Raw genomic sequence first — 70000 nt, forward strand, 5'->3', positions numbered from 1 at the left:
CCTCCTTCACTTTCGTCCGCGACAACCCCCACGCTATTTACTTTCGTCTGCGACAACCCCCACGCTCTTTACTTTTGTCTGCGACAACCCCCACGCTATTTACTTTCGTCCGCGACAACCCCCACGCTCTTTACTTTCGTCCGCGACAACCCCAACGCTCTTCACTTTCGTTCGCAACAACGCCCTCCCCCCGCTCTTCACTTTCGTCTGCGACAACACCCCCTGCTCTTTACTTTTGTCTGTGACAACCCCCACGCTCTTTACTTTTGTCTGCGACAACCCCCTCGCTCTTTACTTTCGTCCGCAACAACCCCCACGCTCTTTACTTTCGTCCGCAACAACCCCCATGCTCTTTACTTTTGTCTGCTACAACCCCCACGCTCTTTACTTTTGTCTGCGACAACCCCCACGCTCTTTACTTTCGTCCGCAACAACCCCCATGCTCTTTACTTTCGTCCGCAACAACCCCCATGCTCTTTACTTTCGTCCGCAACAACCCCCACGCTCTTTACTTTCGTCCGCAACAACCCCCTCGCTCTTTACTTTTGTCTGCGACAACCCCCATGCTCTTTACTTTCGTCCGCAACAACCCCCATGCTCTTTACTTTCGTCCGCAACAACCCCCTCGCTCTTTACTTTTGTCTGCGACAACCCCCATGCTCTTTACTTTCGTCCGCAACAACCCCCATGCTTTTTACTTTCGTCTGCAACAACCCCCACGCTCTTTACTTTCGTCCGCAACAACCCCCACGCTCTTTACTTTCGTCCGCAACAACCCCCTCGCTCTTTACTTTTGTCTGCGACAACCCCCATGCTCTTTACTTTCGTCCGCAACAACCCCCATGCTTTTTACTTTCGTCTGCAACAACCCCCACGCTCTTTACTTTCGTCCGCAACAACCCCCACGCTCTTTACTTTCGTCCGCAACAACCCCCTCGCTCTTTACTTTTGTCTGCGACAACCCCCATGCTCTTTACTTTCGTCCGCAACAACCCCCATGCTCTTTACTTTCGTCCGCAACAACCCCCACGCTCTTTACTTTCGTCCGCAACAACCCCCTCGCTCTTTACTTTTGTCTGCGACAACCCCCATGCTCTTTACTTTCGTCCGCAACAACCCCCACGCTCTTTATTTTCGTCGGTGACAACCCCCACGCTCTTTACTTTCTTTCGTCCACGACAACTGCCCGCTGTTCACTTTCGTCCGTGATAACCCCGTCGCTATTCACTTTCATCCGCGTCAGCCGACTGATGTTAACTTTCGTCTGCGACAACCCCCCTTGCTCTGCACTTTAGTCCATGTGACGACCGCCCGCTGTTAACGTTCGTTTGCGACAACCCCTCGCATATCATTTTTGTTTGCGACAGTAGTCTGAGTAGTTGCAGTAATTTGATGTGCGATTGACAGAATGGACTGTACCTCGCGTTGGTTTCATACAGATTACAAGACCAGAGAACATCTGTTTCTCGAGTGCAGTCGGTTCATTTAAAAGTAGAGATTTTCAGGCTGTATGTGGATATATTTCTGATGTCTGTGTGTTTGTTCACCACAAAAAGCATGCTCATAAAAGCACACGTCTGATCCCTCGTGAAATGTCGGTCTACATCGATCGATGATTGGCTCCTATACTAGTAGGCGGGGCTTCATTCGCCGCATTGAATATTAGAGTGACAGTATGGTTTGTTTGGTCTTTCCTGAAGTGTTTAAAGTGTATAGATTAAACCATTCAGTTTTCTGCTTATCTTAGACGTTTGCTAATTAGTAAGTAAGTAATGTGTATTGACACAGCACATTTCTCGTGTATGGCCATTTGATCAGGACACCGGGGTTACACCCCTACTCTTTACCAGAAGTGACCTGTGGTTATTAATGAGCACAGAGAATCAGGAGCTCAGTTTAACATCTCATCTGAAAGACGGCGCTCACTGACAGTATAGAGTCCCCTTCACTACACTGGGGCGTTAGGACTCACACGGACCACAGGTTGAGCGCCCCCTACTGGCCTCACTAACACCTCTGCCAACAGCAGCCTAGTGTTCCCATCTTCAGTGAGGGGCCGCTCTTGGGCTGCAGGGTGATGTGGCTGTGGTAATTAATGTGCTAGTTAATTAAATAGTAATAACACAACAATTATAGCGATGATGTTAACCTGGCTTTAAGATTTTCATTATGTCTTTATTTAAATGTTGAATATTGTAAAGAGATCAGTGATGATGGCTGGCAGTCGACTGGATCATCATGACTGCAGCGTGTCCTCAGTCTCTGTGGTCTACAGTTGTCCTCCGCTCTCTCCTCTTGGTTGTGTGTAGTGTGTAAGACCCATCACCAGCGCAGTGAGATGCTCAGAGTTACAGGAGAGCGAAACCCGAACCTGTCAGAGTCTCGGGTGTAAATAATCCCACCGCCACACCTGAGCAGGAGACGCAGGAGACTCCACGAGCTCTCGACTCCGCGGGGCTTTTGGCACACGCTCACCGAAAGCAAACACACACACACACACACACACACACACACTTTCTTTCAGTCTTTGGCTGAAGCCGTAATTAAAGCGCAGTGTGTTTTCCAGCGCCGGTGGCTGCTGCTCCCACTAATTATCCTCAGCTCGTCTGTCTTCATTTATTGGGCTAATAAAAGCAGCGTGCAGACTGATGTTAATATTAGCAGCTGATCTGTGTGTGTGTGTGTGTGTGTGTGTGTGCGCGCTGGTGGTCTGTACTGTAATAAACACTCCTGAAGGGGGATTTCCAGATCTGCAGGTTTGACCACGTCTAAAGAAGAGCTGACACACACATACACACACACACACACACACACACACACACACACACATCAGCTGACACAATAGCACATATACATATGCACACACACTGATTCGCAGACACAAAATAACACGTACACACAACTAAGCCACACACGTATATGCATACACTGACACACACACACACACACACACACATATATATATACAAACATGCTGATCCACATGCGTGTGTGTATGTATACACACACATGCACACACACACACATACATACATGCATGCATGCATATATTTACTAAGCCACACATATATGCATACACACACACTGATCATAACGCACATATAAACACAAACTGAAACCAAATACACACTTTATATTTTATTATTATTTTATAAAAAAAATTTGTGTGTGTGTGTGTGTGTGTGTGTGTGTGTGTGTGTGTGTGTGTGTGTGTGTGTGTGTGTGTTTCTCCACAGCTCAGTAAGATGTTCTTCCTCTTTCCGGACCCTCATTTCAAGAAAACCAAACACAAGTGGCGCATCATCAGCCCCACACTGCTGGCCGAGTATGCATACACACTGCGCATCGGGGTGAGAACACTAACACACACACACACACACACACACACACACACACCAATGCATGATGTTAAAGTGTGTGTGTTTTGATTGTTGCACATTTTGCTCCACTGTGTGTCCTTAATTAACCCCCCGCTCTAACCTGAGATCAGCAGTGTGTGCGCATGTGTAGTCGTGTGTGTTAGTGAGCGTTTGTGTGTGAATATTCCTGGTTGTGATGGTGAACATGCCAGTGTGTATTACTGGATTGCAGCTGGAAGGGCATCCGCTGTGAAAAACTTATGCAGGAATAGTTGGTGGTTCATTCCGCTGTGGTGACCCCTGATGAATAAAGAGACTAAGCTGAAGGAAATGAATGAATGAATAAGAGCTAGATTGTGTGTGTGTGTGTGTGTGTGTGTGTGTGTGTGTGTGTGTGTGTGTGTGTGTGTGTGTGTGTGTGTGTGTGTGTGTGTGTGTGTGTGTGTGTGTGTGAGAGAGAGAGTGAGAGTGCGTGTGTGTGCGTGTGTGTGTGTGTGTGTGTGTGTGTGTGTGTGTGTGTGTGTGTGTGTGTGTGTGTGTGTGTACTGTAGAGATGAAGTTTCTCCTGTAGTTCTGAGAAGCTGCTGTTCTGCTGACTCTATCTGACAGACAGAAGTGAAGAGTAAACTGCAGCGCTGACACACACACACACACACACACACACACACACACACACACACTGATAAGCAGTGTTTGCTCTCCTGCTCTCATTCTCAGTCTGGGAAATCTGTGCAGTTCAGAGTATTTCAGGAAACATCCTCACGCACATCTGTGTGTGTGTGTGTGTGTGTGCGCGTGTGTGTGTATGCATGTGTGAGTGTTTTTGTGTAAGAGAGAGAGTGTGCACATGCAAGTATGTGTGTGGAAATGTAATTGTGCGTTTGTCTGTTAGCGAGTGTGTGTCTGAGGTTAATGGTGTGTGTGTGTGTGTGTGTGTGTGTGTGTGTGTGTGTGTTTGTTAGGTTGTGCATGCAGCGTGTTTGTGTCCATGAATGTGTTTATGTGTATGTGTGTGTGTGTGTGCATACCCTGTATGTCTGTGCGTTACTGTGTGTGTGCATGCCCGCACCTGTGTGTGTGTGTGTGTGTGTGTGTGTGTGTGTGTGTGCTGTTAGAGTCCGCTGGCGTCAGATCACGTTCATTCATGCATTTCTGATGTGAACTTTCACAGAATTAACCTGAGGCTGCTAATGACTCAATGGTGTGTGTGTGTGTGTGTGTGTGTGTGTGTGTGTGTGTGTGTGTGTGTGTGTGTGTGTGTGTTTGCTCTGTCTAGGGTTTGGTTTACACAAACACTGATGTAGAAGAGGTGCACGAGTGGATCGTCCAACACTTCAGTGATCATCCTCTCTTCAGCAGAGTCACGGAGGAGCAGCTGGTGTGTGTGTGTGTGTGTTGAACAGCTGAGAGTGTGTGAAGCGTCTTCATGCGCTGAGTTTGATGCTCCCCTGTAGAGTAGAGCGGGTTCCTCCAGGTTTGATGTGTGCTGCGTCTCTGTTCACCTGCGTATGAAGATCATAACCTGCTGTTCTGCTCTTCAGCTGTGACAATAATAGGAATAGGAGCCGTTTCTAATAAATCTACTTGAGGTGTTGGTTAGGACCAAAACTCTTTTTTAATATGGAGAATTTTCCTTCTGTCACGTGCCGCTGCTTCTATGTAGAACACGACAATCTGGCAACCTGCGCTTGCGTTTGTTTTGATGCAGGGGTGCAGTACCTAATTCACCCACTGGGTGTCAAACATACACACTGCAGCTTTAAATATAGCGCTGAACATGTGACGGATGTTTTTCATTGGGTGAATCGTTCAGACATCTTCACTTAAGTCTCTCTGGTTAACCTTCATTCTCACACACCCGCCATGTTTGTAGTTCAACACTTATGTCATGTTTGTAGTTTTAACACTGTATAGTGAGTAATATAATATAATTCTACATTTCAAGATCATGATGAGAACAGATGGACAGGGTTAATTCAGCAGTAAACCTCATGTAAGGACTTCATTAATGCCGTTTTTGCTCTGTTGCTGATTGTGTTGTCGCAGGCTGATGACATCATCGTCGGTCACCTGGGAACCTGCACGGAGGAGGGAAAGAAGGTGCAGAGAAACGGAGGGAAGAACTTTCTGGCAGTTTTCCGCAGAGTGGAGGATCCGCAGACGTGAAGATCACATCATTATAGCAGCGTGATCTCGTTACACAAGTACACTGAGTTTTGGACATTACTGTACATTAAAGATTTACTGTATGAAGAGCCCCTCTGTGTGTGCTGCAGGTCACTGAACACAGCTAATAACAAGAGTTCTGGAGTCCACACACACACTCACCGGCCACTTTATTAGGTACACCTGACCAACTGGTCGTTAATGCAAATGTCTAAGCCAATCACAGGGCAGCAGCTCACTGCATTTAGGCTTTAGGCATGTAGACATGGTCAAGAGGATCTGCTGCAGGTCACACTGAGCATCAGAATGGGGAAGAAAGGGGATTTAAGAGACTTTGGCATGGTTGTTGCTGCCAGACGGGCTGCTCTGAGTATTTCAGAAACTGCTGATCTACTGGGATTTTCACACACAACCATCTCTAGGGTTTACAGAGAATGCTCCGACAAAGAGGAAATATCCAGTGAGCGGCAGTTCTGTGGGCGCAAATGCCTTGTTGATGAGGTCAGAGGAGAATGGCCAGACTGGTTCAGCTGATAGAAAGGCAACAGTAACTCAAATAAGCACTCGCTACAACCGAGCTCTGCAGAAGAGCATCTCTGAACACACAACACGGCCAACCTTGAGGCGGATGGGCTACAGCAGCAGAAGAGCACACCGGGTGCCGCTCCTGTCAGCTAAGAACAGGAAACTGAGGCTACAATTCACACAGACTCACCAAAACTGGACAATAGAAGATTGGAGAAACGTTGCTGCTCTGATGAGTCTCCATTTCTGCTGACACATTCGGATGCTCGGCTCAGACAACATGAAAGCATGGATCATCCTGCCTTGTATCAGCGGTTCAGGCTGGTGGTGGTGGTGTAATGGTGTGGGGGAGATTTTCTTTGGGTCCATTAGTACCAATTGAGCATCAACGCCACAGCCTACCTGAGTATTGCTGCTGACCATGTCCATCCCTTTATGAGCACAGTGTCTCCATCTTCTGATGGCTACTTCCAGCAGGATAACGCAGCATGTCATAAAGCTCAATCATCTCAGACTGCTGAACATGACGATGAGTTCACTGTACTCAAATGGCCTCCACAGTCACCAGAGCTCAATCCAATAGAGCAGCTTTGGGATGTGGTGGAACGGGAGATTGGCATCATGGATGTGCAGCCGACAAATCTGCAGCAACTGTGTGATGCTATCATGTCAACATGGAGCAAAATCTCTGAGGAATATTTCCAGCAGCTTGTTGAGTCTACACCATGTAGGATTAAGGCAGATCTGAAGACCAAAGAGGGTCTGACCTGGTACTAGTAAGGTGTACCTAATAAAGTGGCCAGTGAGTTTAATAGATAACATTAACCTCTACATTAGATCAAACTATACTGTGTTTATTTTGCCAGCACACGTTGTTAGTCTTAATATGTTTATAATTAGATGATTAAACACTTCACTCCCTTTATTTGCACATTAATCCCTCCGGTTTCGTTTGCAAAATGGCTGGCGTGTCTTGTTGAGACTGCATCTGAGCTTTATGAGCTACGGAAGGTGGGAAACCAGTCTGGACCCCTGACTGGGTTACAGCTTTTTAGCCAAAGTTTAGATTTGGCTAAACTTGACAGATCCGTATGAATCACATGTTGAGGCTGGTGATACTTTCTCCTGCATCTATGTATGATTGCTAGCATGAGTCAGAAATATAATATACATATAATAATATAAACTTTAAACACAACTCAAGTGGGACTTAAAGAGACGTTTAAACCAGCATCCAGTCTTCATTACAGTGATTAGACTGCACAACTGACCAATGCAGCTCTGAATATGTAGATATGAGTCTGATGAGCGCTGCACATTAGCATAAAGACTGACATGCGTGTGCTCCCCAGACTGTCTAAAGCACACACATGTACATGATCAATAACAGAGCAAATATTTGCAGATGTAATCCATCCTGAGCTCAAACACACATGCAGACATCAGTCGGTCAATGCTGGGGTCAGTGGACGCTTCAGCAGAGTGTGTGTGTGTGTGTGTGTGTGTGTGTGTGTTCAGGAGAAACTGCAGTGAAGCCCGCAGTGAGCAAACCTTCATCACACTGACCTTCACTGAGGAGCACAAAGAGGACTGGATAGTGGTGATGTCCTCTAAGAGAGAAGGGAGACGTCACTCAAGAGCGTCGGCTGCTTGTTCACAATGCTTACTTAAACAAAACGGTTCTTGATTTATATCTCCGGGTGCTCTGGTTTCCCCCACAGTCCAAACACATGCGCTATAGGGGAAGTTGTTTAGCTACATTGTCTATAATATGAGTGTGTATGGGTGTTTCCCAGTGATGGGTTGCAGCTGGAAGGGCATCCGCTGTGTAAAACAAATGCTATACAAGTTGGCGGTTCATTCCTCTGTGGCGACCCCTGATTAATAAAGGGACTAAGCTGAAGGAAAGTGAATGAGTGATGTATTTTATCTCCCAGGTCAGACATGCTGGAACTATAGAGCTGAACAGCACTGTGGACTTCAGGAGGACATTGGCTGCTTTCGTTCTGCCCTTTTTTTTGGCTTGACCTTTGACCTTGGCTCCACATTCCTTCATCTGTCCCATGACTCCATACATGCATTGAGCAAAGGCTGAGTTTGACCTGAGCTCCACCGTGTGATGGTGTTGTGTGGGCTGGATCATCTTCACCACATCGTTACCCGTCAGTGAAGGTGAAGCTTCTCAATGCACAGATCAGACACTGGCCTCCTGCTGTGGATGTAAATATGTATATGAGAGAGAATGTTGAGTTTGGATCTGTCTGGGTGCACAAATGTTTACATTCAGACTTGGTTTGCATTGAAATCTGCATTATAAAGCCCCGAGCAGCGCTAGAATTCATCCTAAAGCTCCAGCCTACAGGATCAGAACCACAAAAAAAGAGGTGAAGCGCTTCCCCGTTTGCCTCTTAAACTTTGGAACAGCTTTCCACATAATGTTTGAGGCTCAAACTCGACTCTTGATTCAGGTTTAAACCAAACATTTGTCTAACCTTGTAGCTGCGCTGCATCAGTCGCTCTGCTCGAGTGTTCTCAGCATGTCTGTTATATTAAATAATCCTCATTCCACTGATGTTATTTCAGCAACTTTCAGGAGTGTGAGCAAAATACAACACCTGACGCTCCTTTCATGCAGGATTTCCAGAAAACGAACACGTCATCAAGTGTACCAGTAGATGCTCACTCATCTGTTATATTTAAAACAAGAATCATTTGAGGAAAAACACTTCAGTAATTGATAGTAAATGCAGAAGTGTTTTTAAACCACACTATATTAAAGAACTTACATTATTTGTTGTGGTGATTCTACAGTTTCATGTGTTGGCGTGGGTTTCCCCCGGGTGCTCCGGTGTCCCCCACAGTACAAACACGTGTGCTATAGGGGAACTGATCAACTAAACTGGGCGTTGTGTATGAGTGTTTCCCAGTACTGGGTTGCAACTGGAAGGGCATCCGCTGTGTAAAACATATGCTAGAATAGGTGGTGGTTCATACCGCTGTGGTGACCCAAATTAACAAAGGGACTAAGCCGGAAAAAAAAAAAGATTCTACAGTTGCTATGGTAACACATCAACTACACTAATTGATCTGTTGTGGTGATTCTACAGTTGCTATGGTAACAACAACTACACTAATTGATCTGTTGTGGTGATTCTACAGTTGCTATGGTAACAACAACTACACTAATTGATCTGTTGTGGTGATTCTACAGTTGCTATGGTAACACATCAACTACACTAATTGATCTGTTGTGGTGATTCTACAGTTGCTATGGTAACAAAAACTACAGTAATTGATCTGCTGTGGTGATTCTACAGTTGCTATGGTAACACAACAACTACAGTAATTGATCTGCTGTGGTGATTCTACAGTTGCTATGGTAACACAACAACTACAGTAATTGATCTGCTGTAGTGATTCTACAGTTGCTATGGTAACACATCAACTACACTAATTGATCTGTTGTGGTGATTCTACAGTTGCTATGGTAACACATCAACTACACTAATTGATCTGTTGTGGTGATTCTACAGTTGCTATGGTAACAACAACTACACTAATTGATCTGCTGTGGTGATTCTACAGTCGCTATGGTAACACAACAACTACAGTAATTGATCTGTTTGGGTGATTCTACAGTTGCTATGGTAACAAAAACTACAGTAATTGATCTGTTGTGGTGATTCTACAGTTGCTATGGTAACAACAACTACACTAATTGATCTGCTGTGGTGATTCTACAGTTGCTATGGTAACACAACAACTACAGTAATTGATCTGTTGTGGTGATTTTACAGTTGCTATGGTAACACAACAACTACAGTAATTGATCTGTTGTGGTGATTTTACAGTTGCTATGGTAACACAACAACTACAGTAATTGATCTGCTGTGCTGATTCTGCAGTTGCTATGGTAACACAACAACTACAGTAATTTATCTGCAGTGGTGATTTTACAGTTGCTATGGTAACACAACTACAGTAATTGATTTGTGGTGGCGATTCTAAAGTTGCTATGGTAACAACAGTTATATATTGAGTTATATAGACAGTGCAGACCCATTGCTGTAGTTTTGTGCAGCTAGAGAGCCTCTTTTACTCCAGTACACCACAGTTTACTGCAGTAGACTCTATTTTACTACAGTCTTTATAACAGTGGTCAGTCTGCTGGAGCGTTCATTAACATGAGTTGTAGATGCTGTAATATATACAGTATAATACACTTTATTGGTGTTGTTCAAATACACATCAGCATTTCCTATAATTTACTGTAGTATTTGTTCATGTGGCCATGAGCAGGGTGCATTTGAGGATTTCAGGTGTGTGTTTCAGTAGAATTTGACTGAACTTTAGCCTCCGTTCATCAGACCAGGCCAGCGCAAGTCCAAGAAGAGATTAATAATGAAAAAACAGAATCAAAGGGAGATTTCACCACATCTAATTCCTTGAAATGGGGAATAAAGACAAATATCCTGCCAGAGCAGAGTCATGGAGTCATAACTCATTTATTTAACAATGAATTGATCAAATATGGATCAATATGACAATGAAAATTGTCATTTAAAAGAAAAATATCTCGATATAACTTGAGTTTGTCTATATTATACCCAAATTTGCGTTGAAACAACCCAGTGCTTTAGTGTTATATTTTTGTTTTTAGTAAATTAAATAATGTTGTTTTAATTAATTTATTAAATTGATCTTAAAATATTTTCATTATTACTAAATATTATTACTAAATATAATTACGATAAATATATAAATTAATAACCTGAACAACCTGAACAAAAGGCATTACAGTATACACACAATCACTATAATTTATCCATATTCTGTTTTGAGCAACAATATTATCAACACAGCTACTTTTATTGATGTACCCTACAAAATCATTGAGATTTTTGGCCCTTGTAAGTCAACCAGCTAAAATATTGAGGTGCTAAACAAAGAAATGTATATATATATATATATATATATATATATATATATATATATATATATATATATATATATATATATGTATAAATTTCTTTATAAAAAGTGTACAATCTCATGAACCAAAAGTCCTGTTTCGTCTCTCTTCATCAAACAATACTAAGCAAATTATACAAACTTTACTGAGCCTTGTTAAGTAACGTTAATATGTTTAGTATTTAACTACTAAGGTTAACAAAAGATGTAAATGCATGACACACATACCGGTTGTTGTTTCTTATTATTACTGTTAGTTTACATAATTACATTTAAATTAGTAACATCAACAGCAAAATCATATTGAGGTGGCCAGAGTTCAGCATTGTGCATGTGAGCAGTGCGTTGTTTATATGCCATTTCAATTCAAAAGAAGTTCAACTTTCACATGCTGTGCTGCTCACCACTGTCAGTCCCACAGCAGTAGACCAATCAGAAGAGCTCAGAGGTGGGACAACCTTCGCTAGCTTCTGTTAATAGTAGACAGTTGGCGTGACAGCTGCTTCATTTACCAGCATATCCCGCTGGAGGAGGCACTTATTGTCCATATTGTTTTCCTGTTTCCAGTGGGTCCGTCATTACCAATATTACATCACATTCATAATACTGCAAACATGGAGCTCACGACACGCATTTTTAAAGGATTTGGTGGGAATGAGCGGGAATTGGGTGGGTTAAATTGGCCGTAGTGTATGAGTGTATGTGAATAAGTGTTTATGGATGTTTCCCAGTGATGGGTTGCAGCTGGAAGGGCATCCACTGTTTAAAACAGATGCGGGAATAGCTGGCGGTTCATTCCGTTGTGGCGACCCCTGATTAATAAAAACAGGGCTAAGCTGAAGGAAAATAAATAAGTGAATGATTCTACAGTTGCTATGGTAACACAACAACTACAGTAATCATGAAATCATGAAATAATCAGTTAAAATAAGTTCGCTCTGAGCTGAAAAAGCGCTACATCAGTCTGTAGGAGAGACTAGTGGTCAAGTTATCCTGATATTCACAATATCATTCATTTTCTTTTCGGCTTAGTCCCTTTATTAATCAGGGGTCGCCACAGCGGAATGAACCACCAACTACTCCTGCATGTTTACGCAGCAGATTCCCTTCTAGCTGCAGCCCAACACTGGGAAACACAATATAATTAAATATTAAAATTATAACATTATCAACAGCAACACTCACAACAGCAACACTGATTCAGTGGTTGCCTAGTGACATAAAAAGCACAGCACACTTCTTGTGCCTCACGTTTCACTGTGACCCGCCCCTAATCTAACTACAGTAATGACTTTATAACTCATTATACCCCAGTTACTCCTATACATTATACTCATGATAAGAACAAGTGTGTGTGTGTGTGTGTGTGTGTGATTATATTCCCAGTGGGGACCTAAACCTGTATGGGAGAGAATACAGTCCGTACAGTAAAAACATCATCACAGTTGTGAGTGTGTGCGTGCATGTTTGTGTGTGTGTGTACTTGTTTATACATCTCGGTGGGGACTTAAACCTGTAGAGAGAACATACAGTACTGTAGAAACATCAATACAACTGTGTGTGTGTGTGTGTATGTGTGTATAGGGACTTCAACATGCAGAGGAGAGAATATACAGTCTGACTGTACAGCAGAAACAGTGTGTGTGTGTGTGTGTGTGTGTGTGTGTGTGTGTGTGTGTGTGTGTGTGTGTGTGTGTGTGTGTGTGTGTGTGTGTGTGTGTGTGTGTGTGTGTGTTTTTTCTCAGTACTACTGTTGATTTTCGCACACACATGGACCGGAGCCACATTTTCCTGCGGTAAGAGCCGGACCCGGAGCTCCTCTTGGCGCATCATCAGTGTGTGTGTGTGTGTGTGTGTGTGTGTGTGTACATTCTGGATGATCTGAGAACACACCGCTGATAACCGCTCTCTTACATCACTTTATCAATATATATCGATCCAGGAGCGCGCGTGACCGGCAGATTTCCGCGTATCAGAGATCAGCAGAGAGCTAACGAGTGGGCGGGGCATTCGCGCTCCTCGCACGCCATTGGCCGAGCAGGGGAAAGGTGTGCGCGAAAGTGGCGCGCTCCTGCGGTATAAGTAGAGCACCGGCGTGAGCGTGCAGGATGAGCCGGCGCGTGCGTCTGCAGCAGGAGGATGATGATGGTGCTTCACCAAGCGCTGAAAGTGACCGGCAGGAGCGCGCTCCCGCTGCTCAGGTTTGCCGAGCGCTGGGCTGACGTCATTCGCGCGCCCCCGACGCCGCAGGTGAAGACGCTCGAGCAGATGCCCGGTCCGTCGCCCGCGCGCTTCATCCGGGACCTGTTTATGAAACGCGGGTTCTCGCGCCTCCACCAGCTGCAGGTGCGCTTTACACACACACACACACACACACACACACACACACATTCATATTCTTTTCGGCTAAGTCTCTTTATTAATCTGGGGTCGCCACAGCGGAATGAACCACCTCAATAATTATTAATGTTTTTAATAATGTATGTGTTTATTATACAGCATTGAACATAGATGATGATATGTACAGAACAGAGTTTACCTTAAAATATTAACACAAACACAACTAATTAAACAGAGAAAATTAAAGGTAGGAGACAAACAAACAAACAGCTGAACAGAATCACATATAATCATAGTGAGAGTTTTGCTTTACTATTTTTCGCTCAATATAATATTTAATATTTATCTTAACACAAGAGTAAGTTTTCTTTTAGTCCATTTCTGTTTGTGTGTTCGGTAAAACACTTTTACATTTATTATATATATTTTTATATTTACTATATTATTTTATACAGAAAAGTATATGGTTTATGAACCATACCATAGTAAAGTACTTAAGTTAATCAGCTGTGGTGATTTTATAGTTGCTTTAGTAACAACTATAGTAATTAATTGGTTGTGGTGATTCTACAGTCGCTATGGTTACACAACAGCTACAGTAAATGATCTGCTGTGGTGATTCTACAGTTGCTATGGTAACAACAACTACAGAAATCATTTGTGGGGATTCTACAGTTGCTATGGTAACACAATAACTACAGTTATTAATTGGTTATGGTGATTCTACAGTTGCTATGGTAACAACATCTACAGTAATCTATTGTTGTGATTCTACAGTTGCTCTGGTAACAACATCTACAGTAATCTATTGTTGTGATTCTACAGTTGCTATAGTAACACAACAACTACAGTAATGTAAACAAATGTCAGTATAAAACACGTAGTATAATTAAGTAACAGCAGTGTTCGTTATGCAGTGCTGTGAGTTAACTGTGATGTGTGTGTGTGTGTGTGTGTGTGTGTCTGCAGCTGGAGGGCCGGCAGAAGTACGGGCCCATGTGGAAAGCCAGTTTCGGGCCCATCCTGACGGTGCATGTGGCGGAGCCGGAGCTGATCCAGCAGGTGCTGCGGCAGGAGGGGCAGCACCCCATGCGCTCAGAGCTCTCGTCCTGGAAGGATTACCGGGCACTGCGGGGGGAAGGATACGGGCTGCTGACCGCGTGAGTCCTCCACATCATGCAGAGCTGCACAGACTGTGTCTATGTGTCCCTGAGTGTGTGTGTGTGTGTGTGTGTGTGTGTGTGTACAGGATAGATTAGGAAACTTTTAAACAAATGGCCAAACATTGCTGTGTGTCTGCAATAATAGGTAGCTTGCATGTTTGGAAAAGACAATTTCAGATATTTGATACCTAACAATAAGTGTGTGTGTGTGTGTGCGCAGTGAGGGAGAAGAGTGGCAGTGTGTGCGCAGTCTGCTGTCGAAGCACATGTTGCGTCCTCAAGCGGTGGAGGCGTATGACGGTGCTCTGAACGCGGTGGTCAGCGATCTCCTGCAGAAACTGAAGCTGCGCTCGCAGGAGAGCTCCAGCCGCATCGTCTCCGACATCTCTGCTGAGTTCTACCGCTTCGGTCTGGAAGGTACACACACACACACACACACACACACACACACACACACACACACACACACACACACTTATACTATCTCTGATTCATCACATGAAGGTGTTTAAGGGGCTCCTGATCCCCCTTTACCAGCTGTAGGATCAGCGTTTGGCGTCTCCAGAATGTGTTTGGCACAGGAGAAGTGGAGCTCCAGTTTAACCCTGTCTCTGTGTGTGTGTCAGGCATCTCCTCCGTGCTGTTCGAGTCCCGCATCGGCTGTCTGGACGCAGTGGTTCCAGTGGAGACGGAGCGCTTCATCCAGTCCATCAACACCATGTTCGTGATGACTCTGCTGACCATGGCCATGCCTCAGTGGCTGCACCGCCTGCTGCCCAAACCCTGGGACACCTTCTGCCGCTGCTGGGACGTCATGTTTGAGTTCGGTGAGCGGCACCACTGCTGAGTTTAAGAACTGGGATATAACCAGTGTGTGCTGTTGGGTGGTTTCATCCACGCTGGGCTGATTTTAGTCTGGATTGGGCCTCAGCTTTCTCTGAGTTTCAGCAAGTGAGATGATTGTTGCTGCCTTCTGATTTTGACTCATAGTTTAGGGAAGATGCTTTGAAGGTTTTTACAACACACTCTGGGCAGACTGACTCCTCTTTGGTGATGTTGGGGCTGTTTTTGACCCATTGACTTCCGTTATAATCACATTTATTGACTGTAAAGCCATCAGCAGATAATCCTGCATTACTGACTGCTTTCCCCTCTTGGGAAGAGGGACAATGTGTCTTTTTCCCTTTGTGGGTGTGTTTAGCTAACAGTTGGGTGTGGTCAACTGCTGAATGGTTAAGTGGCCAGCTAAGAAGTGGGCGTGGTTAAATGCTGAAAGGGAAAGTGGGTGTGTTCTGATACAAAATGAGTATGGTAAAATGCACAGTGGTGATGTGGGTGTGTTTAGCTAGTAAGTGGGCGTGGTAAAAAACTGAGGGGTGAAATGGGTGTGTTCAGATAAAAATGGGTGTGGTAAAACACTGAGTGGCTAAGTGGGTGTTGTAAAATGCTGAGTGGTGAAGTGGGTGTGTTCAGCGAATAAATGGACAGGGTGAGGGAGGTGTGTTCTGCTAATAAGTGGGCGTGGCAAAGTGGGTGTGTTCGGTTAATATATGGGAGTGGTGAAGTGGGTGTGTTCAGCTAATAAGTGGGCGTGGCAATGTGGGTGTGTTCGGTTAATATATGGGAGTGGTGAAGTGGTTGTGTTCAGCTAATAAGTGGGTGTGGCGAAGTGGGTGTGTTCAGTTAATATATGGGAGTGGTGAAGTGGGTGTGTTCAGCAAATATGTGGGCGTGGCAAAGTGGGTGTGTTCAGTTAATATATGGGAGTGGTTAAGTGGGTGTGTTCAGCTAATAAGTGGGCGTGACGAAGTAGGTGTGTTCAGTTATTATATGGGCGTGGTGAAGTGGGCGTTTTCAGATAATAAGTGGGCGTGGCAAAATGGGTGTGTTCAGTTAATATATGGGCGTGGTAAAGTGGGTTTGTTCAGCTAATATATGGGTTTGGGGAAGTAGGTGTGTTCAGCTAATATATGGGTGTGGTCAAGTGGGTGTGTTCAGCTAATAAGTGGCTGTTGTAAAAGTGTGTGTTTAGCTAGGAAGCGGGCGTGGTAAAATACTCAGTGGTGATGTGTGTGTTTAGCTAAAAAGAGGTGTGGTCAACTGCTGAATTGTTAAGTGGGTGTGGTCAGCTAATAAGTGGGTGTGGTTACATGCTGAAAGAGGAAGTGGGTGTGTTCTGGTACAAAATGAGTATGGTAAAATGCAGAGGGGTGATGTGGGTGTGTTTAGCTAATAATTGGGCATGGTGAAGTGGGTGGGCTTGGCCAAGAAGTGGTTGGTAAAATGCTGTATGGTGGTAGTGTGTGTGTGTGTGTGTGTGTGTGTGTGTGTGTGTGTGTGTGTGTGTGTGTGTGTGTGTGTGTGTGTGTGTGTGAGTGTGTTCCTTTAGCTAAGAAGTGTGCATGGTAACACTGAGTGGTGAAGTGGGAGTATTCAGATTAAAAAGTGGGCGTGGTCCATTGGGAATTGTGAAGTGGTTAGCTGCACAGTGCAAATTGAAATATAAGATATAATAAATATATGCATTCATATGTCCACTGTACATTGCACAAACTCGATTTGAAGACTTCTTGATGAATAATTATGAGAGACTGATCGATCACATAGTACTGAGGACATCTGCAACATCACTGAGACATCAACAGTGTAGATTTAAACCTGCTAAATAGTGTAAAACTGAAATATTAACTTGTTTTCTTCTAAAATGTAAATCAATGTAAGCTGCTGTTGTCCTTCTCTTTGAACACAGACACCTAAAATCAGAGAGAATGTACTTTAGGCTTCATTAGCTTTAAAACAAAGTGAAGTGAAACTGTTATTGGCGTTGTAGGAAATCAGTGTGTGTGTGTGTGTGTGTGTGTAATTCAGGAGAGTCTGTTGTGCATCTCTCAGTATTAAAGCATGTGTTGAATGAGTATTTGTGAAGGTGCAGGTCTGACCTGCTGGTGACTCTTCAAACAGATCCGTCTGTCTGGGCCAATAAAACCATCAAACTTCACACAGACTCAGGCTTTGCTTTGATAAGTGCTTTTAAAGGGGGGCGGATTGGAAAATATACTGTGGCAGAGCAGGGTGTGTTTCTTTCACAAACCACAGTCAACCGTTAACCAAATATAGTGACAGCTTCCAGCGGTATCAGTCTGGTGTTCCCCAAACCAGAGAGCCAAAAACCTTGTGTGGTCGACCTGAACAGCACTCTTACATTACTTTACATGAGGATATAGAGGGATCCTTCTGTCTTGGATGATTTGAAAACACTGATTTAAGACTGAATACCACATTAAATCTAAGTATCAGGGTCTGGAGAAGTTTGAGAAGTTCTTGTAAATCTTAATAAGATCTCAGATTTGTTCTTTATGGTGAAGTGGGTGTGTCCAGCTAAGAAGTGGGCGTGGCAAAGCTATGCATAGTAAAGTGAGTCAAAAAATGCACAGTAAAACTGTAGTAGTGGGTGTGTCCATCTAATAAGTGGGTGTGTTTTAAAGTGAAGCGGACGTAGTCTGTATATGAAGTGGGTGTGTTCAGCTAAACAAGGCTTTGTAAAATAGTCAGTGGTGAAGTGGGTGTGTTCAGCTAAGAAGTGGGTGTGGTAAAATGTTGATTGATAAAGTGGGCGTGTTTAACTAAATGTTGTTACAATGTGGGTGTGGTAAAAGGCTGAATGGTGAAGTGGGTGTGTTCAGCTAATTAATGGGCAGGGTGAAATTATGAATAGTGAAGTGGGTGTGTCCATCTGATAATGTGGTAAAACACTGGGAGGTGAAGTGGGTGTGCTCAGCTAATAAGTGGGTGTGGTAAAAGGCTGGGTGACAAAGTGGGTGTGTTCATCTAATAAGAGGGCGTGGTAAAAGGCTGAGTTGCGAAGTGGGTGTGTTCAGCTAATAAGTGGGTGTGTTCAGCTACAATGTGGGTGTGGTAAAAGTCTGAGTGGTGAAGTGGGTGTGTTTAATTAATAAGTGGGTGTGGTCAAAGGCTGAGTGGTGAAGTGGGTGTGGTCATCTAATAAGTAGGTGTGTTCAGCTACAATGTGGGTGTGGTAAAAGTCTGAGTGGTGAAGTGGGTGTGTTTAATTAATAAGTGGGTGTGTTAAAAGGCTGAGTGTTGAAGTTTGTGTGTTCAGCTAATAAGTGGGTGTGTTCAGCTACAATGTGGGTGTGGTAAAAGTCTGAGTGGTGAAGTGGGTGTGTTTAATTAATAAGTGGGTGTGTTAAAAGGCTGAGTGTTGAAGTTTGTGTGTTCAGCTAATAAGTGGGTGTGTTCAGCTACAATGTGGGTGTGGTAAAAGTCTGAGTGGTGAAGTGGGTGTGTTTAATTAATAAGTGGGCGTGCTAAAAGGCTGAGTGGTAAAGTGGGTGTGTTCAGCTCATAAGTGGGTGTGTTCAGCTACAATGTGGGCGTGGTAAAAGGCTGCGTGGGAAGAATACCATGGGATTTTTTGTGTAATATTCCTAACCTTTAACGTTTCTTCTTAATAATTTATTTTATGGAGCGGATCCGGGTCTGTCCTGATTAAATAACTAATGTTTTGTGTTTCCCGCCAGCTAAAGGACACATTGACCAGCGTCTGCAGCAGGAGAAGCAGAAGCTGGAGTGCGGGGAGCAGCTGGAGGGACGGTACCTCACGTACTTTCTGTCTCAGGCCGGACTGCCACTCACTTCTGTGTACAGTAACGTGACGGAGCTGCTGCTCGCCGGCGTCGACACGGTACATCTCACACACACACTCCAGCATTCAGGACACTCACACATTAAGACATCAGCAACGCTTCTGAATCATCTTGTGAAGTACTGTTGATATCAGATATTCAATAATACAGTATAAAACTAATAATGCCAATATCATATAGCTAATTCTGTTACATTCTGGGAGATTGATACAAAGTTCAAATTCACAGGAGGGCCCATACTTTTGCCTTCAAGTGTATGCTTTACAAGCCTCACCACACAATCCTGATGTGTGTGTGTGTGTGTGTGTGTTCAGATTTCCAGCACGCTGTCCTGGTCTCTGTATGAACTCTCCCGTCATCCTGACGTGCAGACGGCGCTGCGGGACGAGGTGTTGAGCGTCATGAAGGGTCGCCGATCCGTCCCGCAGGCCAGTGATGTGGCCGCCATGCCTCTCCTGAAGGCCGTCGTCAAGGAAATCCTCAGGTATAAACCGACAGAAAACAGCTTTCTGCATCTACATCAAGAGTTCATCATCTCCAATGAAGCACTGGGTCTCTTCCAGACTCTATCCTGTTATTCCAGCCAATGCTAGAGTCATCAACAAAGACATCGAAGTCGGAGGATACGTCATTCCTAAAAACGTGAGTGTTGAAACATTTGCTTGGTTTCTGTAGTGTTAAAGATGCTGTGTAGAGCTTTGAAATGTTTTTCTTTATTAATAAAAAATAAGATGGACATTACAAAATATATAGATTAACTATCAATAATAAAATGAAATGAATATTAAAAATGAATAAATATGTAAACAAATAAAAAAACATCTTCTAAAACATAAAATGACTCATAGCCCCGGCCTTAATGACTGATAGCTCCACCCTACAGGACTGACAGCGCCTCCCTTAATGACTGATAGCTCCACCCTATAGGACTGACAGCGTGCCATAAAGGACTGATAGCTCCACTCTACCTTAATGATAATAGCCACGCCCTACAGGACTGACAGCCCCTCCCTTAATGACTGATAGCTCCGCCCTAATGGACTGACAGCCCCGCCTTTAATGACTTATAGCTCCAGCCTAAATGACTGATAGCACGACCCTAAAGGACTGATGGCTCCACCTTTAATAACTGATAGCTCCGCCCTACAGGACTGACAGCCCCGCCCTTAATGACTGATAGCCGTACCCTAATGGACTGATAGCCCCGTTCTGAAGGACTAATAGCTCTCCCTTAAAGAACTGAAAGCCCCGCCCTTAATAACTGATAGCCCCGCCCTGAAGGACTAATAGCTCCGCCCTACAGGACTGACAGCCCCGTCCTTGATGACTGATAGCCCTACCCTAAAGGACTGATGGCCTCGCCCTTAATGACTGATAGCTCCGCCCTAAAGGACTGACAGCCCCACCCTTAATAACTAATAGCTCCACCATAAAGGACTGATAACTCCACCCTAAATGATTGATAGCTCCACCCTAAATGACTGATAGCTCCACCCTAAATGATTGATAGCTCCACCCTAAATGATTGATAGCTCCACCCTAAATGACTGATAGCTCCACCCTAAATGACTGATAGCTCCACCCTAAAAGATTGATAGCTCCACCCTAAATGATTGATAGCTCCACCCTAAATGACTGATAGCTCCACCCTAAATGACTGATAGCTCCACCCTAAATGACCGATAGCTCCACCCTAAAAGATTAATAGCTCCACCCTAAATGATTGATAGCTCCACCCTAAATGACTGATAGCTCCACCCTAAATGACTGATAGCTCCACCCTAAATGACTGATAGCTCCACCCTAAATGATTGATAGCTCCACCCTAAATGACTGATAGCTCCACCCTAAATGATTGATAGCTCCACCCTAAATGACTGATAGCTCCACCCTAAATGACTTATAGCTCCACCCTAAATGATTGATAGCTCCACCCTAAATGATTGATAGCTCCACCCTAAATGACTGATAGCTCCACCCTAAATGATTGATAGCTCCACCCTAAATGACTGATAGCTCCACCCTAAATGACTGATAGCTCCACCCTAAATGACCGATAGCTCCACCCTAAAAGATTAATAGCTCCACCCTAAATGATTGATAGCTCCACCCTAAATGACTGATAGCTCCACCCTAAATGACTGATAGCTCCACCCTAAATGACTGATAGCTCCACCCTAAATGACTGATAGCTCCACCCTAAATGATTGATAGCTCCACCCTAAATGACTGATAGCTCCACCCTAAATGATTGATAGCTCCACCCTAAATGACTGATAGCTCCACCCTAAATGACTTATAGCTCCACCCTAAATGACTTATAGCTCCACCCTAAATGATTGATAGCTCCACCCTAAATGATTGATAGCTCCACCCTAAATGACTGATAGCTCCACCCTAAATGATTGATAGCTCCACCCTAAATTACTGATAGCTCCACCCTAAATGATTGATAGCTCCACCCTAAATGACTGATAGCTCCACCCTAAATGATTGATAGCTCCACCCTAAATGACTGATAGCTCCACCCTAAAAGACTGATAGCTCCACCCTAAATGACTGATAGCTCCACCCTAAATGACTGATAGCTCCACCTGATAGGTGGACTGATAGAAGTATAGAAAGTCATTTTGACCGGGGTGGGGGGGGGGGTGTTGTGGTTTTGATGAAAGATTCTGAGGGCAGATTAATGTTTCTCAACAGTGCAGTGCACAGAGACAATACCAGCACTATGGTATACCTATAATAAAGCAGAGTGAACCGGTTTGGTTGTTCTGCACTGAGGGTGGTGTTCTTCTCTTGCGCAGACTCTGATCACGCTCTGTCATTACGCCACGTCTCGAGACCCTCAGCAGTTCAGAGATCCAGACTCCTTCAGGCCGCAGCGCTGGGGGGACCGCTCTGACCGCAGTCACCCGTACGCCACCGTGCCCTTCGGTGTGGGCAAACGCAGCTGCATCGGCCGCCGCATCGCCGAGCTGGAGGTGTACCTGGCGCTGTCTAGGGTAGGTCAAACATCTGTGCTACATCAACTGATTAGGCAGTTATATATCTAAACTAACTTTGCACTTGATGCAAAGCCTTTTATACAATAAAAATAAACTTAAAAAGCACATCTTAGCTCAAAATATAGGCAGTGCTTTCCCTCAAAGCTGCAGAAGAAGCCTAAAGAGCTTCACATCAGGCGGGAGTTTTGGATTTCTCAAGCTGTTACAGGTGTAAATCCCCCCAGATCAGCCAGACTCCTGCATCCTCACATGTGCACTGTTATCTGCCGGCTTATTTGCTGCCTGTGATTTCGAGATGAGCTGTGCACTCGTATTAATAAAGGATGATCTACAGTTATATTTGTGGTGTCTTGATCATGCATTCATTCAGATGCGCTTGTCCTCACAGATCTTGATGCACTTTACCGTGGAGCCGGCTAGACAGGACGATACGGTCCATCCCATGACCAGAACTCTGCTGGTTCCAGAGCGGCAGATCGACCTCCGCTTCACTGAGCGCTGATCTGGGGTCAGAGGTCGACAGGACATGCAGAACTGACCATCTCTAATGTCCAGATCCAGAGACACTGGGAAACACTGGACGTCCAGCACCGAGCCCTGAGGTACACCATTGAGACATGGAGCCAGACTGATCAGAGAACAGCGGTGTGTGTGTGTGTGTGTGGAGACTGAATCTGATTCACCACCCAAACACAGCGGAGGAAACCACAGATCCAGAGTTGGCCAAAAATACACACGTGCTCAGTGGGAGTGTTGGGGGGCGCATTACAAGTAGCCAGAGTTACGTAATAATATTACTAACGACTGAAACAATGCATTACCTAAACAAACAGAGGAATAATACTGGAGTTACTCTTTTGTTTAATTAATGAAGGATGAGAGAACGCATTCATTATTCAGAACACGTGGAGGAAAGGAAAAGGCAGGATAGTCTCAATCACACTGATTTACTGCACTGATAAGACTAAAAGGGGCGGCACGGTGGCGCAGTGGGTAGCGATGTTGCCTCACAGCAAGAAGGTCGCTGGTTTGAGTCCCGGCTGGATAAGTTATAGTGTATCAGTGTGAATGAGAGCATATGGGTGTTTCCCAGTACAGGGTTGCAGATGGAAGGGCATCCGCTGTGGAAAACATATGCTGGAAAAGTTGACGGTTCATTCCGCTGTGGCGACCCCTGATTAATAAAGGGACTAAGCTGAAAATGAATGAATGAATGAGTCTCAGTCACACTGATTTTAGTGCACTAATAAGACTAAAAGGGGCGGCACGGTGGCTCAGTGGTCAGCACTGTGACTTCACAGCAAGAAGGTTGCAGGTTCGAGTCTCTGCTGGGTCAGTTGGTGTTTCTGTGTGGAGTTTGCATGTTCTCCCCGTGCTCTGGTTTCCTTCAAAGTCCAAACACATGCGCTATAGGGTAATTGGGTCGGCTAAAATGTCCATAGTGTATGGGTGTTTCCCAGTACTGGGTTGCAGCTGGAAGGGCATCCGCTGCGTAAAACATATGCTGGAAAAGTTGACGGTTCATTCTGCTGTGGCGACCCCTGATTAATAAAGGGACTAAGCTGAAAATGAATGAATGAGTCTCAGTCACACTGATTTTACTGCACTAATAAGACTGAAAGGGGTGGCACGGTGGCTCAGTGGTCAGCGCTGTGGCCTCACAGCAAGAAGGTCGCTGGTTTGAGCCTCGGCTGGGTCAGTTGGTGTTTCTGTGTGGAGTTTGCATGTTCTCCCCATGTTGGGGAGAACATGCAAACACAGTCCAAACACATGTGCTATGGGGGAATTGGGTTAGCTAAATTGTCCGTAGTGTATGAGTGTGTGTCCTGGTCCTCCAGGTTGGGGTTTGAGCATTGGGCTAATGACCCACCTCATAAAAGTGCGATGTTACAGAACATCAACATGGTGTGGCTAAATATCACCTTCAATATAAACAGCCCTGGGAGTGAGTGAGTGAGTAAATAATAGGACTAAAAGTACAACAACATTAAGCGCACAGCATTAAACTGTCATTAATCTGTATATACAGCATGGAGAGCTCTGCCTCAGGGAGATCAACAGTATCCTACATTAGTTTTTCATGTGTTTTTAAGGTAAATAAAGGTGCAGGTTATAAAAAAGGTCACTAATGAACGCAACTAGTGACGTTTAGGAGAGTAGCATATCAATACTGTAATGCATTACTTTCAGAAGTAACTTCCCCCAGCACGGCTCATTGGGATTACGTGCACAAGTCTGTCTGCGAGCTGTGAAATACATTGCTTCAGTGACGATTCCTTGCAGCTTGTGTTCTCGATTCCACCAGAGGGCACTGTCTGCAGGGTTTATTATACGGGCCATTAACACATCTGGGTGCGCATCCATGGGGCTTGTTGTGCATAATAGATGACCTCATGATCAATAATGTTTTCATAAGCATAGAGAAGACAAAAGCACATCACAGTTTAGTAGATTTACACATTCCTGCTAACATTGGGAGCTCAAATAAGCCATAATGAATAAGCCAAGATGGACATGTTTACATGTTTTTATAATAATAATGTTTATTTGTCTGTTTAAACATACCCAAATCCGGAAGTGTCCACGTTAGAGTTAGTGTACAGAACAGTGGAATTGGCTTTCATGAAAAGGAAGGAGCATTCATTTCAGTGTTTTCAACACAACATTAAACGAAAGCATAATCCTCTTAGATGGTCTAGAAAGCAAATAAAATATAGAAATAGAAATATTTTCTATTACTATATTATTGAATTATAGAAATATTAAAATAAGTGCAGATATTAGTGAGCAAAAGCAGTGCTGATTCACTAATAACTGCTCATCATGAGAATCCTGCAATGCTTAGAAATGAGCTGAAAATAGAGATCAGCATGGAGAGGAGCAGGTCAAGGTCTTGGTAGAGCAAATATTTGGTGCTAATATGATTTTTCTGGTCCTACTTTATTTTAAGATACAGTTCTCATTATTAATAAACCATTAACTATGACTTCTGCCTCAAACTCCTCATTTGCTGCTAGTAATAGTAGTAGTTTAGGGATTGGTATTGGCTAGATCATGCAGATATGTGCTTTATAAGTACTAATAAGCAGACAATATCATAATAACATGCAGGTAACACAGTGCTAATTAACAGTGAGGATTGAAACTTGCACTAAAGTGTTATTTTATATTTGTTCTGAAACAGTATTTGGTCTTAAATGTTCATTGGGAACTCCGTCATCATACATGTGGCTGTTTTATTATCTACATTTGCATTTATTAAGGCTGAATATGCTTTTAATTAAAGTGACCAGGATAAAGGAAGCACTTCAGTATATACTGATCCCATGACTAAATTACTGTAGTATTTTTTAAATATATATTATATACATTATTGAGTCTTTGTAATGGAATGTTTGTCAGAAAGTGTCTGGTGCATATGAAACAACTTTTCATACACAAAAAGCACATTAAATGCAAGTAAAGTGCAATATAAAGCTGTCTGAAATGTGTACTGTATATACTGATACTGTATATTTGTCAAAGTGAAGCCTATTCTGAGCTGTACTTAATAAAAATATCACAGAATACATGATAGTGAATGTGAATCTGTTTGAAAAACTCCTTATCAAGTGTGTAAATGAGAAGATTTCAGAAGCTAATGACTGAGTGATCATTAAACAGAGTCTTTTAACAGGACAGGACAAATAAATCTTGTTTTAAGTAGGACTATATGTTTGGACATAGAAACGAAGGTTTCTCTAAATCACGTGTTAGTGTTTGCCTTCTGAACATCAGGGGAAAAACAGGTTATGTTACTCAGGCAAAATAGGATTAGTAAACATGTAAATATGCACTTACTTTTAATTACCTTATTTTACCTTAATCACCAGAACAACAACTGATTCTGATTTAATGCACAAAAAAATTAAGAGCATTTACTATGAATACATTTTTAACAAATTTAATCCATGAATATATCAAAATCAATTTTCTTATTAATTATAATAATTCCCTGGAGCTTACATTTAAGTGTAATGGTGATATCTGCACCCTCAGACTCCAGATTTTCCACATTTTGTCATCAATGTAAACCTTATTCATTCCGCTTTCAGATGATGTAAAAATCTCGATTTTAAAAAAATGACTCTTTTGACTGGCTCTGTGCTCATATTGTAATGCATGAGGGCAAATAAAGCTGGAAAAGATCAAGAAGAATGAAAGTGGGTAAAGCAGTGTTTTTGTCAGCAATGCACCAAATCCAGAACATCTTACTTGCAGCTCTTATAGTTTAGTGCATGGTAATTCCTCAAAAGCTTATTTAACCTACTTACAGTGAGGACTAATTCCAGCACACCGGGGTTTCTGAGAATCACAGTTATTCTGTTCTGCTGAAACAAAAGCTGACGGACAATTCTCTGGACACAATTCTGTGAGCAAAAGCTTGCAAAATATCTTGTTGCATGTGCATTAACAGTTCAGTGCCTAAATGATCATGTTTTGAGCGTGCAAAATGTTGTTTTGGATGCATGTTAACAATATTGTGCACAAATAATCATGTTAAGTATGAAAATGGATTGTTGCATGCATATTTACAATTCTGAGCGCAAAATATCATGTTTTGAGCATGCAAAATGACCTGTTGCATGGTTTAAACATGAGGTGTTATACACAGAAATGTTAATGCACATGCAACTATCTAATGTGCAATCTAAAACATGATCATTTGTACGCATAACTGTCGCAAATCTAACCCCATATACACAAGGCCACAGTGTGTTTGAGGATCACAGCCAACACCAGCAGGGTTCAAAGTGACAACCAGAAGTGCTTTACTGAGAAACGATTAGCTGCAGCTTTATCAATCTAACCTTTCAGACAACACGGCAAGATTAAAAGTCAATGCAGACTCCTCCAGCAACGCTAAATACACTCTCTCAGGCGAATATTCAGCGCTTTATGGACATCCGTGTCATCTGGAATCTGTTTTACAGCATAACAGGAAATAAATGTAAGAACTTAAGTATATTAAAAGCTCAATTGCAAGTTGTTTGAACATTGCCAAGCTCAAATAAACAAACAGCTTACAGAAAAGCTTCCCAGTGTTAATGTAAGAGCAATCAAGAGAGTCCTTATGGCAAGCACCTTTAACTTACTAAAACTATAATACACTTTACTATAGTATGGCTCAGAAACACTTTAAACTACTTTAGTGTTATTTTCCTCAGGGTAGCCCTTCCTACCCCTTCTCATATAGTAAGTACATGAAGTTAAATGATGCTACTCAGTACTTAAATATTATGTAGTTGCAAGGTAAAAAGGAAATAAAACACTAGTAAATAGTGATTAATTACCGGTACTTAATGGAACTGATAACAGTATTTAAAAATATATATTTGTTGCCTGAAAACAGACATTGTTTAAATGTTAAAATTGCTTGTCTTAGTGATTCACTACAGCAAATACAAACATGACAGAGGAGCGCCACCTGCTGGAGCATCAGTGTAAACCATCACAACAGCCACATCGCACAACACAAGAAGAAACTAGTCAAATGGAGCTTTATTTAGCTTTTAGACACAATATAAAAGATAAACGTTTGAGTTTGTGTTGGTCTGTAGTAGCCTATGATATGGTGATAGCATGAAGGAAAAAATAACAACTCGTTTATATTCATAAACCCAAACTGAGCACATAAAAAAGCCTTGATAGTGTCAATACTAAAGCTCTGGAGTTTAAAAACATTCACAATATGATTAAGAAATAATATATTAACAAATCTGTTCTTCATATAGGCCCATTGCTCCAAAGGTGTGGAATTCCTTACCTGCTGAATGTTTAGAAATGCCTTTAAACATTTTAGTGCTGTGTTGTTTTGGGATGTAATGCACTATTTATAGGGTATCCCTTCTTTTTTTGTTTCTAATATTTGACCAAAATATTGACTATGAATCAAAATATTTGCATTTAATAACATGTATTATTATGACTATAAATCTTTCTCAAAGGTCCCACTGCTATTTACACCATCAGTATCACCGTATTATAGTCATGCTTCATATTAAATCACTTTGTATATATATGACAAATGCAGCAATGCATCATGTTCGCTAAAAAACGGTGGGTTGTTTTAACCCAACTCTGAGTTACATATGGTCAAAACCAAATTGGGTGATTTTTTAACACACACACACACACACACATATATATATATATATATATATATATATATATATATATATATATATATATATATATATATATATATACAGTTGAAGTCAGAATTATTATTATTGATTTTTCTTCTTTTTTAAATATTTCCCAAATGATGTTGAGCAGATTGAGGAAATGTTCACAGTATGTCTGATAATATTTGTTCCTCTGGAGAAAGTCTTATTTGTTTTATTTCGGCTAGAATAAAAGCAGTTTTTAATTTTTTAAACACCATTTGAAGGTCAATATTATTAGCCCCTTTAAGCTATTTTTGTTTTCGATAGTCTCTAGAACAAACCATCATTATAAAATAACTTGCCTAATTACCCTAGTGAAGCCTTTAAATGTCACTTTAAGCTGTTTGTGTCTCACGGCAATTCGTAACTTTTTGATTTAGTGGCTAATTCGAATGAATTCGTTCGATCTAATTCGTACTATTTAGTACGATTTGCCCATCACCCGATGATGGTTGGGTTTAGGGGCAGGGTTGGGTGCCACGCCTCCTTTTTAAAGTCTTACATTTTCATACAACTAAATTAATTTACATTTTGCCATCCTATCCCACTATCAGCCAGTAAAAAGGTTTTTTTCCCCCATATTTCTCCCATATTTTTAATCTTCCAATAAAGACTGTCAACAAACATCATCAAAGACCCGATCCTCCATATAAGCATAGCACTGCCGAACCACCTTCTTAATTACTTAAATGTGATGCTTTGATCAATTCAACAGTTTATTTACATTGAAACAGCTCCAGATGAGTCGATTTAATAATTTCTGGTATTTCTGGGAGGATATTTTCACATCCAATGTTCATAAGTATGAATAAGTAGTATGATTAAGCCAGTAGTTCACAGCATGATTTGTGACCTAAGCTAAATTGTCCCATTGTTTATTGAAGACAACAGTCCGCTAATGCTTATTCCTGCTCTGTGTTCAGTCTCTGACAGAGCAGTCAGTATCTGCATCTTCAGTCGGTTCCCCAAACTCAGTCATATCATCTTCCTCGGTCTCAGAGTCTGGAGCCGTGTGTTTGCGAATACGACTCACTGCATCCCACAGAGATCTGACCTGCGGGATTACGGCTTTGTGTTTAGAGGGTGATGGAGTACAGAGTAAATCCTCATCAGGCTTGCCTGTCGACCATTGGAGATTTTCAGTAGTATCAGGAGTTGAAGAACAAGCTGTACAGCTTGCTTGAATGCTTGGAGAAACTTCAGGATTACTAGACCATTGAAGAAACTGTGGTTTGTTTTCAGTTAGAGAAATACAAGGAGTATCTGAGACATGTGGACCATCCAAAGTGTCAGAAGCGAAGGTAAATGGCAAGGAATCTGAAGAGATTGATCTTTGGGGAGGGTTGGTACCTTCGGTGAAAGGTGAATCACCTCGCTGTAGGCAATCTTGAATTTGCATGGCCTTTTCTACACTTATCTGAAAGAAAGATGTTGAGTGATCCAAAGCAAGTTCTCTGTGATCATCAGTTTCATTTCCATCACATTTTTCAGAAGCAAAGGTGAACGGCGAGGAATCTAATGAGGTTGATCTTTGGGGAGAGTTGGTACCTGTGGTGGAAGGTAAATCATCTTGGTGTAAGCAATCTTGAATTTGTTTGCCATTTTCTGCACTTATCTGGAAAACAGACGTAGAGCAATCCAAAACCAGTTCTCCATGATCACCTGTTTCATTTGAACCATCCAAGGTGTTGAAAGCAGATGTAAATGGCAAGAAATCTGAGAAGGCTGATTGTTGGAGAGAGTTGGTACCTTCTGTAAAAGGTAAATTATTTTGGTGTACACAATCTCGAACTTCTTTTGCATTTTTGGCACTTATCTGGAACAAAGGTGTAGAGTGATCCAAAACAAGTTCTCTGTGATCATCTGTTTCATTTCCATCACATTTTTCAGAAGCAAAGGTAAATGGCAAGGAATCTGAAGAGGTTGATCTTTGGGGAGAGTTGGTACTTGTGGCGAAAGGTAAATCATCTTGGTGTACACAATCTTGAACTTCTTTGGTACTTTCGCCACTTATTTGGGACAAAGGTGTAGAGTGATCCAAAACAAGTTCTCTGTGATCGTCTTGTTTATTTGCACAATTCAATTTTTCAGAAGTAAAGGTAAAGGAATCTAAAGAGATTGTCCTTTGGACATCTGCGGCGGAAGGTAAATCATCTTGATGTACACAGTCTTGAACTTGTCTGACATTTTCTGCACTTATCTTTTTAAAAGGTGTAGAATGATCCAAAACAAGCACTTTGTAATCAGCTATTTCATTTGGACCATCTAAACTGTCAGAAGCAAAGCTAAATGGCAGTAAATCTGAAGAGGTTGATCTTTGGAGAGAGTTGGTACCTTTGGTGGAAGGTAAATCATCTTGGTGTACACAATCTAAAATTTCTTTGGCATTTTTTGATGGTGTAGAGTAATCCAAAGCAAGTTCTCTGTGATCAGCTGTTTCAAGTCTGTGATTGTCTTCTGTTGAGCTGTTCTCACTAAGGTCCTCTGAGGTGTCTGTTTCACACTTCTCATCATCTTCTGTTTTGTGCAATGTTAGTCTATTTTCTTGCTCTGTTTCTCCATTCAGATGTCTTGTGGTCTGTTCAGGTTGCATCATAAAAGTCTCGAATGTGAGATTTTCATCTGCTAAAGCTATAAACTCTTCAAGCATGACTTCAGGTTCTCTTGCAATGCTTTGGTCATCCATTATGTTGAATGATTCCTCTAGATGTTGTCCATTACTCACCAGTGTTGTCCCACTGAAGGGTTTGCTTTCATTCTGGAGCTCAGTAGTTTCAGATTCCTCAGTCTCTTCTATTAGACCTTCTTCGTGACTCTGATGGTCTTGTTCTTGTGGAGTGATCTGTTCTCCTGTCTTGAGATGATCATCTGGTTTTCCAGATATATCTATTGCTTCCTCATCCAGAGTTTGGTTTTCAGGATTGTCTAGTTTAGTGTTGGTTCTGCTGTTCTTCTTTTGCTCATCTGTCTCCTCGCTAGTTCTGGATATAGGAGATTCCTCTGTCAAACACACATATTGGACATGCTCCTTCTCTGGAAGAAGAACAAGCTCAACCTTTACAACTACACAAGTGGCATCAATGACCACCAGACTCTCTGTGTTGGTGATCTCTGGGATTTGCTCAATTCTTTCCTCCATTAAGTTGTGCTGAAGTCTAGGCTCTTTCCACAATGGGAACTTCTCGGACATTGGTTTCTCTTGTCCTGAAGATTGCAGGCTTTCTTTATTTCCATCTGGGATTGCTGCAGAACTGGAATCTTCAACAGTTGTGGGTTGTTCCCGAAGTGTATTTGCATTCTCTCTGTGCTTCTGCTTCTCTTGATTATCTTTCAGATTCTGCTGGGGGGTGTCTGCAATCTTCTCCATAGGTTTGGACTCAGTTAACAGGGGTAAAACACAGGACCTGAGGGGCTCCTCTGGAGATCTGGATACCCCAGACACTTCTCCCATCCGAGAGACCAGACAGAACACAGTCTCGCCCCCTCTCCATCTGGAGAGTTTGCTCTGCTTTGCCTCAGTCACACCTGGAGATGTCATTGGTTGAGTCTTCAGATTGAGAAACTTTGTTTGTGGAGCATTCTGTGCTATATTCTGCCAGTTTCCTCCACTCGAGATGCCACGACAGCAACTCTCGATGTTCTGCAAACATTGTCCATTGCTTGCTAAGCCACTATGGCGTGTTTCTGTCAAATTTGGAATGTTTTCAAATGTTTGCTCACTTCTCGTCTGTGCAATGCCTTTAGATCCTCCATCCTTTGGGGAAGAGTAAGCTGGTGGTGCTGTGTAAGATGGAGGCTGTCTGAAGGAATGCGTTGTGAATGTACTTTCCATATTTCTCCACATGCAAGGATTCTGTTCTGTTTTGGATGCAGTCGGCTGGAATCTTTCATGCCCATATCCTGATACTTCCTCAGTTCCTGAAGCACATCTCCAGTCCCCAAATGCAGATCCCTGAGGACGATATTGCAGATCAGCTGGAAGATTGTGTTGGCTGAGGTCTTCTCTTGTTTTTCTCCAGTGTTTTGGCCATGTGTTTTTCCATGCTTCCCGCATCTCTCGTTCTTGATGCCTCACTTTATCGCATCTCTGCTTTTCTCTTAGTACGAGGTTTCTCACTTCGCTGATGTATTCGGCGAGCTCTCTGCGAGATAGTTTTCTCTGGGAGGGATATGTGGTTGGTACGGGTGTCTGGTTCTGCTGGGTGGTGTGATAGATGTTGCGTGCTGCTCTGGAGTGCTGGGTCAACCAGGTGTTTGGGTCACTGCTGTCTGACAGGTAAGAGGAGGTTGGGTCATGCTGGAGTCTGCAGAGATGAACAACAGTAATGCTCAGCTGGAGGAAAAGGACAATGGGTCTCATTCACTACTGATTGTTTACATTTTTTTCGCATTTATTTGCACATCTGAACTTCTCATAACATTCACAACACATGCATATGCACATGTGTGTTCTTAAATGGTTAGTTCACCCAAAAATATAAATTCTGTTAATATTTACTCACCATTGACGTCTTCTTTCAAAGCCTTTTTAAACCTGTTTAAGTTTTTTTTTTCTGTTAAACACAAAAGTCTTGACTTCCATAATATTTGTTTATCCTACTATGGAGGTCAATGGTTATGGGATTATAACATGTTTCAGAATATCTTCCTTTGTGTTCAACAGAAAAGAAACTCAAACAGGTTTGGAACCACTTGAGGCAGATTAAATAGTGAGTATATTTCCATTTTGGGGTGAATTGTCACTTTAAATGTGTTCTTCTGTTAGTAATTTGCATAATACATGCCCACACCAGCTCCATATAAGGGCTTTCCTGCAAAGCGGCACTTGTTTTATTCAGAAAAACTGTTTTAATCCACAGATAAAGAGTTTTAATCGACACCTACCTGTACTGTATGGTTATTCTAACATAAGCTGCATTTACATTTAGCATTTTATATTTTAAAATTCTCTGTTTATGTTTTAGAAATTTATATTTAAGAATTTTAAGTTTATATTTTACAATTTAGGGTAACACTTTATAATAACTACACACTATGAGTCATTTACTAAGCATTAGCATCTGGTGAATTCATTATTTGTTAAGCATTAACTCTACATTAATAAACGTTAGTAAGCAGTTTATAACTGCAGCTACAAATGCTCTATTCTAGACATAAGCTCCTATATAATGTGTTTAATAATTGTATTTTCATACTTAGTTAATGATTTATATTTCATTACTAACTTAAGTATTGCATTATTTACAAACGAGTTGTATTTACGAGTAGTTCAGGGTTTTTGGGATAATTCAAAATGAGTTAGTAAATGATTAATAAACTATTGAAATCAACATTTATATATCTTGTTATTCAGGCATATACTAATAGTTAACTAGTATGTTAATAAATGCTTTATTAATTCAGCTTCATGCAGTTTTGTGACCTAATCTAAATTGGGGACTATTTATGCTTTATAAATCCCTTATAAATGACTATTACAGGCTCAGAATCAAATGAACAATAATCTTTGCAATCTTTTCTAAAAAGTAAAATTACTGTAAAGTTTAAACATGAATAACAGTAGTGTTTAATAATCCTAAAAACCCTCAACTATTCTTAATTACAAACAGCTTGTAAATAATGTGATACTTCATTTGGTAATGAAAAATAAATCATTAACTAAATATGAAATTACAATTGTTAAACACATTATATAGGTGCTTATAAGTCAAGAATGGAGCATTTGTAGCTGCAGTTATAAACTGCTTACTAACGCTTATTAATGTAGAGTTAATGCTTAACAGATAACGAATTCACTACTTGCTAATGCTTAATAAATGATTGATAGTGTGTAGTTATTATAAAGTGTTACCCTAAATTGAGTTCATATTTTAGAACACTTTAGAATCTTCTGTTAATACTTTTTTAGTCAGGGTTTAATTTTTAAGTCAATAAGTTAATTTGAGTGATTATTATAAAATCTTTATGGTTATTATTATCATTCTTGATGTGATTGAGGTCTCACTGCATTTGCACAGTTTAGTTACTTAAAGAATGTAAGTTTAGTTATATAAAGCCCTTCAACCAGAAACTACACTTAAAGAATAATCATGATTACGTTTATGATTAACAGTTTGTAACATTTTGATTTTATTTAATTTGTCAGGTTTTTAAATGTATGGCACACACTGCTTTATATTAGGTTATGTTTGTATTTTTTATTGTAGTGTTTATCTTACCTGCTGAGTTTCAAAACTGAATAAACTCTACAGATCTTTATACTGACAAAAAAGTCTCTTCTGCAAACTGTAAATCACACATAGTGCTTGTGTGTTATCTGTTGATGCTCTCATGACGACAGCTTTAATGAATGTAACATTTGACATGTTTTAATTAAACATTTGAAAGAACTTACACGTGTGAATGACGGCGTCCAGGAAAAGTGCTGTATCTGAAGCAGGACGGGTCCTTCTGTCTGTAATCCTGAAACAGGAGTCAGAAAACAATATATTGGCTTTCCATGTGTCAAAACAGCAACCTTTCTTTATTCAGTATTAGTGAAGAATTATAGCAGTATTATTCTTTCATTAACAACACACTGCATTCATACCATTTCCCCAGTTGAAAGCATCCCAGAATGAACAGAGCTCAGTAAACGGATCCTGCACTGCTGTGGTCTGCTGTGCTGTCCGGTCAACAGCAGAGCTCAGTCTGCGGTGGGTGTGGCTTTGAAGAGGGGCTGGCCATAATAAGGGCGTAGTCCCGCCCTCTTCTTCTCCACAGCGACAGTAGAGTTAAAAAAAAGAGTTTGGCTTGCGGCGGGTGGGGCTTTGATGAGGGGCGGAGCCATGATGGAGCCTCAGTCCCACCCTCTTTTTCAAAACAACAGTAGAGCTCAGAAATGTGCTTGGTTTGTGGCGGGTGGGGCTTTGAGGAGAAGAGGAGGAGCCTTGCTTATGCCCCAAAATCTCATGCTTATTCACTTTTCCATGCCAGTTAAATAGTGCACCATTTAAATGATATACCACTATTTAATATAACAATAATAATATAACAATAATACATCATTTAAATAGTAGTGCATTCACACTTAATAAAGGGGGAGGGGCTTCTGCTGAAGGGGAGGAGTTGCTGGTGGGGGGAGGGGATTCTGATGCCGCACAGGAATAGACCAATCTGTCGTGGGCGGGATAGGAGGGGCCATAGTGATGCTCCTCCTCTCCGTGTCAGCCACGCCCTCTGCTTCTCCACAGCATCAGTTCAGGAAAGAGCTCTGTCTGTTGTGGGCTGGGCTTCAATGAGAGGAGGGACCATGGTAATTCTCCATCCTTTCAGCCACGCCCTCTGCTTCTCACTCTTCTTTAGTGGAAAAGCAGAAGGGGCGTGACTGGAGGGGTGGGGCATCAATATGGACACTTCTCTAATCCAAGCCATGCCCCTCCTGCTTCTCCACACGCAGCAGCAGATGCAGGAGGAGTGAAACCCTGCAGATCCTGAACTCACAAACACAAACACCTCCACCACATTCTCCCTGTTAATATCACACACACACACACGATCGGGCGCTGCCTGTGTGGAATGTGTCGCTCAGCACAAACTGTGATTTTCATTGTTTCTACAACAAAGCCTGATGTTTGACTGATCTATGAACACGCTGTAAAAAATAAAAGATAAAGCAAGATTATTTCACTAACTCCACTGGTGGATTATTTTGCTTGTTTAAGGAAAAACTCACTTCATTTTGACTCATTATTTCTTAAAACAAAATTATACTTTTTGTTTGTCGAGACAATTCTGTTTTTTTTAGAAATGTTGAGATATTTGGACTGGACAAAAACTCTAAGTATAATCTAGTGTAATCTAAAGTGAGAACTATTTATGCTTTGTGAATCTCTTATAAATGACAGTGAATGACCTGGTGTGTGTTTGCGGTGTGTGCCTGGGCTGATGAACACACACACTGCTGGGGTTTTCTGCTGAATGGATGTAAAGCTGCCTTTCACTGAATCTCTCCAGCGTATTAAACCGGCTTTTCTCTCTGAACCAAACTCTGCGCATCAGCAGGACGGACGTCTGATCATCTGTGGATGAGATCATGCTTTGTGTTCAGTGCCAGGCCACTCCATGGACCAAATTGCATATACTTTATACTTTAAAGGGCACTTATTATGCGAAAATGACTTTAATGCGGGGTTTAAATATCTCCAGCAGCCTCTGATGCTCAACATGAGTTAATTGTGTTTGTTCTAATCAGACTTGATCAAAACAGTCTGCAGAGACACTGTGATTGACATTCTCCCTTTGTACGTGTCATCACAAGGGGAAAGCCCCGCCCACTAGTCCCCATCTCTCCTCATTAGCATAAAAAGCCGCCCTGAGTGAGAAGCAGCCGTCTGTCCATTAGCCATGAGAGTTTTCACAACACAGAATATTAAATAACGCAGATAGTTTTAAATGCTTTCTTATTGACGTTGAAATTGTATTTAAGTACCAAGTTCCAATTCTTAAAAATAAAATAAAAAAATGAGAAAACATACATAAATACATATTAACGTTCATATGTTGTTTTTTTTATCTAAATATTGAAAACTTTCAGGGATTTAAGATGCTGATGACACCTCATTAAACGCTTCATTAGAGTCTTGTGAAAAGGGTCCATAGAGTTTACACTGGCTGCATGACACTGCAAAACTATGGGATATTGTTGTTGAGTGTTACCATAACGATATTTCCAATCACATATTATTTCCATGTAAAAACGCTATTTTATTTGCTGTTTCTAAATCATTTATTGATTTAATGATTTTAAAATGTACAGGCAAAAATGTTATTTTTCAGATCTAATTAATTCTAATTCAAACTAAAACAACAACAGCAACGTGTCGAGCTGCAAACATTTAGTCTTTAAAACACTACGAATGAGTGAAAACCTGATATGCAGATATTCTGACTCTGATTGGCTGTTGTCATTCTCCTTTCTGGACTCCACCCATAAGTGTTTATTTTCAGCTCTGGGTTCAGGACACTCCAGCCAATAACAGAACAGCCACTACTGGGGAGGCGCGACTAAAGATATTATGGCCCCATCTGATTGATCTAATTTAGATAAACAATCAATGAAAAAGAATGTATATTGCAAATACTAATATTGCGATAACAATAATATTATGCATTTATTTATATTTGTATTGTGAATGAAGATAAATATACTGTGATGTATTTATTCAGAAATGAAGATTTGAAGTGTTGAGTCTGCTCATGATTAGCCCCGGCTCCTCCATCCCACTGAGAAGCAGCCATCATCTCACATTGTGTGTAACTTGTTATTTTCCTCATTCTCTGCCTGACTCATACGGTGATTGTGATGATCATAAATACAGTTTTAAGCTCTTTGCAATCCTCTTGACATGGGAGGAGTTACTCGAACATGCAAGAGCCACATCCAGAGTATGTCCAGATATTTTAAACAAAAGATTATTTTCTTACAAACACTATCTGCTGCCAGTTACTGCTGAGCACAACACATGCAGATTATTAATAGGTTCATTAACATTCATTCATTCATTTTCTTTTTCAGCTTAGTCCCTTTATTAATCAGGGGTCACCACAGCGGAATGAACTGCCAACTTATCCAGCATATGTTTTTCACAGAAGATGCCCTTCCAGCTGCAACCCATCTCTGGGAAACACCCATACACACTCATTCCCACACATACACTACGGACAATTTAGCCTACCCAATTCCCCTATAAGCGCATGTGTTTGGACTGTGGGGGAAACCGGAGCACCCAGAGGGAACCCACACCAACCCGGGGAGAACGTGCAAACTCCACACAGAAACACCAACTGACCCAGCCGAGGCTCGAACCAGAGACCTTCTTGCTGTAAGGCGACAGTGCTACCTACTGCGCCACCGCCTCACCGGTTTATTAATGTTATTTTTTAATTTTAATTAATTTTAATTTAATTTATTTTGTCAGCAGCAAACGTCCATCTATACAGACAGTTTTGACAATAATTATTAATAATTATTTATAAAACTGAACCATAGTTGAACATTTATTTAGTTAGCATTTCCTGTTACGTTTTAGCAGTTTTCTTATTGCTGCGTTTTTGAGTCATTTTTTTTCCTGAAGAGTTTTTTACTTTACTTTACGAATATCAGGTTTGTTTTCCTCGTTGTGGATCTCACATCTGAAGTCGGAGCTGATGGTCGCTGTGAGCCGGAACGAAAATACAGCACAACTTGTTTCCACTCTCAGTCGGACTTATTTCGTCTAGCGCATAACACACGCACAGTTCAGCATGGACGAAAGCGCGCAGCGGGTACTGGAGCATCTGACTGAGGTAGAGGTTGCTGCAGAAGACATACTCACCGACAAACAACAGGTGCGATTGAGTTATAGGAGCAGTCAATTATCGGGTAATTTCTGTTTTATATGTGGTGTTTATTGAAGTGGTTGACATGTGACAGATTGTGGATCTGGATGTGCGGAGAAACAGAAACCGAGAAGCTCTCAGCGCGTTAAGAAACAACTCACCAAACGGCGAGTACAGACTACAGAATACTGGTTTATAATGCATTAATGGCACATATGCTTGGTGTTGGATGCAGTGTCATGCGTATAAAACTTGTACTACGTATAAAGCACATATATAAGTACACGTATCTTCCAAAGTAATAAATATTTCATTTATAATGTGTCAGTAATAGGGTTATTAAGCTTATAACCACACCTAATGTAACACCCCGGTATGTTTACTACAGGTTTATTTTTTGTAATTTACCCTAGAATGTTTAATTAACTTGTTTTACTCATGATTTATCAGTTCAGTTCACTATGTTGTCATTTTAGTTTTTATGGCTTGAATTTTTGCACCTTTTTTTGTGAATATGGGTTTAAAAAATCATCCTATGGGTATCCAAAATCTAATAATTTACTAATATTTAATATGATTGTATTATATATGTAATATTAGGGATATTCAAACAAAGAAAAGTAAGTTATCATGACTCCAACCACTGAAAACACACAACTTTTTTATATTTACAAAGTTTTTTTTTTTTTGGCACATTTGGGCTCAGTCCCTTTAGTCATTAGGGGTCGCCACAGTGGAATGAACTAAGTTTTCCAACTATTCCAGCACATGCTTTACACAGCGGATACCCTTCTAGCTGCAATCCATCACTGGGAAACACCCATACATACTCATTCACACACTCATACACTATGGCCAGTGTAGTTGATCAGTTCCCCTATAGCGCATGTGTCTGGACTGTGGGGGAAACCGGAGCACCAGGGAGGAAACCCAAGTCAACACAGGGAGAACATGCAAACTCCACATAGAAACACCAACTGACCCAGCTGGGACTCAAACCAGAGACCTTCTTGCTGTCAGGCCACAGTGCTAACCACTGAGCCATCATGTCGCCCTAATATAAATTCAGAAAACTGTTAATTATAAATAGTGAAATCATATTAGCAGCCAATGACTATCACAGTCCAGTATTGTTCACAGTCAGCTCAATAGAGCGGATGTTGTTTTGAAGTCATATTTACATGCCATTTCTGACCAAATATTCAAAGTAGCATAATAAACATTATAGAGAGGGAGTCACAAGCTGACACTGTTGAAATGAATGAATGTGTGTGTATAAAACAAACTTTACCTCAATAAACACATATTGTATTTTACATAAGAAGATGTTCAGAACAAAATAAACACAGATTTCTTCTACAAAGAGCAAAACTAATAGATGATGCCATTTGCTCTGTAATCTTATTTTGTTTGCCTAATGCTGGTTCTCATTTGAAGTTTGTCTCTGCACATGACAATAAAATTGAATCCGATCTAATCTAGATAATGTAAAGGTGTGTTTTGGAAATATGTTCATCAAATTCCCTCAAGAAAGCACCAGATCAATGATCCTGAAAGGTGAGTGTGTCTTTTTCAGCTGTGCTTTTGTGTGAATAACCCTTCACATGTGCCACTGTGTTTAATAAATGAGCTGTTCTACTGTTCCTGACAGACCAAGAGCAGCTTGATAAGGAAATAACAGACCTCCGCACACGACTGAAAGCGAAAGTGAACCGTCTCAATGAGCTACAAGGTAGAGCTGCTTCATCAGTCTCTTGCTCAGTCATACTTATAAATGGTGTAAACATCTGTGCCGAAGACAAGACGTGTTATTTAGTCTGCGTCTTAGTATTTTTATGTACTTAAAAAGCATTTATATTAGTGCTGGACAAAGATTAACCACATCCAAAATAAAAGTTTATTTGTGATGTTTGTGTGTAATATTCATTCATTCATTTTCTTGTCGGCTTAGTCTCTTTATTATTCCATGGTCGCCACAGTGGAATGAACCGACAACTTACCCAGCAAGTTTTTACGCAGCGGATGCCCTTCCATCTCTGGGAAACATCCACACACATTCACACACACAATCATACACTGCGGAGAATTTAGCCTACCCAATTCACCTGTACCGCATGTGTTTGGACTGTGGGGGAAACCGGAGCGCCCAGAGGAAACCCACGCGAACGCAGGGAGAACATGCAAACTCCACACAGAAACGCCAGCTGAGCCGAGGTTCGGCCCAGCGACCTTCTTGCTGTGAGGCGACAGCACTACCTACTGCGCCACTGCTTCGCCCGTGTGTGTATTATATTTATATTTATTATATATTTATGATACTTGCATACATGTAAACAAAACTACAAAACTATTTTGTTACATAGATATTTAAATTTATGGCTACACTTTACAATAAGGTTCATTAGTTAATGCATTTACTAACATGAACTAATCATGAACAACACATGTACAGCATTTATTAATCATTATTGAACATTTACTAATGCATTATTAACATTCAAATCCATGCTTGTTAACATTAGTTAATGCACCATGAGTTAACATGAACTAACAATGAACTACTGTATTTTCATTAACTAACGTTAACTAACATGAACAAATACAGTAGTAAATGTATTGTTTGTTTATGTTAGTAAATGCATTAATTAACATTAACTAATAAACCTTATAGTAAAGTGTGACTATATATATATATATATATATATATATATATATATATATATATATATATATATATATATATATATATATATATATATATATATATAAATTATTAATAGTTTGTACTCTGTAAAACCCAAAAGGTTAAGGTAACTAAAACTATTTGAGGAAGCTGATTGCAACAAACTATTTAAGTTCAAAAACTAATTCTAATGAGTGCTGTGAACTTAATCCATTTGAGTAAGCAAAGCAATTTGAGCACTTTCAAACTAAATAGATGAAGAGAACTTAAACCAACTGAGTACTGTACAACTCGATAAGTTAAGGCAACTCAAACCGTTAAAAAGAAACCGATTGCTACAAACCAAAAAAAAAAAAAAACTGATCTATATGAGTCCTGTGGACTTACTCCATTTAAGTTGAAGTAATGAGGTATTTAATGAACTCATCACCTTCAACACTGAGTTCCGAACTCAATTTTCAAATGAGTAGAATTAACTTTCAGTCAATTTTGAGTTAACTACACTCGATTCATTTCATAAAGTTGACTGTTTGGTTTTACAGTGTACTACAGTGTTATCTAAATAAACATTTTCTCAAATATTTGCATGCGTTTGTGTATTTATATATACAAAATAAATAAATAATACATTAATTTGGATGTGATTTAGTTATGATGATTGTTTGCCCAGCACTAATTTAAATGCATCTCTCTGCTTTAATGTTTCAGATGGGTTTTGTAGCACTGAAATGTCAAAACACGGCTGAACTAATGCTGCATCCTTATTCAATCATAAATGTTTGACTCATTTCAGGATTGCGGGAGCAATTCAAGCATTTTCCATTTGCTTTCCTTAAAGTGGACTATACTCCAAATGTGTAGTTTACAGTAAACTGAACGCAATATTAATGTCAAATGATGCTAAATGTGATGGGGAACATTTCAATCTGCTACTGATTGTTGAATCAATAACAGAGTTGACAGTAATGCCTTCTAAAACTGTAAATACCCGAGCATCTGATCTCCTCTTTTGCTTGGTTTTTTACACAGGTAAACCTGAGCTTAGAGGATACAACCTTGCTCCTCTGAGCAGTGATGAAGTAAAGGCGATTAACAGCCTTCTGAAGAAGTGAAGTTGATGAAATGAGTTATTCAGACTGCTTTGAGCCTGGAAATGGGTTGATGTATTGAGCAGTGCACTGGAGCACTAAACCAGCGGTGACTTCACCCACTCCACACAAGATCTGTGTCCTTCTCTTTGGTTTATTCAGTGGTTTTTTCATGCATGGTGTTTGTCAAGTCTGGTCCATGTTCTGTGGGATGTGAGATCATTCACACTTGTGCTTCTTCCCTGTTTCATTTTGAACAGGTTAAAATCAATTGCTGTTTTGTTGAGTGCACATATGAGGATGTTTTGTTGGTCATAATTCAATGCATTTGTGTTTAAATAACTGGATTATACTGTTTAAAATAAAATTAACTGTTGAAGAGAGAAGCCAGAATAATGCACAGATTTCCTGCTGGGTATTCTTATTCATTCATTTTCTTGTCGGCTTATTCCCTTTATTAATCCGGGGTCGCCACAGCGGAATGAACCGCCAACTTATCCAGCAAGTTTTTACACAGCGGATACCCTTCCAGCTGCAACCCATCTCTGGGAAAAGTATTATTATTATATTTTTTCTTACTTTCACAGATTCTGTTAATAAACTGCATCATTTTAATACATTTTTAAATATTTCTTTTGATCTATTATGTAGATGTGGTCCTTCAAAAAATAAATAAAGGATCTCCATGTCGCTCTGCTGGATATACTGTATATCAGGGGTGTCCAAACTCAGTCCTGGAGGGCTGGTGTCCTGTAGAGTTTAGCTCCAACCCTAATCAAACACACCTGAAGCAGCTGATCAAGCTCTTACTAGATATACTAGAAACTTCCTGGCAGGTGTGTTGAGGCAAGTTGGAGCTAAACTCAGCAGGACACCGGCCCTCAGGACTGAGTTTGGACACTCCTGCTGTATATGGTTAACAGCATTTATCTCTGTATTTTCTGCAGGTCTTTGTTTAGCCAGCAGATGGCAGCTTTGCTTTGTGTTAGTTTTATGTTGCAGTAAGTACAGTTGAAGGCTGAATTGGCCTATTCATGTAGTTTAGTAAAACTATATCATTTGAGCATCGATATCGCAGTGTGTAAATCTGCAGTCGTCACATTGCAAGATTAGATTGTTTATTAAAGATAAAGATTCATTCATTTTCTTTTCGGCTTAGTCCCTTTATTAATCCGGGGTCGCCACAGCGGAATGAACCGCCACTTATTCAGCATATGTTTTACGCAACGATTGCCCTTCCAGCTGCAACCCATCACTGGGAAACACCCATACACTATTGCATTTACACTCATACACTACGGCCAGTGTAGTTGATCAGTTCCCCTGTACCGCATGTGTTTGGACTGTGGGGGAAACCGGAGCACCCGGAGGAAACCCACACCAACACGGGGAGAACATGCAAACTCCACACAGCAATAGATAAAGATATTATTAAACATAATTTAAAAAATGTATATCTTTCTACAGTGATGTTATTTTATGTTTAATTGGGCTAGTTAGAAAACCAAAACCAAAGCACTGTTCACTTCACTTGTATCTCAGTTGAGTTATATTTGCTTGTAATTTATTATAATTTATGCAGATGCACCACACAGAAAATGTTTGAATTATTCCAGTCGATATAATTTAGTGAAATATTTCAAAATAGCGCTATTCAAACCATCTGGTGATAGTAATATTGCAATGTATACGGCAGGAAAACTATATAGCGCAATGCCTGAATTTTCCAATATCGCGCAGCCCGAGAATTCCGAGTGATGTTTAACAGTGAGAAGATTTTTAAACACAATAGTTTTAATAACTGATTAGTTTCATCCAAGGATGACAGTACATCATATTTTACTAGTTATTCTGCAAGACTAATATTCAGCTGACATTTAAAGGCTTAATTGGGTTTAGGCAAGTCATTGGTCAACAACAGGCGACAATCCTAAACTGAATAATTAAATAAAAAACATTACGTTTACAAAAATAAAGCAGGACAAACTGCGCTAAACATCATTATTAGTTGTGACTTTGTAAATATTTAAAGAACAATAAGACTGGCTAATAAGTCTGATAAATCTGAAGTAATTTGTGAAATTGATGCTGATGCAGAAGTTTAGGCTCAAGATGATTGTTAAAAGCCATCAGCGTAAAGAGTAAATGAGGAGATCTGCTGCCTAAACGTCTGTCGTCAATATTAACCAGGCTGTTTCAGCTGGATAGTGTTTTCTGTGTGAGTCTCTGGCTGTAGATGTCAGTGTTTGCTCAGGTTTACTGTGTTTGCTTTGCGCTTGTGTTAACGTTGATGATTTAATGGGCAGATGGTCAATGTAAAACTCTCCGCTCCGTTGTTTTGAAAAGATGTGAAATAAGCAAAGGGAGGCTCTTAAATGAAAAGCGGGATCAAGCTGATTTAGCATTGATAGGTCAATAAGTGAAGCGTACGGAAGTACTGTGTGTTGGTCATTGTGTGTTTGTGTGTTTGTTTGTGTGCGTGCGGTGGTGCTGGTGCGTGCTGATGAGTTTATGAGTCAGGATGAGGTGGGAAACAGAAGTCTGTTCTCAGTTATATAATCTCCAAACACCACATTCCAGCAGAGCAGAACGACATGTGAAAACACATTCAGCAGCTTCAGAACATCCAGCCTGATCCGTTTATGCAGAAACACTGACACGGTGTTACTGAGAGACAGATTTCAGGCTTCACACCATTCATTCATTTTCTTGTTTTTACGCAGCGGATGCCCTTCCAGCTGCAACCCATCTCTGGGAAACATCCACACACATTCACACACACACACTCGTACACTACAGACAATTTAGCCTACCCAATTAACCTGTACCGCATGTGTTTGAACTGTGGGGGAAACCGGAGCACCTTCTCAGTGGGTGAGGCTCAAACCAGCGACCTTCTTGCTGTGAGGCGGCAGCACTACCTACTGCGCCACTGCGTCACCTATTAATATTATTATTACTATTATTATTATTTGAATATTCTACACACTCATACCTTTTTAAGGTTCACTTTTGTACCCTTAATATACTATGAGGTGCACATTTGTACTTTTTAGGAATTAATATGCATCTTAAGGTCCTGTTAGGAACAGAAATGCACCTTATACCTTTATTTGTGTGAGTGTATTATGAATACATAAGCACAAGATAAGCAGCTCCCTTTTCATTATAGGTCAGATTAACCTTTTTAGTCAGTAAATCAGATATTTAGCTTGAAGTTTGAACTCTGGGATTGATTCTGCTGAGCCACAGAAATATTTACAACACTGAAACACCAAGAGCAACTCATCTCTGATGATCCTGCAGTCATTATGATTGAATGCCATCAGGTTTGCGCAGACATGAGTCAAAGCAGAAACTGTCTGTTCAAGCCTTAGTTGTGCCCCATTATTACAGATGTATAATTTAAGCAGTGCACTTGCCGAAGGGGATCCGTGAAGAGCGCAGCATTCTGCTGTCTGTTTGTCCATGACAAATCCTGAACAGCTTAAAGAGACACCACACAAAAATACAACATTCTGTCATCATTTACTCACACTTCCTTTACTTGTTTAAACCCTGTTTGAGTTGCATTATTCTGTTGAACACTAAAGAAGATATTTTGAAGAATGTTGGAAACCTGTACCCACTGGCGTCTATTTCTAAAGTCACTGCAAAAATGCTTTTCTTACTTACAGTTTGTGTCTTGTTTTTAGTCCAACTATCAAACAAATCGTAAATCAAGAAGCGTTTTCTAGAAAAGAGAAGGATATTGTCTTTTTTTCCGGAAAAAAAAGTGTCGAAATTAAGAGATAATCTTAAGAATTATTTAATTATTAAGAGTCTGCAAATGGGGTAAGAAAGATTATTCATTCATCCATTTTCTTTTCGGTTTAGTCACTTTATTAGTCCGGGGTCGCCACAGCGGAATGAACCGCCAACTTATCCAGCACGTTTTTACGCAGCGCATGCACTTCCAGCCGCAACCCATCACTGGGAAACACCCATACACACTCATTCACACACCATTTCCGCTCATTATTTCCGTGAACAACACTATATATTTTTTGCTTGTCTGGAGAAAGCTTCTCGTTTAAAGGAGTTTGTTGATATTTGGACTAGAAACAAGACTAAAACTCTATCTGGGAAAAGCAGTTTTGCTGTGTAACTATTGACTTCCATAGTAGGAAAACAAATACTATGTATAGTAATAGTTACATGCTTCTAACATTCCTCAAAATATCTCCTTTTATGTTCATCATGCAGAATAAACAGGTTTTAGAGAAGTACGCTGAAAAACAAGACCTTTACTGTTTGTGCAAACTACTTATTTAAAACGAGCTGAAGCAACACAACTCTTGTGTTTTTTGTGAGGACAACTTAATTGTTTGATGTTCAGTCCACTGGCTCTGTAAAGATGATCAGTTGACTTTACTGAAAGTGAGCAAACGTGTTGCCTTAAGTGTTTTAAGTAAATGGCACAATATGAGAAGTTAAATTAACTTAATAGGTTACAAGTTATGACAGGTTTACTCACTCTTTTATAAAGGCAGGTAAATAATCGCTTTTTACAGTGCATGAGTCAATAATAAGCAAATTCCTCCAAATGCTGCTTTAATGAAATGATGGAGAAGGTGTTTCCACAGAAGATGTCAGTGCGGTGTCTCACAGCAAATGTTTTTCTACTTACATTCAGTTGTTGTGGGAAAGTTGTTGCTTTTGGCTGTGGAGTTTTGCAGTTTAACTTGCGTTCTTATTTTCCCTGTGAGAGCAAGAGCAGATTCTGTCAAAACCCTGACAAGTAAATTACAAATCGATCCATCATCTTTCATGCAGCTTATTTTGGACCTGTCTGTGGTCTTTCATTTTTTTATCTGGTGGTTTAGAGCTCGACTGAGCCCTCCTCATTTGATGTGTTGGAGATGTCCTGCTGTTCTCTTATTATTTCAAAGTCAGGCCAATCTAAATCTAAAAATCTCCCGCTCTCTTTATTTGCAACTAATTTGCTGGTTAGGCTTTTAATACAATTGAACAGTATGTATTACCAATACCTGTACATCATTTAAAAAAGAAAACAGTATCACAAAGGGTTTCACAAACCTGATGTAGTTTGAACTACTTTTTAAAATGTCTTTAAAGAATGTTTATTCATGCTTTTAATGGATGACGGTGGTTTGTTTTGTAGCCAATTGGTAAAAAGGGGCTTTCTTAAGGGGGCTAAAACATTGACCTCAGCAGTTTTTACATTTTATATATATATATATATATATATATATATATATACAATTGAAGTCAGAATTATTAGCCCTCCTGATTTTTTTAGGCCGCTTGTTTATTTTTTCCCCAATTTCTGTTTAACGGAGAGAAGATTTTTTTAACACATTTCTGATCATAATAGTTTTAATAACTAATTTGTAATAACTGATTTATTTTATCTTTGTCATAATGACAGTAAATAATATTTGACTTGATATTTTTTAAGACACTTCTGTACAGCTTAAAGTGACATTTAAAGGTTCAATTAGGTTAATTAGGTTAATTTGACAGGTTAGGGTAATTAGGCAAGTTATTGTATATCGATGGTTTGTTCTGTAGATTAGCGAGAAAAAATATAACTTAAAGGGGCTAATAATTTTGTCCCTAAAATGGTGTTTAAAAAATTAAAAACTGCTTTTATTCTAGCCGAAATAAAACAAATAAGACTTTCTCCAGAAGAAAAAATATTATCAGACATGCTGTGAAAATGTCCTTGCTCTGTTAAACAACATTAGGAAGATATTTAAAAAAGAAGAAAAAAATTTTAAGGGGGTGAATAATTCTGACTTCAACTGTGTGTGTATATATATATTACCAGCCACATATACAGTTGGAGTCAGATTCATTCGCCCTCCTGTTAAACTGTAATTATTTTATATTTTTCCCCCAATGTCTGTTTAACAGAGAGATTTGTTTTCAGCACATTTGTCGACATAAGAGTTTTAATAACTCATTGCTGATTAATTTCCTCTTTGTCATGATGACAGTAAATAATATTAGACTAGATATTCCTCAAGACACTTCTATACAGCTTAAAGTGGCATGTAAAGGCTTCACTAGGGTAATTAGGGTAAAGTTAGGGTAATTAGGCAAGTCATTGTATAACAGTGGTTTATTCTGGAGACAATCCAACACTAATATTGCTGAAGGAGTAAATAATATTGACCTTAAAATGATTTTTTTAAATAATGAAATATCTATTCTAGCTGAAATAAAACTAATAAGACTTTCTCCAGGAGAAAACACATTATAGAAAACCATGAAAAAATAGTTAAATATAACTAAGAAGCCTCACCGAACACCTTTCAGATGAATGGAAACGCTGAGCTTCAGCCAGATCTCATTGCCCAACAACAGTGATCTTGACCAGTCTGCATTACACAGAAACAACACGGCTAATCTCTGTGGTGGTGGCAAATTAAAATCACTGTTGAGGTTTCCCTTAAGATTAATCATAAATCAAAACGATATGAAGACCAGACGAGGGTCTGCGGCTTCTCAAACCAGAAGACTGTATGTTTCTCCTCCAATGATTGGGGTTGCTGGCTCATCTTGCGCTGTCATGCTCTCTGGAATGGCAGTGTTCAGTTATAATGTGGACGAAAAGACCAGGAAAAGTGCAGATTAGCAGACAATGACCTCCGTCTTGAGTGCATCACAGGGCATCCGAATATGAGTCCTAAATCAAAACTTGGATGACAGTTTAATAACACAATGCAGTCTGAGGATGAAGCCAAACCTTGAGTTATGCTGAAAGCATCAGGCATGGAAACGGCTCTGTCTCCATGCAGGACTGAAAATGAGGTGAAAATTAAATAGCATTTCAACACTGGTATGCATCTAATAGGGCTCAACCGTCGCAGTTGTGTTGCAGGGACGGACATGTTTTGGTTGTGTTTCTGTAACTGGTGTTTGCTCTCGAAGCAGCACCGTCCTGGACTCATTCCTGTGTGCTCTCAGCGAGGCTTTTGCAGGTTTATGTGGACGTAATTGAAACATTCTTGTGTGAAAGTGTTTTCCTCCTATGCTCCATTATTCTTAAAGAAGGAGAAAGATAACAATGATATGATGGTAAACAGCACTCGGCCACAGGCTCTCAGAATGGCTGAGGTTTGGCAGAGGTGTTTATAGTGTTGCGGTCCTTTAAACACGGACATGATGCTGTTCCCCCCGGCGTGAGCGCTGCTGGAAGTGTAAGACCAGATCTCTGTTGTGGACATGCAGAACTGTGGATTGTAGGGTTTGGATAGATTTTACGAAACACTTAAAGACACAATATGTAGGATTTTTTTTATTACTTAAAATATCCAAAAACCACTAGAACAATGCGGTATAAAGTTTCTGTGAAATGTTTTTCCCCAAGTGCTAGTTTAACACAGAGAAGTTTCATTTCAACACATTTTTAAACATAATAGTTTTAATAACTTTATAAATAATTATAAATATAGATACTGTATAATATATATATTTATTTTTATAAAAGTACATACTATATTTCTAGTAATATTACAAGATGCACTGTAAACATATCTGTTTCTGTATTTAGTAATTCACAAATGTCTTGGTTGTATACATGGCAGTGAAGTGCATTATGGGATGGGATCTCTGCTCTGTCCTCTTCTGATGTTGAACAGTCAACTCTACAGTTTAACTAAGTGACTTTTTTTGACATTTTAGTGGTTTTAAATAATATAATGTGCAGAAAAGACACTTAACATCTTTTCAAGGTGAAAAATCATTGGAAGAAAGATCGAAATCCTATAACGCACCTCAAAAGCAAAAATAAAAGCATGAAAATACAGAAAACTGCCACTTTACAGATATTTAGAGTGTATCATGATAATAAGTGTTGAATACTTTAATCATCATCAACATGATTTCTGCAGGAGGATGATCACAACCTCCTTGATTCCACGCTCAGCCAGAGAGTCATCAAACTACACCTTTGTTTGTTGTGAACACGCGCCATCTAGTAAACAAAAGTGCCTTTAAACACTGCTGCACTCCCAGTGGCTTTTACACTCTCTTCTACTCATTTTTTATGTGTATATACGCTGCTCTCCAATATTCCTGAAGTGTTTACCTTGCAATTACAGTAGCTGTTATTCATCCACCCAACAAAGTTAGCCTTCCTGGCCAAGATATTTAGCAATTTTATTGTGCCATGCAATCCCAAATCCAAACCTGCTACACACATTGGAGACCGTTCAATATTCAATAAAGTCTTAATGATGTTTTTATTGCTATTTACCAGAGAGAAACACCCCAAAACAGATGAAATCAGCAAAACGCCATCAGTAGGCTTTTACAGTGGTGAACTGTGCCGGCTGGTTTTTACTAGAGTCAGTCTTTTCGCTGGGATTAATGTAAAAATACCTGAGATTTATTCAAACATCTTGGTTATTTTTAACAATTACATGCAGATAAACGTATTTAAAATATGTGTTTAGTAGTACTGATGTAAAACTGCATGTGATGATTAAAGAAGCCTCACATTAGAAATAACAAGAAAACACACAGCAGACAGGGTGATGCCTAATATAAAGTTGATTGTAGTTCAAATCCGGAAGACAAGCGAGAGCTTAGTTACACCAGGGAACTAATACATAATGAAGAAGGAAAATAACAATTAAAGAAAAAAAAAGCTGATGTTAACCTTTCTCATCCATTTGTAAGTCAAACAGCTGGAACTGCATATTGGATGCTGCAACTCTTCAAACAATTTTAATATTTCCCAGACCTGCATGATCCTCCTTGGATATTGCTTATTGGCAGTGGCACTCTCATTACAAATTATGTGAGCCGTGCTGGAAGTCTTTGAGGAGAGAAATAAAGAGCTGAAGACATCTGTACTGTCTATTCTGAGAACAACACTGAGCATTTTTCAGTATTTATGCTGTCAAATTGATAGTTTAAGTTAGTTTTGCAATTGTGTCATGTGTAAAGGAGAATATTGGCTTGCTTTCCTAAAAACGAGATTGGATGATCAGCTCAATGGGGCGAAGTTGACTTTAGTGTCGTCCTATTTTTGTTTTTATTGAATTTATATTCGGTCTGTTTTCCATATGATGTTTAATGGTTGCTAAATGAGTGAAATAAATGACCAAACTGCAACATACCTCTCACTGTTTCCACCATGTTTACCATTAGGAGACTGCATGATCGACTCTACTGGAGAAATTTCCTTGCACTTTCCAAAGTAAATAATTGAATTAATAACTAAAGCCACTTTAATGTACAATAGCGACTCCACAACATCAACATCAACTCCTCCCCCTCATCAGCAGCTCCTCCCCTTCACCAGTAGCATTTTTCCCCTTTAATCAGCAGCCCCTCCCCTTCATCAGTGTCTCCTCCATATTAATCAGCAGTCCCTCCCCTTTATCAGTATCTCATCCATATTAATCAGCAGCCCCTCCCCTTCATCAGTGTCTCCTCCATATTAATCAGCAGCCCCTCCCCTTCATCAGTATCCCCTCCATATTAATTAGCAGCCCCTCCCCTTCATCAGTATCCCCTCCATATTAATTAGCAGCCCCTCCCCTTCATCAGTATCCCCTCCATATTAATTAGCAGCCCCTCCCCTTCATCAGTATCCCCTCCATATTAATTAGCAGCCCCTCCCCTTCATCAGTGTCTCCTCCATATTAATTAGCAGCCCCTCCCCTTCATCAGTATCCCCTCCATATTAATTAGCAGGCCCTCCCCTTCATCAGTGTCTCCTCCATATTAATCAGCAGCCCCTCCCCTTCACCAGTAACTCCTCCCTATTAATAGCAGGCCCTACGCTTCACTCGTAGCCTCTACTCCTCATTTGTTACTCCTCCCCATGTATTACCAGCTTTTCCTCTTCGTTTGTTGCTCCTCCCCATTCACCAGCAGCCCCTCCCCTTATTTATTGCTTCTCCCCATTCATCATCAGTCCACCCCTTCATTTGTTGCTCCTCCCCATTTATCAATGCCTCTCCCCTTATTTGTTGCTCTTCCCCATTCATCATCAGCCCCTCTCCTTCATTTGTTGCTCCTCCCCATTCACCATCAACCCCTCCCCCTTTTTTGCTCCTCCCCATTCATCATCAGCCCCTCTCCCTCATTTGTTGCTCCCCTCATTCATCATCAGCCTCTCCCCTTCATTTGTTGCTCCTCCCCATTCATCAATGCCTCCCCCCTTCTTTTGTTGCTCCTCCCCATTCATCATCAGCCCCTCTCCTTCGTTTGTTGCTCCTTCCCATTCACCATCAGCCCCTCCCCCTTTTTTGCTCCTCCCCATTCATCATCAGTCCCTCCCCCTCATTTGTTGCTCTTCCCCATTCATCATCAGCCCCTCCCCTTTGTTTCTTGCTCCTCCCCATTAATCATCAGTCCCTCCCCTTCATTGCTTACTCCTCCCCATTTATCATCAGCCCATCTTCTCATTTGTTGCTCCTCCCCATTCATCATCAACCCCTCCTCCTCATTTGTTGCTCCTCCCCCTTCATCATTAGCCCCTCCCCCTCACTGTCAGATTATTTTGCTTGTCTTAAGGAAAAACTGACCTAATTTTGACGTATTATTTCTGACCAGCTGCTTGTCTGAAAAAGGTATTTTGTTTTAAAAATTTGTAGATATTTGGACTAGAAACAAGACACAAGTAAAGCATTATTTTCTCACTGTTTACTTCATTAAGCTCAACGTCTTCTTCAGTGGAAATACTCTAGTCAGCTATTATTGCTCTTGAAGATATAAATCGCAGCTCGTTCGCGTTTTTCCTGCTGTGATCAACAACCAACCCGGGAGAATCTTTCCTGCATCTCTCAAGACCTAAAAGCACCATTTCAACTTCCTGCCTTGAGGTCTTCATCATTTAATTTTAGCTCTGAGTGTGTGCTTTCACAGCCAAGCCGGAGACACATCAGCAGTGATGAACTTAACAAAGAGAACTCTTGAGGTTGGCTAGTATTATTTATAAAAATAATGATAAAATAACAGACTTAAAGGGATAGTTCACTTGATAGTTCAATGAAATATCTCTGCCATTAATAGACTTTCGTTCTTCCTCATAACAGATGAAGATATTGTTGATGGAGTTTGAGAGCTCTGTGACCCTCCATAGAGAATTAGAGACCCTCCATCCTACATGCACTATACAAATACACATTACATTACAAATAGAAAGTATTTCTAACGTAGACACTTTGAGCATCGCCATTCAAGCTTCGCTGAGCTAAATAAATCAGCAGTTTTAGAGTGAATCTGTATTTTTGTTTTTCCAGGAATCTCAAAGCTGCACAAAGTGAAGGCTCTTACCTGCACCTGTGTGTCAGAAACATCCCCCAATGCAGTTTGTCATATTAACATCTGTATTGTTCTGGAGTGAATCATCTGAGGTATAAATAATTGTTAAATCATCCTTGCTGTCTCTTTCTGAGGTCACCGCTGTACTCCCTGGCCGCGTCTCAGGGTTTTGTTTGAATCAGGCCCGTTTTGATGGCCACTTTGACTTTCAGCTCAGCCTAAATGTAAATACTGTAGTGTTCACATCAGCTGAAGTTCATGCACTTCTTATTGTAGGCCAGGTCACACGGGTTCCAGCAGTTCCACATTAACAAAACTTTATAACATCTCTAAAAAATGTTGTCTTCCCAAGTATGTTTTGGCAAATATGGTAGCGTAAAGAGAAAACAACGCAGTGATACATGTACCGCGGTAAGACTGGGAACAGCGGTGGATGTTATGATTCTCTGCAAGAGCTTTTAACAATGTAAACTGCAGGTGGTGAGAGAAAGTACCGCAGTAATGTACAACACGGACATGATGGCGGCCTCTCAGTGCGTGTCTCTGCATAAGGAGATGTGGGGAGAGAACACTGCTCTCGTGTTGTCTTTGCGGTTCTGTCTGAGAGGCTGTAGCGTGGCCTTTTAATCAGCCTGCCACTTTCACATTCATTCATACAGCAGATGCCTTTTATGCAAAGCTACTAACAGAACGAGAAGCACAGCACATCAGCAGATATACTGTGATTAGTTCAGGATTACAGAACAAGTGAAGAATGAACAAGTAGTGTAGAGAACAGCAATGTTTGCTGTTTGAAGAGCAAGTGTTGATTAAACTATTGTGTCTTTAGCTTTTAGCTCTTTTAAGGGTGTACGCACTTATACAGCCGTATCACCGTGCAGCCCAAGAGCGGTTACTCCCTGAAGATATGCAGGGCTGAGCCTGGGCAGTACCTGGATGGGAGACCACATGGGAAAAACTAGGTTGCTGATGTGATGTTAGAGAGGCCAGCAGGGGGCGCTCAACCTGTGGTCTGCGTGAGTCCTAACGCCCCAGTGTAGTGAAGGGGACACGTCAGTGAGTGCCGTCTTTTGGATGAGATGTTAAACCAAGGTCCTGACTCTCTGTGCTCATTAAAAATCCCATGGCACTTCTGGTAAAGAGTAGTGGTGTAACCCCGGTGTCCTGGCCAAAGTCCCTCCATCAGCCCTTCCCCATCATGGCCTTCCAATCCACCGAATTGGCTCGATCACTGTCTCTCCGCCCCACCTATAGCTGGTGTGTGGTGAAGCACTGGTGCGGCTGCCCTGTGGCTGCCGGAGCATCATCCAAGTGGAGCTGCACACTGCTGGTGGTGTGGAGAGACCCCCCTTCATGATTGTGAAGCGTTTTGGGTGTATGGTCATACACAATACATGCGCTATATAAGTACATATTACATTACACATTAGGCTATCCAAACCATGCCAACCCTCGTTTTCCGGTTCTTTAGTTAATGAACTGTTTATTGCACAAATTAAAATAAAAAGTCACCCATTATTAAATATATATTACACCCTTCTCTAGAATACTTGATTCTAATTGGTCAATCACAATGTTCCAATGGATGTTTTTCCTAGATAACAACTGATCAAACTGTTATAACCCAGACTCACCAGACTCATCCAGGTACAACCTAAAGTCTTGACCATTTGTAAGTGTGTGTGTGTGTGTGTGTGTGTGTGTGTGTTACATTTTGTTGTACAGTATAACTAAATTTTTTATGTATATATTTTCTTTAATAATATTTGCTTGTGCATCACAATTCTGCTCATGTTAAATTCACATCAAATTAAATGGTTGACTGATTGCTTTAGACATACTTAGATAATTGCAAATGCTATGAAAGCAAATTCCAAATCCACATCCATTCTCCTGCAAGAATAAGTCAGATATTTTTCTAGATGTCTCGTTTTCCGGTTCGTTTGTCAAGTGTGAGTGCTCTGAATTGAACTCAGGCATAGTTTGCTTGGCTGAACCCCCGGCCTGGGTTATGTTCCCAAACAACGACGTAACTCGGGGCTGAGCTATCATAGTACGATGCACCATTTGAGAAAAGAACCATCAAGTGACGAGTGTTTCCCAAAACCTGTAGTTTCTCTGTCGCAGATCCATCATTTGAACCAGGTTAGTTATGATGTAAAACGCCCATAATGATGCTCTAAACGGGGTGGAGGAACTACTTCTTTAGAGAAGAGCCCCATCATTTATATTGTTCACGCTTTTTAAATAATCTAGTGCTAGTTTTGGTAAAACATGCACCGGAATAAAGGAAAACTTTGTCCTGTTTTTTTCTTCTTTTTTTTTCTTTAAACTTAAGCCACAGTCTCTATATGTGTAATATAAAGTCATACTACTGCATGCTGACCGCAGAGTGTTAAAACAGCCTCATTAACAGCAGACCTGAAGCTAAAACACGAGTCATTTGCTCCTAATGTCACGTTATTTACTCCAGAGGGGACCGAAAAAAAAAGAGGTGAAGGAGATGAGGAAACCGCTGGAGCCAGAGTCATTCTCACACACTCCAACCAACATGAAGCAATCTACACCTCTGATCTCATCATTTAATCTGTCATGCCTGATAAAAAAGAGTGATCAATCAGTTATACATGCGAGATTCATAAATCATATACTGCCTGCGCTACAAAAAAGCCTTTTACACAAGTCTAGATGGCAAAACGTGACCTCGCTAATGACTGCGAAAACATTGGCTCGCTCAGGCGCTGACCTCCCTGTGCTGCAACAGCAACATTGTGTGTTTTGGATGTCCGCGCTGAAATCTAATGTTTAACCTACCAACGCAATTATTGTAGATTTTGGTTCTCATGAGCAAAACATTCCCAATTTTCCTTGGATGATGATTTCCTGTGTAGGCACTTAGGTCTGAGAGGAGAGACTGGATTGCTGAGCATGGTGTGTTCTGCCAACATAGCTTGGACTTTAGAGATTATTGTTTATTTGTTTTTGTTTTTTGGAGACCACAAATGGAGACCGCAAACATGTGAAGTGTGCTTTATAATGCTGGAGACGGTAATGCTGTGAAGGAGGCTTGAGAATGGAGAATTTGAGGGATTTCTGTAAACTGTTTTGATGGTTTAATGGGAGGGCGTGTGGACGCAGTGTTTGGTGTTTTGGAAGAGATTCGGGTTTTCACAAAGCTTAAAGAAACATTTCTGCAAATAAGTGTTCAGGTATTGAAGCGTCAATATTGAAACTTATAAACCCTGTAAATAAAGGTAACAGTTTACAGGAATATTGTGTTGAGGGAACTTAAACGTTCTTATAGAGTTATGTGAGATGAGCAGGTAATAAATATCACATATTTTACATCATGGCAACATTTAAATTCAAGTTAGGCAAATAATCAAAGTAAATAAAGGCAATAAGGTTACTATTTAAATGTACAATAGATGTACATCTTTTATTGTTTTTCTGCTTTTTTATTTATTTGGTAACACTTTAATTTAAGTAATAAGACAGCAGTGCATAATGTGTGAGTTATTACCTGCCAATTATTAAGATTTTACCTGTTTACAAGCACTTAAAATGTATGACCTTATTTTACATCCCTAATCCTACGCAATTAATAAACCCAACTAATATCTTACTATTGAAAAGCAGCTAATTAGTAGTTTATTGAGGTAAAAGTCTTAGTGAATGAACTGTTTATTGCACAAATTAAAATAAGAAGTCATTCATTTATTTTCTTGTCGGCTTAGTCCTTTTATTAATCCGGGGTTGCCACAGCGGAATGAACCGCCAACTTATCTAGCAAGTTTTTACGCAGCAGATGCCCTTCCAGCTGCAACCCATCTCTGGGAAAAAATAAGAAGTCACCCATTATTAAATATTATTACACCCTTCTCTAGAATACTTGATTCTAATTGGTCAATCACAATGTTCCAATGGATGTTTTTCCTAGATAACAACTGATCAAACTGTTATAACCCAGACTCATTCAGGTACAACCTTAAGTTTTGACCGTGTGTGTGTGTGTGTGTGTGTGTGTGTGTGTGTGTGTGTGTTACATTTTGTTCTACAGTATAACTCAATTTTTTATGTATATATTTTCTTTAATAACATTTGCTTGTGCATCACAATTCTGCTCATGTTAAATTCACATTAAATTAATTGGTTGACTGATTGATTTAGACATACTTAGATAATTGCAAATGCTATGAAAGCAAATTCCAAATCCGTCAGATATTTTTGTAGATGTCACGGCAAGTCAAAGCATGGAGCAATAATGATTTTGTTATCTATTTTTATTCTTTTGTGAAATGAACAGAACTAATGCCAGATTAAAAAAGAATAAATCATGATGAAGTGCACATCACATATCTTAACACAAAAATGTCATAAATGAACAGCATTGGCTTTGGCATGTACTTAAATTCCATCTACTGGAATGTTGATGAATGATCATGCTTCTGTTTTGTTTCTGGCTGGAAAATGTCAATATACAGTATATTAATGTGCATATTCCTATAGTGCCAAACAGTACCTTAGTGAAAGCATACAGACAGCTGTTATTTACTGATGTTTTCAAGAAACCAATTTATATGGACAGTTCATCCACAGGGCATTTTCATTTTTGGGTGAACTATTCATTTTACTTTACTATAGTGACACTTTCATTTTACTGGTCTGCATGCATCTCCTGAATGCATGCTCATTTTGTCCTTTAAAATTCTTGCTTAGTGAATGTTTGCTCAGATCTGTCATAAAGTGCATTTAAACATAAACTGATTTTGCTTAATATATATAATACAAGGCTTTACCTGAAATGTTTCATCAGTTAAATGTCAAAAACAGCTTAAAATCTGAGCGGAACAGGTGTTTGTTTTTTGCCCAATAACCAGATTTTGCATTGCATGTTAACACCTTTATCAGCTTATGAATGTGCATGTGTCTGTGTGCTTATTCATTTGCTTTTGTCTTAAATTCATATACGCATTTCAATAATGCACTGTCATTTTACAACAGCTGACTGTAATCTTTCACAGTAAATCACATTAGGATCACTTCACAGGATTTAACTCTGAATTTTTGTACTCACAATTTTATTGTAAAAATCAAGGCAGGCATCATGATTACAGTAAACTACTGTAAAAAGGGATATAACTTTTGCACATTAGTTATAGGAATTCCAACAACTCTTTATTTTATTCAACATAGAAATAAATGCACACGAACTTTTATGCTAATACAATTCTTTTATATTTAGAAACTTTTAAAGCATATTATTATTATTATTATAGTTATTATAGTTATTATTGTTGTTGTGATTGTTATTATTATTCATTCATTCAAACATTTTCTTTTCGCAATATATTGTTCGTTATTAAGCGTTTATTAATCTGAGGTCGCCACAGCAGAATGAACCGCCAACTTATCTAGCACATGTTTTATGCAGCAGATGCCCTTCCAGCTGCAACCCATCACTGGGAAACGTCCATACACACTCGATCACACACACGCACACTTCGGAAAATTTAGCCTACCTAATTTCCCTATACCCAATGTTTTTGGACTTGTAGGGGAAACCGAAGCACCCGGAGGTAACCCACGCCAACACGGGGAGGACATGCAAACTCGCACGGAAATGCCAACTGACCCAGCCGAGGCTCGAACCAGCAACCTTCTTGAAATGCTGTATTATTGGAAAATCTGGGTTAAGGGAAGCATTTAATGTAAAGGGAAAATAGCAAAAGTCCCAAAACCGATCCCTGGGGCACTCCACACAAAACAAGTGCACACGATATGAAGAAAAATATCTGATGTTTACAGAAAAAGTTCTGTTCTTGAGACATGAGGAAATCCACTTTAATGCAGTGCCTCGAGTACATGCATTCAAGTCCATTAAGAACAATCGTATGGTCAATGATGGCAAATGCTGCACTCATACTAACACAACACAAGCCCCTGAAACTATATCCGGAAACCAGCAGTTTTCTGTATTTTATGCTTCATGTTTTTATTTTTCAACCTTTATTTTTGCATTTTAATTGCATTATGGGATTTTGCTCTGTCCTAGTTGAACATGTAATGAAAGAAGTGAACGTGTAATAGTGTGCAGAGCTATATTGTGGTGTTGTACATTAAACCTTGTAATAAACTGCAGGTGCTTGTGCTGCTACTGAGAAATCTGCAAACCTTACGATCTCTAAAGCACAGTTTATTTGCACATAAACACACACAAATCTAAAATAATCTGCTTTGTGAAAGATCTCCGCTTGTGTTGTGCATGTAAGTGCCCTCATTAAACACGCAGCCGGTCAAGCAAGGGAAGTGTGCATTTATGAACAGCCATTGAATTGAGAAGGGAAAACTCTGATTGGATCTGATGTTAATTAGGCTATTTAGCATGTGTGCAATGTTAAACTCAATGACCTGTTGATAATGCATGGATTGGGATTGAAAGGAACCACACCAGCTTTTAAATGTGTTTATTACATACTCGCTTTATGTCATGCTTCATCACTATTCAGCTGCCAATCAAATATCAGGGGAGACCAAACCCAACACACTGAACAACAGCCAAACCCAACAGATGCGACTCTGCTTTGATCTTTGCTGTGTGTGTGTGTGTGTGTGTGTGTGTGTGTGTGTGTGTGTGTGTGTGTGTGTGTGTGTGTGTGGACTAGACGTATTAGGAGCAGTAGTTGTATTTATTAAGGGTGTAATATTTGTTCCTTTATATTTTTGTTCTCTGTTTGCAAATGAATTATAAATGATGAGCATGAAGACTCTCCATCTGTCAGAGGGTGATGTGAGAAATTAATTGAATGGACACAGATGTTGCTGCAATGACAGCTCTTTACAGTGTTTCACAACATCTTCAGTCCACATGACAGCAACAGGCAGGTGTGTAGGGCTGTAAATGTAGAGCGTTAACCGCAAGTGTTGAATCCATCTCAAACTATTTTTACTGCAGTAAATGATCTGATAACAACTGCCTCAGGTGCTTCAGCGTATTACAACACCACTGCAAGTGTTTCAGCTTACTTTAAACACAATCAACATGAACAAAACACCACACGCTGATACCATCAAACCAGTTCAGCCAGCTAGATGTCATGGTTTCCACCAGCTAATAAACAAAAACATGCCTTGATTTAGATGAAAATGAGATCTTACCAAGTCAAAATTCTGAGATTAAAAATGGAAATGGAATTACTCAAACTCATGACTTACTCATCAAAATGACTTTGTAAATCTGTAGAGATGACATCATTAGTCAAGCGTTTCAGTATATTGATGAAACATCATGTTCAAAATGTGTTTCCATTATTCTGTGCTGTATTCTGTGTGTCAAGCAGAATGATGTAATGTATCGCCTTTAATACTTCATACATATATTCTAGAATTATTTGATGCGTGCTTTCAGATAAGAACCATCTAAATGTGTCATTAATTCTTTAAAAATTATTAATCTAATTATATTATGTATGTTTATTCAGTTATTAAGACATTAACTGGAAAAAAAAATATATATATATATACACATATATATATATATATATATATATGTGTGTGTGTGTGTGTGTGTGTGTGTGTGTGTATGTATACACTACTGGTCAAAAATTTGGAGTGAATTTTTTTTTTTATTATTAATTTTATTTAGTAATTTAGGTAAAATGATTCTGTTTATCAAAGTGGGATTTATTAAATAGAAAAAGTTAAATTGTTAAGTTATTTATTAAATATTTATTTATTACTTTTTGTATGTAGTTTCAAATTAAATTAATACTCCAGTCATTATTACTTTTATTAATATGACTATTAATAATAATAATAGTAATTTCTGAAGGACCACGTGACTCTGAAGACTGGAATAATTGAGTTGAAAATTCATCATTGAAATCACTGGAATAAATTATTAAATTATAAACTACTTCTGAACTGTTATTTTTTAGTGCAATAACATTTCACTATTTTTCCCTTTGTACTGTATTTAGCAGCACAAGCTTATTTTAAAACATTTATAAATCCTTCTAGCCCCAAACTTAGTGTGTGTAAATATATATATATATATTTATTATTTATTGAATTATTCGCCCCCCTTTGAATTTGTTTCTCTTTTTTTAAATATTTCCCAAATGATGTTGATCAGATTCAGGAAATGTTCACAGTATGTCTGATAATATTTGTTTTTCTGGAGAAAGTCGTATTTGTTTTATTTCGGCTAGAATAAAAGCAGGTTTTATTTTTTTGAACACCCTTTTAAGGTCAATATTATTCACCCCTGAAAGTGCATCTAATAAATTACAAAACAAAAGACCACATCAACAAACTAAAATTGCATGAACAAACCATCACAAAACAAAACAATACAACCACATCACAAAAAATAAAACTTGATTAACAAAACAAAACAATAACAAACAGCATGAACAACACCAATACACAAAACACCAAACAAAAACACAAATCAAACCAAATCCCTGAAATAAAACACTATTTGGACAAAACACCACATCAAGACAATTAAATAAAACACAAAAAATTAAATGCATGAACAAAACATCACATACTACACTAAACAAAACATCAGACAATTTGAGCAGCACATAAAGCACTGTTTAATGTAGTTTGATAAACCCACTCCAGCACAACTACAGAGAACATAAAAAAAAAAACTATGAAGTCAATACACCACCTCAACAGATGAAAACAAGACACGCTGGAGGAAAGTCTCTGCAGTGCTTTCTGTATTTTCTTTCTCTCTTTTTGCAATCATCCCGAGAGCTGAAGATGGAGTGTCAGAATTAGCCCTGATAACCTGCTGGTGTTGCCTTTCCCAGAGGACCAAAAATCCCTTTTTTCTTTCTTCATCTTCACTTGTTAGCTGGATGAAAGACATTCCTGGCAGACAGATCCTCCAGAGGACAATACTTCACTTGACTTTTCTTGCAGGATTTCTGATGGATTGCTTTCACCCACAGTCTGACACGCTGAATCTCAGCTATTTCCAAATCAGAAGAGAATCCAGTGTAATATGTATGATTTTGAATCAAATTTGGCCTGAGACCAAACCCGCCGATAAGTATTTTTACTTCCGACCTCACAGCAGCGTGCCGAACAATAACACTGCCGCTCATTTAACAGCATTCTGGGTTCATAACTTATATTTTGACCAAACACAGGGCCTTCTCGGAATTTTAGAAATGTTCAGTTTTATGCAAAATTCAGCCTCGTATCCACAAAATATTCAACTTTAGTCAAGATGTAAATATTATTTTCCAAATCTGCATTCAGATCATTTCAGAAAGTCAGTCAGCAGCCACATTTGGAGAGAGAAGAGCTGAAATAGATTAAGAAAAACAACCTTAACCTGAGATATGCTCGCTGTTTGGTAACACTTTAGTGGTGCACTCCTAGAAAATAATAGTTTTTTGGCCCACATCTGATATTAAATAATATGCTGACACAACTCATAATGATAAACAAATAATAATGATAACCTATGGGTAAAAGATCAACCAGGTGCTTATGAAGCCTGTTAAAGGGTTAAGTAAAAACTCACACTCGTGGTTTTTGTTTCCTGCCTAATATTAAGGGTTTGAATGTTTATTATGAATATTCTGCATGATCTTATTCTTCATTAAAGGTGACCTATAATGCCTCTTTTTATAACATGTAAAATTAGTGTCTGATGTCTTTATCAGTGATGACTTAATCAAGTGTGATTATAAATAAAATAAATGTAATTCATGTTTACCTGTAGAGGCTGGATATATTGACCCATAACTGTTTAAACCATTTATAAAAGTGATTTTGTTTACATAATCAGTTTAATAAGCAGCAAAGTGGGAGTTGATTGAGCTGAAAGTCATCATTATTAATGGTTTGTTAATAGTGAGAATTGTAGCTTAAAATAAACAAATCTTCATACAGTATTACTTTTTTATTTGATTTAACCTTTGTGAATTTGGCTTTAAGAAGGAAACACCTTAACAACCTTCATCAAATTTATAACACAGTCGAATTGACGCAATTATGACGCTTTAATAATAATAAAAAAAGAGTTTTATGTTGGCTCCATGCTGACACTCAAACAATTTCTCCATCCAGCTGACAGAGAACACACCATTCCTCAGCTTCTGACAAGACCACCACACAAGAGTTAACCCACATAAATCTACCAGCAGATCCATAACTCCTGCAAGAGTGACGGAGCCCAGCGTTTCTGTATCAGTGTGTGTCACGTCTGAGCAGACTGAAGGCTGAACATATTTTTATGATGGAGTAATAAATAATAGATTGATGTGTCCCTCCAGGATGACTTGCTGCATGTTGATGCTGACTTTGGCTCTTTGGCACATTTTCTCTGCAGAGCATGACAAAGACACAGCTGATGGCGAGAACAGTTTAAACAGAGCGCAGGCCATTCGTTACCAGAACTATTCTTTCAGGACTGATCTCAGTTCAGGTTACTTGTCTCTGTTTGGCGTTTAGCATTTAAAGAAGGCATGAAATGTGCACTGTGGTTAGCACTGTGGCTTCACATTAAGAAGGTCACTAGTTCGAGTCCCAGCTGGGTCAGTTGGTGTTTCTGTGTGGAGTTTGCATGTTCTCCCCGTGTTGGCGTGGGTTTGATCCGGGTGCTCTGGTTTCCCCCACAGTCCAAACACATGCGCTATAGGGGAACTGATCAACTAAACTGGCTGTAGTGAATGAGTGTGTATGGGTGTTTCCCAGTACTGGGCTGCAGCTGAAAGGGCTTTCGCTTTGTAAAACATAAGCTGGAATAGTTGGCAGTTCATTTTACTGTGGCGACCCCTGAAATGAAGACTAAGCCGAAGGAAAATGAATCTATGAATGAAAAAAATAGGAAACAGAAGTTCCAGTGTTTTTTAATTTAATTTAATTTAATTTTTTTATTTTATTTTATTTTATTTTATTTACTGTGTTTTTTATTTTATGAAATTTAATAAAATTTTATTTTATTTAATGTTTTTTATTTTATTAAATTTAATTAAAATAAATTTAATTAAATTTTCTTTACTGTGTTTTTTATTTTATTAAATTTAATCAAATTTTATTTTATTTTACTTTATTTTTATTTATTTATTTTCTTTACTGTGTTTAAGCCCCTTATAAAAGTGTTTTTTTTATTTTTTGCATAATATTTTAGATATTTGGACAAGAAACAAGACAAAAATAATGTTTTGCAGGTTATTCCATCAAGCCATCAAAATAAAGTTTAAACATTATTCGTACTGCAGAACGAGACATGAATATTTGTTAAAAAATAATGTAATCTCACAAAATCTTGAAAGGTTTAAAAAACGAAATCACAAAGTATGTTGTGTCCAAAACACATCCGAACATTCATCACATGCTGTTGCTTCAGTAAAATCAGGGGATCTGTACACGTGTGTCTCATTCAACCTTAAAGATGAATAACATTATTGCCATTTTAAGCAGACAGGCTCACCGAGCATTCATCAGCCGGAGTGTAAAGCGCAGGCCAAATTCACAGTTCACATCAATCACAGACGGGAGACTCGCACATGATGCAGAATGAATGTGAATATTGATTCATGTGCTGCTCTCGAAGGGACGCAGATCGTGAGAACATGAGAAAACATCTCATCTCCAGTCCCGACTCACTCCTCCAGACACGACCCTCCGCAGCTCCACCTGTTCCTCAACTCTATTATTATTATTATGAACTAATAAAACCCTCGTCTGCTCATCTGCCTACAGCGGGTCACACGGGGGTCGCCTGCAGACGACAGCCAATCACTGAAGAGTATGAGCTGCGAGTATATGCTTTACACAGATACTGAACTCTGATTACTGTTCACTCACTCGCTATCCTACAGTTTAGTCCCTGATTTATAGAGGGTCGCCGCAGCAGAATGAACCACCAATTACTCTGGCGTGCAGTACTGTGCAAAAGTTTTAGGCCAGTGTTAAATCTGTTGTTTTACTGATGGAATAATTGAGATATGTGACCTGAAAACCAGTCACACGTGTAAATATTCATTCATTCATTTTCTATTCGGCTTAGTCCCTTTATTAATCTGGGGTCACCACAGTGGAATGAACTGCCAACTAATCCAGCTTATGTTTTACGCAGCAGATGCCTATCTAACTGCAACCCATCACTGGGAAACACCCATACACACTCATACATTCATTCATTTCTTTTTCAGCTTATTAATCTGGGGTCGCCACAGCGGAATGAACCGCCAACTTATCCAGCATATTTTATACACAGCGGATGCCCTTCCAGCCGCAACCCATCACTGGGAAACATCCATACCCACTCATTCACAGAAAATAATCAGTAAATCAGCAGTTTTCCATATTTAGTTATTCATGATTTATTTCCTCATTTATTTCTGCTGTTGAATTGCATTACAGAAGCTTGATCTTTCTTCCAACAACCTGTAAAAGTGTGTGTATTACATGTGTAATAGTGTGCAGTGCGGTATTGTGTGTGTTGTTGTTGTATATTACTCTCACTGAAAAAAAATATTCAAAGATGATTCCTTGGATTTACTCAATTTCTTGACGCTAAGAGGTTGTAAACAATTTATTTGGGCTGAATTTAAACAAACAAATTAAGTTGAACATTACTAAACTTAATTTGTTTGTTTAAATTCAACACAAACAAATTGTTTGCAACAGTTCTGCATGCAACACTTTTTTCAGTATACAGACACCCTGTAATGAAGTGCAGCACATTTACTGCTGTTTTTGACTTATTTCTCTAGATATTATCTCTGATACATTATATTATTTCACTAAGATATCAGTAAAAGTCTCTTTGTTAAACTGTAGAGTTGAAATTTCAACATCAGAAGTGGACAGAGCAGATCAACATCCCATAATGCAGCTCACCAACACAAAACACTTGAGAATCACAAAATATGGAAACTGTTATGTTGTTAGTATAAAATGCCATGCACTTTTACTTGAGAATGTTTTAAGAGATCCTGGATTATAATGAAATGAACCTCACTTTAACAATGACAGCTTTTGCACACGATCTGAAAACATATTCCTTGATCTCTCTCACACACACCTGTGTTGAACATAGCATTCTCTGCATGCTTCTCCCATCATGCACCATGGGAAGCTACATGGGCTTTCTCATCTAGAGGGGTGAATCGAGGGCACATTCCAAGACAGCAAACAATTCCTACCCCCTTGCGAAAGGATAAGACGTACCTTTGCGAAGTAATGAGAGAACGTAATCTAACCTGAGGCCATATGGTATTAATTTTTACATTTAAGCCACAAGTTTCAAATCAGCTTAGCAGAAGAATCTGAACATGCTTCAGTAGTTCAGTGTTTGCTGCTCCACATGCACAAACAAGAAGACAAGCCGTGGATATAAACACAGCACAGGTTTAATTTAATAACAAACAACAGGATCTTTATGTTGACCATGAAAAGTGAGAACACGAATGTCAGTTCAGGAATATCAGTCAGCTTCTGGCATGACTCAGATAAATGTTAAAGCTTTGAATAAATAAATGATTGATTATCTAGTGGTTGTCAGAAGCGGAGATTGTATTATACAACGTTTAGTTAGTGTAATAAATATATACTCTCTTGAATATACTCTGATATCAAAATTATGGCATTTAAAACAGATGTCTTGTGGTTAGTGGTGATATACAGGATTTCTGTTCATGCTTGGAGAGAGCGAGGAATTTCCCTTTTGTCTTTTTCTAATAGAAATAATTATTCATGCTTATGTGGGAACTCATATATCAAATTATGAAAAATCATATTCCGTTTTTTGTTTGTTTTTTCAGTGGCTTTGGTACAGTTCTCTGATCAGAATTGCTCAAAACTATTCAGTCTTTCCATCATTGTGTCATAATGTTATACATAATTGTATACTGTCCAGCATTTCTGTACATTTCCATCAGACTTTTCTTTCTAATTATGTCCTGATGGTCATCCATGGTGTTCTGCTAAGTGTACGAGTTGATTTGAGAAATGCACGACCATTTTGCACATGTCAAAGATTATTCAGGAAATGTCAACAGAAATCTAGAAACGCCGTCAATCTGAGCACCTTTTCTTAGAAGTAGCCAGTGTTGCAGAACAAGGATGCTGTACAGCACGCTTTAGTGAATGCAGTATTTTGAAGTCCTTTACATGTTGCATGTTAGTGATTGTCTCGGTGGTTTAAAACTTCATTTATGTCTGTTTAGGTGGTCAGATCATAGTAGCCGATCACAGAAGTCCCCCATGCCCACACTGAGAGTTTCAGCCCATGCACCGCTGCTTTACTCTGATGTCATTTGTCCATGATTGCAGCTCAAGACGTTTCGTTCCTTCCCACGTCTCTTTAATTCTCCTTCTCAGTAAAGGCCTTGCTTTAGGACAGACGTGAACCTTGTCTCGGAGGTGATTCTCCAGGTGTTTGATAGAAGAATAAAGAGGCAGTCCTGCAGATGAGTGAATATCAGTTTAGCCCTGCTTCAGTGAACGCTCATGTTGATCTGGAGGAAACACACACATAAACAGGCAGAGTTGTAAAGGCTGGTGCAACAGTCTCTTTTCTCAATGACGATTGTTTAAGGGTCATCACTATCTTAAAAAGTTTTTAATATTTTGAGTTTTAATATGAGTTTTTCTGAATTATATCAAATTACAAAAAGACGAATGAGCGCTTGTCTGAGGTGTGTGTAATGCAGTGTGTATGACGACAGGACACGGTGTTTGTACACAGAATTGTTTGGCATGAATTGTTGGATATTTTCAGGCAGTGATGTCATGGGTTGCCAGTTGGGGCTGAGTGAGACATGTCTCGTGAGTTTTGATCCTGTGAAGTTTGCCTTTTTATACTCCACTTCGAGATCTATTTTTTTAAACTCAGTACCTATCAGAGTATTTAATATGCTGATCTTTTGCTTTGCCAGATTTTCTTTTTATCACACTAATGTTTTCCTCGTTCTGAAAGTCTTGATAACACCATCCTGGAGTTTTTCTGTCATTATATCAGCAAATAGGATTGTCGAATAATGATTTGTTGTACTCTCCCATTCACTGCGCTCTGAGTTTACTTTCCTTACTAATATGCAATTTCCTCTCTGACTCCTCCACTAACTAAAAAAATAATTAAAAAAATAATAATAAAATTACTAATGTTTTGCTTCTTACACTGTCTTTACATAACTGATACTTTCCTACAGCACTTATTCATTGTTGCTCTTATGGTTGTGTAAATTGCTTCCTTGTCCTCATTTGTAAGTCGCTTTGGATAGAAGCGTCTGCTAAATGACTAAATGTAAATGTTACCAACTATCACCACTTCTGCTGCAGAGAAACACAAGCTCCATTGAGCCTTAAAGAGTTAGTTCATGCACAAATTTAATTCTGCTATTAATTTCTTTGTCTCATGTCGTGCCAAACCCTTTAGACCTCTACAGACAGCAAGGTTCCCAAGAGGTTCCTGTTTGGTGTCATCTTGTGACTGAATGAGAAGTAGGTTAGTGTATACTCCATTTAGCTAGATTTGATTCTGTCTGCTTTGCATTTATTTAAACTGTTAATTGATTATTACAGCTCAACAGTTCCTAATAAACTACATTAAAGTCAGACTTATTAGCTCTCTTGAATTATTCGCCTCCCTGTATATTGTCCCCTAATTTCTGTTTAATGGAGAGAAACACATTTCTAATCATAATAGTGTTAATAATTCATCTCTAATAACTGATTTACTTTCCTCTTTATCATGATGACAGCACATAATATTAGTCTAGATATCCTTCAAGACACTGGTATTCAGCTTAAAGTGACATGTAAAGGCTACACTAGGGTAATTAGGGTAAAGTTAGGGTAATTAGGTAAGTCATTGTATAACAGTGGTTTGTTCTGGAGACAATCCAACACTAATATTGCTGAAGGGGAGAATAATATTGACCTTAACATGGCTTTAAAACTATTAAAAACTGCTTTTATTGTAGCCCAAATAAAACAAATCAGACTTTCTCCAGAAGAACAAATATTAGAGGAAATACTGTGAACAATTTCAGAATCTGAAGAAACATCACAGGAGGGTGAGTAATTCACTTCAGGTGTGTTTTGGTTTTGTATTTGGAGAAGTAAATATAAAGGCAGGTTTTTCCAATGAGTCGCTGCTGGTATGAAAAGGATTTAGTTACCTCTTGCTGCAGA

The 70000-nt window shown here is 39.7% G+C and overlaps 5 protein-coding genes and 1 long non-coding RNA gene across 9 annotated transcripts in view; 3 read left to right on the top strand and 3 right to left on the bottom strand.

Moving 5' to 3' along the window:
* mettl1 (methyltransferase 1, tRNA methylguanosine) overlaps positions 1 to 5617 on the top strand; it is a 9134-nt gene extending 3517 nt beyond the window's left edge. The window contains exons 5-7 of one of the 2 annotated variants that reach the window (XM_073915797.1): positions 3237 to 3350; positions 4636 to 4737; positions 5406 to 5617. In XM_073915797.1, coding sequence (XP_073771898.1) covers positions 3237 to 3350; positions 4636 to 4737; positions 5406 to 5525 — 336 coding nt within the window. In that variant the 3' untranslated portion in view covers positions 5526 to 5617. 2 annotated transcript variants of the gene reach the window in all.
* A 1913-nt stretch (positions 5618 to 7530) lies between these two features.
* LOC141376494 (uncharacterized) lies at positions 7531 to 10674 on the bottom strand. The gene is made up of 2 exons (XR_012386907.1): positions 9863 to 10674; positions 7531 to 9281 (listed from the first exon to the last, which is right to left on the bottom strand). It is a non-coding gene; the product is annotated as an uncharacterized lncRNA (long non-coding RNA).
* A 2454-nt stretch (positions 10675 to 13128) lies between these two features.
* cyp27b1 (cytochrome P450, family 27, subfamily B, polypeptide 1) lies at positions 13129 to 38441 on the top strand. Of its 2 annotated transcripts, XR_012386904.1 has the most exons (11): positions 13129 to 13367; positions 14331 to 14521; positions 14745 to 14941; positions 15151 to 15351; positions 19066 to 19229; positions 19506 to 19675; positions 19755 to 19833; positions 21999 to 22196; positions 22588 to 22801; positions 33072 to 33117; positions 37616 to 38441. XR_012386904.1 is itself a non-coding variant. In NM_001311791.1 (9 exon segments), coding segments are annotated over 9 exon segments (1521 nt in total). In that variant the 5' UTR covers positions 13130 to 13160; the 3' UTR covers positions 22702 to 23114.
* si:ch211-159e12.5 lies at positions 29146 to 35070 on the bottom strand. 2 transcript variants are annotated; one of them, XM_073916159.1, is made up of 3 exons: positions 34998 to 35070; positions 34803 to 34870; positions 29146 to 32712 (listed from the first exon to the last, which is right to left on the bottom strand). In XM_073916159.1, exons 1-3 carry the CDS (start codon positions 35016 to 35018, stop codon positions 29328 to 29330), a joined length of 3474 nt encoding a protein of 1157 aa, XP_073772260.1. In that variant the 5' UTR covers positions 35019 to 35070; the 3' UTR covers positions 29146 to 29327. The 2 variants fall into 2 exon arrangements, with proteins under 2 accessions (XP_073772260.1, XP_073772261.1); XM_073916160.1 differs by having other exon boundaries at positions 29146 to 33433; positions 34260 to 34870.
* Positions 38442 to 38657: 216 nt separating the features above from the next.
* Positions 38658 to 43680, top strand: pdrg1 (p53 and DNA-damage regulated 1). The gene is made up of 5 exons (NM_001017757.2): positions 38658 to 38776; positions 38862 to 38934; positions 40250 to 40324; positions 40419 to 40499; positions 42480 to 43680. The coding sequence occupies exons 1-5, from the start codon at positions 38693 to 38695 to the stop codon at positions 42560 to 42562; spliced, it is 396 nt and encodes a 131-aa protein (NP_001017757.1). The 5' UTR covers positions 38658 to 38692; the 3' UTR covers positions 42563 to 43680.
* A 23519-nt stretch (positions 43681 to 67199) lies between these two features.
* Positions 67200 to 70000, bottom strand: part of LOC101884385 (endothelin-1) — a 12949-nt gene continuing 10148 nt past the window's right edge. The window contains exons 3-4 of the mRNA XM_005155680.4: positions 69988 to 70000; positions 67200 to 68322 (exon numbers count right to left, since the gene is read on the bottom strand). The exon at positions 69988 to 70000 is cut by the window's right edge and continues 113 nt beyond it. Of these exons, the coding sequence (XP_005155737.1) occupies positions 68313 to 68322; positions 69988 to 70000 (23 nt within the window). The 3' untranslated portion in view covers positions 67200 to 68312. The remainder of the gene's footprint in view (positions 68323 to 69987) is intronic.

The sequence above is a fragment of the Danio rerio genome, chromosome 11, assembly GCF_049306965.1.
Source record: "Danio rerio strain Tuebingen ecotype United States chromosome 11, GRCz12tu, whole genome shotgun sequence".
NCBI classification, from domain to species: Eukaryota; Metazoa; Chordata; class Actinopteri; order Cypriniformes; family Danionidae; genus Danio; species Danio rerio.

Excerpts from the sequence above, each read along its gene's own strand:
- si:ch211-159e12.5 (XM_073916159.1), bottom strand. The coding sequence starts at position 35,018 with ATGCTTTCAACTGGGGAAATG. Across the intron at positions 34,871-34,997 it reads TGCTTTCAACTGGGGAAATG|GATTACAGACAGAAGGACCC; the intron begins GTATGAATGCAG and ends CTCCTGTTTCAG. Across the intron at positions 32,713-34,802 it reads GGACGCCGTCATTCACACGT|ACTCCAGCATGACCCAACCT; the intron begins GTAAGTTCTTTC and ends TCATCTCTGCAG.
- pdrg1 (NM_001017757.2), top strand. The coding sequence starts at position 38,693 with ATGGACGAAAGCGCGCAGCGGGTACTGGAGCATCTGACTGAGGTAGAG. Across the intron at positions 38,777-38,861 it reads TACTCACCGACAAACAACAG|ATTGTGGATCTGGATGTGCG; the intron begins GTGCGATTGAGT and ends GACATGTGACAG. Across the intron at positions 40,500-42,479 it reads CCGTCTCAATGAGCTACAAG|GTAAACCTGAGCTTAGAGGA; the intron begins GTAGAGCTGCTT and ends TTTTTTACACAG.